The 63,486-nt window shown below is 36.0% G+C and overlaps 1 protein-coding gene across 1 annotated transcript; it reads right to left on the bottom strand.

Annotated features, from left to right (window-relative positions):
• Positions 1–15,666: 15,666 nt before the first annotated feature.
• LOC146002200 (odorant receptor coreceptor-like) lies at positions 15,667–32,128 on the bottom strand. The gene is made up of 6 exons (XM_083139917.1): positions 31,514–32,128; positions 28,725–29,068; positions 26,134–26,233; positions 25,217–25,321; positions 22,537–22,692; positions 15,667–15,717 (listed from the first exon to the last, which is right to left on the bottom strand). The coding sequence occupies exons 1-6, from the start codon at positions 32,126–32,128 to the stop codon at positions 15,667–15,669; spliced, it is 1,371 nt and encodes a 456-aa protein (XP_082996043.1).
• Positions 32,129–63,486: the final 31,358 nt, after the last annotated feature.

The raw sequence follows: 63,486 nt of genomic DNA, 5'->3' as shown, positions 1-63,486 counted from the left end.
ATTATGCATGAACAGAACAAAATATACTCGTGAGAAATTACAAAAATTATAAGTAAGTTCGTGGCGGGAGTTATTGACGGTTTTTCCCACAACCTATCCGCTTTAGGTTCCGGGTTCGAGTCCTGGTCTGTAAATATCTTTTTTAGGTGTCTCTTCATTAATTTAATCTAATTATCATCCATCTTCATAGTTTCGATTAATTATAAAAGTCACATAAAAGCGAAGCAAAATAAGAACAAATAAAAATAATTGCAAAATGATTACAATGTCAGAAGTACATTTGAAAAATAAAATGCGGACAGGAGATTCATTTTCAAACAGGTATTTGGGTAGAATTGTGTAGACAGACAGCATGCTCCCGAAAGTTGCCAATCCACGTGTAGCATGACCTTCGATACTGGGGTTGTGCTTTTTCAGGAAAGTTTGCTCGACGCTCCTCAAGCGTCTTATCAAGAATGCCTCGGTGTTTGCAGCATTACTAACTTATTTTCCGTCGGGAAAATCTTTTTTCTCCTATTTAATCTGCGGTTGACTCTACAATACAGCATATTAATCAAGATACAACAACTGAATTACGGCGAAGTAGGTTAGAAACCCTGCGTGCTCAAGAGCAGCTTCGATAAGGCACCTGAATTGTTTCGAGCTGAAGCAGGAAATGGGCGATGTTTATTCCCCAAGGCCATTCTGTATAACTAATGCCACAAGAAGTTTTCTGTGTGGATTTGTGAGCATGAAATTGTAGGTTAATGATAGTACTACAAGACGTCAAGTGGATTTATTTTTCTGTTTCGTTATTTTATATAGCTTTCCTACCTATATAGTTTGAATAACTAATTAATCATTTCATAAGCAGACAAACACGAAGAAGCCGATCCCGTGGCAAATTGGTTAGCGTAATAAACTGCGAAGTCTAATGTCGGATTAGATTGATTGATTTAGTTTATTTTACTTCGCGTTTTGTGCCTCTAGGCTAATTTGCGAAGATGGGGATGAGTGATGAAATGATGAAATTGATGAATGGACATTCACAAACAACCAAGCCCGACCGGGATTCGAACCCGGGAGATGTCGGATTAGAGCCTGGACTAGAAAATATGGATGAGTTGGGTCATTGTCTTTATACCACTTCCATCACCTATCACATCCTTTATCATCGCGATTAACCGAAAGTGGTAGACGCGAAATAAAAATAGAACCTTTGCATGGAAGTCCGAAAGAGAGGCAAGGGGGGGGGGGTGCACGACCCACCTGGAAAATGAAAGTCAACCAAAAATTATATATATATCTCACACAATTCCATTTCAGCTGCAATAATATATGTTAATTATTGCATGAACATAACTAGCTAACTAACTAACTCTCTAGCCTTCTTAAACCCGAAGGTTCATGGCTGCAGAACACAGGCCTTCCATCTGTCCCTATCCTGAGCAAGATCTATATACTCTTTTCCATCCCTACCGATTTCCTTTAGGTCTATCTCAACGTTGTCCCTCCATCTTCGTCTTAACCTTCCTAAAGGTCTCTTACCATCAGGTTTCCCAACAAGAATCCTATAAACTCCTCTTTCCTCTCCCATCCGTGCCACATGGCCTGCCCACCTAAGTCTTCTTGATTTATTTATTCTAATTATCTCCTCATCCCTTTTAGGTCCAAATATTTTCCTAAGGATCTTATTTTCAAATAAGATGAATATGATAACTTCAAATTAAAGCAATGTTTTTTGAGGAGACAACACTGTTATGCACCTTGTTTGCCTCCCTCCCCCCGGAAAAACTACCTTGCTTGCCCCTCTTTGGAAAAAATCCTGCAGACGTCCATGAACCTTTAGTATCGACTTCGGACTATAAAGCATTGATTCTTCAATGTATAGAGCGGCAATATACCGCGACAGCCTCTTACAGAGTATTTGCCAGGAAATATCAACACGAGAACAGGGATAGGAATTCCTCTTATTTTAGATTTTCTCAAACTAATTTCAAGTATCTGGTGAAAATTCTTTCTATTTAGTATGCAAATAAAGGTTTTAAATTTGAATGGGCGTATTAATTTTCTGGGTTTTTCCAGAGACGATATGAAGCACTGCGGATACGAAGGGCGAACTCAACAAAGTGCATTGTGAGGGAAATGCGTTTCAAGTTGTCAGGCACAATTCGAGCTCCACAAAAACTTGGTAACTGTAGATCGGAATGTTTCATGCGTGATTTTCAAAGATTTTATGGAGTTTGCACTGTGCCTGGCAACTTGAAACGCATTTCCATCACAATGTACTTTGTTGAGTTCGCCCTTCGTATCCGCAATGCCTCATATTTTCAATTACTTTGAAGCATTTTGGACCATTTTTTATTTTTATAAGCAACTGCATTAATTGATAGAATGATCTTAAACATGAAACTAATTGTTTTTTCCAATGATTGACTGTTTTCTTTGCCTTTCATTACGCTAGGTCACTCAGCCGCTATCTTTGTTGTGAGCCTAGATTAAGTGTGATTGGAGCTTATCCTATATGCTTTCTTCATACAACATGGCTGTCGGCTACATGTTTGACATCTTAACACAACTTCTTTGAAACATCGCTCATGAAATGTATTTCACCTATCGTCCTACGGGAATCAGAGGAACGTAACTACAAAAATTCTGTTTTCAGTTTCGTTAAAAAAAAATCCTCTGAAGAGTATTTGGAGAAAATCGACATTTTCCACTTCTAATTCTTATCTGTAAGGCGGAGTCACGTTTAAGAGTCATATTCCTAAGAATACATTATTTCCTCTCCTATTAATTTGATAAATTAGAGTTAAGTCGCTCTGGTTCTCACACACGCTATCAGCCCCTATTTTCCAAAATTTGGCACGTTAGGTATTACGCCAGATGTGTCATTTGGGTATGATGCATTTTTGTTATATGCCTGTGGAGATTCGAACAGTGTTCTCGGCTTGCGAGCCAGGTTATATCGGCGTCAGCGTCCAACGTTTGGAGCGCATACATTGCTCTAAGCAGGATGCTCTCTACCTTATGATGGGACACTTTTTTACCCATGGAAGTTATTGTCCGTGGCCTGCAAGCAAAGTTCTTGCAACAAACTGCCTCGAGAGAATTATGCGTAGGCTATGTGTGACTTTTCTGTTTCTCAGACCACGTGTGACTACCTACAAATTATGTGAAACAATAACATAAACAACTTCCCATGTGAGTATGAGAAAACACTTGCATTCTAGCCGGGTTCGATTCCTGTGATTCGAATTCCACTTTGAACTGTAGGCCCACTCCCAATTAGCCTATCTGTGCATACAAGTGAACTTAAAACAAGACAAACTTTCATTCTAACCTCAGTCACTTATGGGAGCTGCTTAGAAGTAGTAGTGTTGACTGCCATGACTAAAATTTCTGGATCCAAGTTCACTTCCTCTCAACGATTTTATTTGTTGTTTTAAGTCCCCTTTATGCACAGTAAGGCTAATCGGGACTGGACCTACAATTTAAAGTGGGATCCGAACCACTTGTGCCTCCACCGGGTATCGAAAACGGGACCCCTCTCTCGACGATTTGACTGAGTCTGCACTCCTGCGCTACACTCCGCTGTCTATGCAATGTAGTTTTAAAAGTTGTTAACTGAGGTATCCTAGTCACTAATTCCACCGCTGCCACCAGTTAGTCAAGGTATGACTCATCATCAGCCAGGCTCGGGCGAAATGCAACTCATTAAACCGTCGCGGACGAACTGTGGCATTTTTCTAGGAATTTCGCTTTCGGACCAAACGCTACTGAACGTACAGCAGTCCCAGTGCCTGCTCCAAGTTGCACTGCTGCTTTCGGAGCCCTTGGTTTGGGAAGGGGATGGGGGTGAGGAAAGGGTCTTTATTTTTCATACTGAAGCTCGTTCATTTCGTTCTCCTATTTCTCTTGGTTGAATTTTCTGAGATACGGAATCTACCTCATTTTCCTTTTCATTTTGTTTTATTGCGTCACCCACGGTACTCTTACATGTACTTAACATTTTTAATTTCCCTGTACCTGCACCCTTTGGTTAGGTAAAAATAAATAGCTGCAGTTCGTCAAATGTTGTATTTTTGTTTTTGTTACCCATTTTTCTCGTACTTCAGTCAAGGGCAATGGAGCTACTGGTAACAGACGTAGTTAGGAAATAGCATGAATTGTTTCTTCCCCGCACTGTAGTTGACCGATAAAAGAACTATGTAAAGTCTCGTTTCTATTACCACAAATTTTACCGCGCAACATGACACGCGGCATGCGACGCTGCATGTGCCAAGCATTTGTTGAAATGGAAACTGTCTGCAACATGCCGCGGCGCAAGTGCCGGGGACAAAATTGCCCCAAACGATTAAGACGCACAACGTGCGCGGCGGACAATGGAAACAGCCTGCAGCAAGTTCCTGGGGCATACGAACTAGAGTAGAAACAGACGACGCGACTACAATCTGTGGTCCAACAAGATTTAATAACAATGCAAAATCACTTGCAGTCATTCTTACAAAGTTTTCGTATCCACTTTGAAGACGTAAGTCTCTCATCAACGAGTTAATTTTTTGCTAGAAAACTTCTAATCCACCATCTAGGTTGTTTTCGCCTCTTTTTTTAGAAATTCATGATACGCGCCTGCCATAACCAACAAACCCGCCATAGCTTTATTGTTCATCTTTACCCAAGTTAAATCACCACCAAATTATTACAATACAAGAGAAGGAACACTGACTACTCTAAAGCACTGCACAACGCTACACTGCGATCCTGCACTCCAGTGTTGTTGCGGACGTATTTTGAAGAAGTAGTTTTGAATTGGAAGCAGTACGAGTACACTAAATGACGCGCAACATGCGCCGGCACATGTTGCACGTCATGAGTCTGGAACTTGTCTGAATGGAAACGTAGCTTAACAGAAACAGAAGGCTTTCACGATTTGTCTGAATATTAAAGTGATCTCTTCTTTCACACCAAAACATAAATAACTATTCTCAGATTTGAAACCGTAACAGGGGTGTAAGGGGTGACCTTCCACGTAGTACACCCAATCGTCAACTTCATTCCACGTAGTACACCCTGGACTGCTCTTTGCAGACTAACGAGGCTCTGGCGACTGACCCTATGGCCAGTATAATTCTGTGTGTTCTGTTTTTTGTCATGTGTGCTGAGTGCCCCTTTAGAGCCTCAGCTTTTAACCTAAGTCAGAATATTTTAATATTTCAGTTATTCGATATTACAGTTACGTTATTTGTTATGGTAAGGGGCTGGACCCCGTATAACGTGGCGGTTGCAAAATAGCCTAAGTGCTGACGCACCCAAAATTAAAAAAGAAAAAAATGTAACAGGGAATATAGCTTTAATAAATGCCTATAAATATTTCACTATCGTTTATATTTATGTACATGTTGTTAATTTCGAAATATTGGGAAGAAATGCAGCAAAATGCTACATATTCGATTACTAATTTGAGCCACTATACATGTTATGTTTTTATTTCATGAACAATGCGACACCACAGGTCCCGAGTTCAGATCCCAGCCTGTGTATTGTTTTCATTATTTTCTTCGTGATGTCCTTTCATCAATTTTGTCATTGCATCACCCATCCTCGTCTTCGCGATTAGCCAAAAGTGGCAGAAAACCAAAGTTAAATATAACAAATCAAATCAAACATTACTTGCAAGACAAGAATGGATAGGTTATTTTGAAGCTTCTGTTATTAAAAGCAAATTGTGTGTAGCTTTCCTAGACAGAAGTTTCAAACACAGAAAGTGATTGATTGGATAAGGGCTGTGGATTCCTACTCGAGCAGAAAATATATATGTTTCAATTTATTACTTACAACAATAGCAAACTGATTTCCCGCTAAATCAAAGAAAACTTGCATTCACAGTTACAAATTGACGTGTTGAATGACCTTAACTACAGATTTCTCTCACTCCAATTCTGATTAATCGAACAGCACACCACAACGTGGGTCATTAAATATTTCCAACTTACTCTCGAGTTCCTCAACTAAAAATAAATTGACTGCGAGACAAAAACTCCTCTCCGATAACACATTATATGCAGAGTATACGTAAGTTGAAATTCCATCATAATAATTTGAATTCTTCAAGTAGTAGCTACAAATATAATTTTTCATGCATATTTTCTTAGCAGAATATGAAGTTTCTCACTTCAGAAGGATAACATATACACAGTATTTCACAAGCGTTTTTAGTTCGAGCTAGTCGTAGGCCTAATATGAATATAAACGTGACTTCATTACTTACTTTAAAAAAGTGCCAGGCAATCAAAATTCGAGGGTATGCCTGAAATTATTTGTAGTATCTCATGTGTCAAGGGGGCTTTATAAGTAGTAGTAGTAGAAACGTAATTATACTGCATGTTGCAACTGAAACCGTAGCCTCGAAGACCGAAGTCGTTGAGTGGTCCACTCATACACTCGGTACCAAACATTCCAAGTTCGAGTAGACACCTGGGCATGGCTGTTTTTTTTTTTGTAAGCATCCCTTCATAGATTTAATATGATCATCATTCATCTTCATCGTCGCGATTATCTACAAGTGGCAGAAAAGCGATATAAAACAAGAATAATACAAAAGTATAACAAACAAAAGAGGATAAAAGGATGAACTGAGTTAATGATAGGAAGTTTTATGAAATTACTGTTTCTTGAAGAATCCTGTCCTTTGTTACGATTGTATTTCGCAGTCACACGTTGCTCAATGTTCACGTCGACTGTCGTCCTTACGTACTTGAAAATTACTTTCATGTCTGCCTATGCTCTTCTTTCAAACGTGGTAGGTGGGCGCTCTGTCTGTTTCTACACCAAAAAGTTTAATGAACCTCCTGTCCAAGAAGACAAGAATTACTGAAAGTAATTTTCAAAATTGTAAGCGGATGAGGGCCCTTGTAAATGATAAAATATACTGTCCTTTTATTCGCTTAGTTTTGAGAATCACTTCCCATACAATTCTTGCCTTCTTGAGAGTCCAATGGCCCTGTCTAGCCACAAACCAGTTGCACAAACGCGGTTTCGTTTGTTTCGTACAACAATTCCATCTAACGTTTCGTTTCTACGTAGTTTCTACTTGCTAAAAGTGCCTTTCATATCGCCCCAGGGCGTTGTCTACTCGGCTGCTTCGTGACCGAAGGTCACGTGTACAAAGTTTGAGGATTCACATTTTCCGATTTTGCGTGGTGCTGCTGCTGCTACGAGCGAACACAAGGGAAAAAACCTTGGACGAAAAGTCCCCGCACAGCTCTTCTACTCTTCAGCTCGGCCCATAAGGAAGAACGGTCAACTCTCCCCCTCCCCTCCACGTGGTAGTAGTACAGTGCACAGGAGTTGCGGGTCTGCACAGGTTTCTTTCCTTGTGGTTCAGTTCGCCTTATCAAGGTCGTGCAGCAAATAATTATTTTTCGTCTTCCGATAGGAAAAAGCTTGCCTCTCGCTTACGTGGATGAACGCGTAGCACAGATGATTCCTTGGTTGGTCCTTTATGTTTCGTCCTTCAGCAATTTAATCTAAGCATGAATCATTCTCATCGCCAAACATACTGTATTTTTTAATTGATGTAACACATGTAAACTGAAAAAGAGAGAGAGAGAGAGAGAGAGAGAGAAAGATATACATAAACGTTTTCTTACAACAAACGTTTGTTTTCTATCGTATAAAGTGAACGCACATGTTAAAATTCATCTTGCATAGATAATCAAATTAGAACAAATCCACGTAAAGTGATTTAGTATGCAGAAAATAAATATATTTGTGATAAATACATAGTTAATCAGTAAATTCCAATAACCAGAACTTCTGTCACGCTGAATCTTGTTTACGGATGTTTTCAAACGTTTTGTTTTACAATTTCATTTTTTCACTGACATCCAAAACGAAAATACGTATTATAATTTAATGACTTTCAAAATGTCAAATGCTGTAATGTTAGTATGCTGCCGATCATAATTGTGAGGCTTCTTCGAAAACGCCTTCGATAACGGTATTTACTATTCGTAACGGATATGTGTATCACTTTTTTGAAACAGACTTTTGTGAAGGGAAAGAACTGTAACGTTACAAAAGTAACGAGCACAATTATACGAGAGGCCTATGTTATTCTCTCCGGAACACGGCATCGGACACGTTATTGCACATCGGAACGTCTGTATGATACCAGCTATAAATAACGTTGTTGCTTTGAAGCAAAGAGTGTAACGTTTTTACAATCGTGACCTCAATTAAGTTACTGGTTAATTGTAACGTTACTATCACTTTCCACACACACTAAAGTTACTAGTCAATCGTGACGAACTTGTTTCTTACCCTGTAACGTTACTGGTTGCCGGCAATGGATGTAACGTTAAAGCGTCACCTAACGACCTACTGATTTACAGATCAGTTATGGTTCGGTACCGTTATGCACACCTGTAACGTAATGTTCATATACCTGAGGTAACGTTTCTGTTCACGAAAAAAGTTATTCAGTTTCTGGTTGTAACGTAACGGAAACCGTAATTGAAAATACCGTTCCATTTCGTTACGTTACGACTCCCTGATTATAACCACCTTGTATGAGCATTACGACAATAGTATCGCGAAACTGTAACAATTGACAACAATTGTTTATAAACTTCCAGTCTCCAATATAGGAAGGCAACTATTTTTAAATTCAAGACTAGTAGCACAACAATTAGACTACAAAAATGAACAACAAAAGCTAAAATATGATATAATTTAAAAAGCCAGGAGCGTAAACTTTTCCTGCACTTTTTTCAACAGTTAAACAATTAAATAAGTAGATAACAGTTATTGAAGAATCTTCAACTTTAAAAGACACGAATGAAACAACTCGTAATTCCTATCTGTGACATGGTAGAGTGATCACGACACACTCGCGCAAACATAATTGAAAACAATTGAATAGCGCTCCAGCTCGCGGTTCACACCGTTCGTCAGGGACGGTAATGTGGCAATATAGCACGGCGTAGTGGTTGCTTCTTTTATGAGGTGCATGTTCATTGGCCAGCTAGTAACTAGTGTTGCCAACTGTAATAATGAAGCACTATTTCTGTCACTGAAGGCGAAAGGCAGTTAAAGTGATGGATTCGAAGCACTATATTTTTATTTCATACTAAGTATTTGACCGGTTTGGCGTTGTGTGCGTTATTTGCGTGTGTGTATGTGAGTGTGTGTGTTTGTTAATGAACGTTAAATTCCATAATGCCTCCAGTTCTGTCAAAGTTGAAATCAAAAACCTTGCATAGCCAAGATCGGAAAATTCACAAATTGTTCACATTTTGGAATTGTTCAAAAGAAATAAATGATGTGCCTCCATGAGCATTTCAACTGTTGGCTCCTGCACGTGTTCTTGTAGAAATTGCATAGAGGAGGCTGTCATTTTTGCTGCTTAATGCGATGCATATTGTTTTCTGTGTTAAAATTGCCATGCTTTGATGGGCGACAAGTTCATAGCAAAAAAAAAAAAATAATAATAATAATTTTGCTTTAGAGGATCTAATGTATTATTTAGCTTCTCTTGAAAACTTTACTCTGAATTGTGCCACATGAGCTTAACTTTAAATACACATTTGAAATGTTCTAGACCATCAATTTGGAGGTCTGAGGCCGCTAAACCATCAACGTTGGGGGGAGGGGGGGTGGAAATGACCAGAGACAGCAAATCACATGACTTATTACTATATACTAAGTATGTAATTATGAGTATTGTTAAAAGTTTTACTAAAAAGAGTTTCAAGAGACGATGTGCATGAACTAGGGTAGTGGATGGGACGTTCGGGCTACAAATGGCTCTATCATGACATACAGACCGAGATCATTGATATATTAGAGAGATCTGTTTTGCGCTCCGTGGTAGCAGATATTAAAAGTCGGGAATATTTTGCTATTATGGTTGACGAAACTTGTGACATATCCATCCGTGGACTATTTATATTCTGCATTAGAACTGTGAATAGAAAATTTTAATATTTTTGAGGAATTCGTGGGCTTTTATGAGAATCCGAACTCTGAGGCCAAAACTTTAAAAGGGGAGAGAGTGAGCCATTCATTAATTTATTTCAATGATCAGAGCCCCCCCAATAATTTTGACAAGTCGTTACCCCTGAGTGGCAGTATATGTACTTGTTATTGTTGTGGAAGGCGGCATCGTTTGTAAATGTACAACAAAGGGAACCGGCTGTCGCCGATCACAGAGAGGCAATAATACTGCTTGAGGAGGAGTGTTGTGGTCCAATTGTCGAGGTTTAACACGTTCGCACGTTATTAGTTCCAGGGGCACCGACTTGTCAAAATTATTGGGGGGGGTTTCTGATCACTGAAATAAATGAATGGATGATTCACTCCCTCCCTTTTTAAAACATAAAAATTACATCTTCGTATAGAAGTTTTTAAGCAGCAATTATACTCCTCATGCAAATGAAATGTAACATGAAAAACGTGTGTCTGCTCATTTGTTTTCTAGATAACAATTAACATTTTTATAGAAAAGTAGGCTATGTATTTACATTAAGAGGCCAACATAACAGTTCAATGTCGGCCTCGGTAGCCGAGAGTGTTGGGTGGTCGGCTCAACTCGCTTTGATCAGGAGGTCTCGGGTTCGAGTCCCGGCGAGGGCATGGGTGTGTTTTAATGTCCGCAACAGACTTGTAAAGAAAGGATATGTGACGGGTGCAAAGAACCTTAGTGTTGACGTACCCATAAAAATAGCGAATATTTAACAATTTATTTAATTATTTACATAAATGCTAACACAAATCACAGGCAAATAGTTTTACTTTTTTGTTCTTGCTACAATATTTTACTTTTTAAATTTAATTTTGCAATAATAAATAAATACATAGCTCGTCGTGCTTTAGCAATAAAGCCTTGGATCATAGCCGTTTCCACTTTTGCAATACAGACTTTTCATAAGCTTTCCTTGCGTACTTTACTGCAAGCCAGTGTTAAATAAACTCAAAGACCTTAGAATTATTTTTCCCTTATTCTTTGGACTAGAGGAAGAGATTTCGAGGATAACTAAATATCGTACATATCAATATTGCCTGAAAGTCGTGTTTACGACCTCAAATTGTTCAGAATTCACGAAACAACATACTGGTATAATTGTCATATCACCTCGTTATTTTGAAACTCTTTTTAGTAAAAATGTTAACAATACTTATAATTATATACTTAGTATATTGTAATAAGTCATGTGTTTTCCTGTCTCCGTTCATAGCCCCCCCCCCCCCAAATTTGATGGTCTAGAACATTTCAAATGTGTATTTAAAGTTAAATTCATGTTGCAAAATTCAGAGTAAACTTTACAAGAGAAGCAAAATAATACATTAGATTCTGTTAAGCAAAATTATTTGAGAGGCTCTGCCCCCACATCATTAACATTGGGGGGCTCGAGCCCACCCAAGCACCATGAAGTCGGCGCCTATGATTAGTTCTCAAAGCAGTGGTAGTGTCGGTCGTGTATTATCTGTCGTTGCAGTTCCGTACCAGTGTAGACTGGGTTTGGGAGTGAACAGTTAGAACGCCAAATGTGCATTAAGGCAATGGAAAATAATAAAGTGTTTATTTTGTTTGAAATCACTCAAATAAGGAATCACTATGAAGAATTCTTCTTTGCAGCATTTTTGGTAATTTTAAGTATGTGTTAGTCCATATTTTGCGAATTTTTAGTCCATATGTATGTAGCTACATACAAAGCCACTTATTAGTACATATTAATAATCTTAGTCCAGGTATAATGCATGATGTTTAAAACTCAACGTTTGGTAGACCTAAATTCTCTAATTTTCTTGTTGTACGTAACAGCTGTGCATTCGGCGCACTCCAGCGATTTTTCTATCTGCGCCATTAACAACACTGCTTCTTGCGTTGTGTCGCGCATCGCACGGCAGAAATATCTGTGTTGGACTTTTTTTTTATGTATCTTGCAATCTCCAAACTCGAAACAGCTGTTCCCAATATTATAATTCGCATTCCACCACAATCAATGTCCCTCATCAATTAAAGATGGACATTATTTCATGTAATCACAACGGGAAGTCGTTTATAATCTTCCAAATTGTCAATTGTTGCGACAGCAATGCTATTCAACAATTACCAACACAGATAGTATCGAGTTGGAAACAATGGTTAACAATCGTTCACAACCTTTCAGTCCAGGATGACAATTGTGAATTGCAGCTGCAGTGCTCTTCAACAATTAAGTATAGAACCTTTCATCATTGAATACTGGGTTAACCTATAATGAGTAACGAAAGCTCATCAAAAATCAAGCACATTAATAATCTAACACTGAAGTTAGAACAGTTTGAGACTATAATTCACAAAATCCACAGGAAATGTTATATTTCTATGATTATTATGTTGAAGGTGTACGGTGGACAATTATTAGCATATTTGATTGTCTGACCTGCTTTATTATCCAATCAGCTATTAATCACTAAAGCTCTTTTCCAATCTTACGGCGGCCGATCCTAATGCTGGTAAGGGAAGAAGGGAGCGGGGTAGCGACCAATCCAGCGCGATAAAAAAACGCAGCAGCCAGTAGGACGAGGTTCACTTAGTACTTCTTCCCTCCGCGTCATGTCTCTCGGCGCCACCGCTGTTGTCTGGTTGGTCTGCGGCGTAATCCCCGCTTCCCACTTCAATTGCCAGAACTAGGACCGGCCGCCGTAAGAGTGGAAAATACCTTTTTTTTAAGGCAGTATGGGAAACCACTTCACAGTTATTAAAAATATGTGCAATGAATTTGTGTCTGTTCATTCATTCACAGAATTGAGGACTAAAAGTGGTAAACGTTGTAAGTGCCAAAAGCGAAAGTGTTGGGAAATCGCATCGTTCCGCACATCAGCCTGTAAGAACGTGCACACCAGTGACCTCTTTACACGCCCTTTGAGCTACTTAGAGGGCTACCAGCCACATTTCACGTTTACCACATTATAAAGCATGGCACATTTCACAGTTTAACGTGGATAACGGTGTTTGAATTATTGTGGCAGTTACAGCGTTTACCAATTTTAGTCTTCAATTATTCGATAATCTAAAGTCTCATTGAGGTATGTTAGCTTCGTGCATGCTTCAACGTAATTTCTCTTTTTCTTTGTGCATGGTAAACTTACATAATTTCACATTCCAATTGCCAATTTGTTGAACAAACAGAGTTTTACTCGAATTTCGCGATCCAATTTGCACCAAGGGTGGCAGAAAAGGTGAGAGACTTTCCCAGTTCCACAATTGCAAAGCATAAACACTTATGCTATAAAGGTTGAGCATACTATAAATACGTAATTATATTCTACGCTTGAGGCATAATTTTCTTACGAGTATTGTCTATTCTAGAAACGCATGAGAAGGTACTATATTTACTGAGCACATGTATTTCACAATCCTAGAAAATATTGCAATGTCAATTTTCATCCTTTCTTGAACTTCAAGTTTATTTATATTCTTGGCAAAATTAGGCAAGAATATAGAATGCCGAAGTGGTTCGCATCCCACATTAAACTTTAGGTCCAGTCCCGACTAGCCTTACTGTGCATAAAGTGGACTTAAAACACCAAATCAACGAATCAACCTCTCATGCAATCGTTACAAATGATAAGTGTCCGTGACTGTACAAACAAGCTACGTTGTGAGTTTGAGATCAATATTTCCCTTGTGTGCCCTCGGATGTTCATTACAGCTCGCTTTATACTAAGAGAAACGTTACTGCACTTAAAACGTTAATGTTATGTCACCAGGTGACGATTGTAATGGACCTAGCTTCCCCGTCTACGTTCCGCTTGCAGGGGTCACCCCTATTTTCCAACTGGACTCGTCCAGTTAGCGCATGCGCACTTGCGTCACAGAGACTGATTGTATAAAGGGATAGCAAGACAATAACAGGGAACAAGACACGGAGGAGAGAGAAAGACTGAGATGGAAGAAAAATGAAGGTGAGAAGGAGTATGTGAGTGAGTGTACGTCCCTTGAGACATACAAGTCTTGTGAAAAATTAGTGAAACTTGCATAGCATGTCTCTCACTGCATTCCTTCAAAGGCAGAAACGCCAATGGTCAAATACCAGGAACAGTTTTTAGAATTTCGATCAGAGTACTCCAATTTTAATGTATTCTATACTGTGTCCTCCCGTTTAGGCTTATTGCGTTTTCACCTTCCTAATTTCAAATTATTTGTGACACGAACTTTTACACACAAAAAATTTCCCAGCTGGGAATATTATCGAGTTGAAGGGTAATTCATAATGGGAGGGCAGAGCTTGTGATGTTGCCTACCTTGGCTCCCCACCACGACCCCCAGGAGCACCGACCTCGGCCAATCTCCCTCCGTGCGATTCTCAGTCAAACCAAGGTTAGGTTAGGTTATTTTCTTAGTATGAGTCCAAGAAACACGTGATAAATTTACGTTATATCAATGTAGCATGTTGTTTTATTACATTAATAATTTGACCCTTCATGTCGATAATATTCCCTGGTGGGAAATTTTTTGTGTGTAAGGCGAAACAGGATAATGCGAAATGAGATGTCCCGTTTCGCCTTAGAAAGTTAGTGTTACATAAATCACGCGAAATTGTATTGGGGTAGGTGAAAACGCAATAAGGCGAAACGGGCCGTAATATTTTATATGGATCGGTCCAAATCGGTACAATCAGTTGGTTGTGTCATTGTTGTGGGCTCCTTTAGTTTTACATTTTGCCTTTTCCAACTAATTGGTAGAACTTTATGCACTCCTAAAGGATAGCTTAAAAGTAAGGACAATTTTTGAGTTTGAAGCATTGCTAAACCAACATAGAACATTCATTTGCTGGGCACGTACGAATTTTAATTTTTCTTTAAATGACAAATTACACTTGATGAATTGAGACATTGTCCATGTAGTTTTATTGGCGGTTGTCTGTGGATTCCTTCCAGGTATCACCATGAAAGAAAACTAGCACCTCTGGGGATGACGCCATATTGAATACCTTACCATAGGGCTGGAACAACGGATACAGCAACGAATTTGCATATCATACAAGTCCTTTAATTCACTTGGAATTATACAGTAATTAAATACATTTCCACACTTATAAGATACACAAAAGCCCACATCCGATAGGCTAGCTGAGAAATGTTCTTCCCGCTGCCGCGAGTCGACATGCACCATGCCGCTGTGTTAGAATATCACGCTCCCAGAATTCCGCGTTCTTGCAAGAAGCTCCCAGCGGGAGTAAAATAAAAACAAATGAGGAGCGGAAAGCAATACTATTTACAATCTTCAACAGCGGTTGACTTAACAAAATGTATAATCTGGAAATAATTTTATTTGCTTGATTCACACATAATTGAGTAGATCTTTAGAATTTTCCATGTACGTAATGCAAAGCAACTTCCCCTTTCAAGAGAAAACAACTGACACAGGATATAAGAGAACCGCAACAGAAAAAGAAAATGCCTACCCCAATGATTCACAACCCCTTTGTTTATTTTCACCTAAGATCATCATCGTAATTTGTAACTATTTTCACTTTCTGTTTGGCCAACATATCCAATTGCCAAGAAGCCAGCGAACTGTCTATTTGCCAAAATACCTTCTTCTTTGTCTTGCATCACACATTTTAAATAAACTACATGTAGCATACATGCTTGTTTTATTTGTATTGATCACGCAAATACCGTTTGGATATTTTACTTCATTTGTACCAGAAATAGGTAGTAAGTCACAACCACTCCCAGGAGCTGAAAAAGATTTAAAAAAATATAGATTCAAACTTAGTATTACATGAAAAAGATAAGAAAAATATATTTAAAGTTAGTCTTACATGAGAAAGATTAGAAAAAAATAGATTAAACCTTAGTCTTACCTGAGAAAGATAAGAAAAAGTAAGTATTTTTTTCTTAGCTTTACTGAGCACTATACTTGATCTGCCCCTCCTCCCTAAACAGGGGTACCCATCACTCAAGACCGCTTAAATGTAGTAAATTAAATTATGTAAATATGCATATATATAGTGTTTATTTTATAGTTTGAGTATTTGACACAAATGTTTACACACCTTAAGATAATCACAGAATATTCAAACCAAATAACATGCTGCAGATGTATGACCGATTCAATAATTGTTTCACAAGACATTACAGAACCCTATCTAGAAATTCTTACGCTCAGGGCGATAATATAATACGACGCACCTTCTTTACATTAAGCAGTATACCAACACTAAATACTATATTTTAAAAAGTGATGTTATTAATGAATCTCGATAATATCGTTTGTCTTGTAATGCAGCTATAGTATAAAATTTCAAATTCACCTCAGTTAAGCGTCAAACACGCATTCTCGTAAGAAAATTTTTACATCCACGTCTTTTCAGTACTTCAAGAATATTAATTTAATAGAGTGTGAATACTTCCTTAGGATCCCTAGATATATATAAAATATTTTCCAGATTCTCTTTTTGTACGTTCGGGGTCGAAAACGTATGGATACCATATCGCTAAATACAGTCTCCAAAATTTAATGTTCCACTACAGAAATCCCTTGACAAACTAAGATTCAGATCTTTATCAAGTGCTTCCTATCTCCCCCTTCAAATTTAATACTCAATCCTACCACCAAAATTTCCATGCCAATTTTAGACTTACTGTTGATATGGAAGAGTGGATATTGCCTCCTCCAAAAAATTAATTCTCAGTCTTCGCACCAGAATCTTCGCAATAGTCTAAGACAACAGTAATACACAGGAATTTGTTACGATCAAGAAAGTTTGGTAAATTATCATGATTTTCATTTTTATTTTTGACAGCACTCGAATAAATTCTTTAGGAGTTCAAATCTTTTTATATGAATATTTCGTTTCTTGTTAAAATTGTAACGCAGTTTCTGCCAAGCGAAAAAGTACGCAAAGGAAGTTGAAGCTTGCATTCTTTTTCTTTCTTATAAACAATGGGTTCTTTTTTGTTCGGGGCTGCGCGGTTTTGTAAGTACGTTTAGCTTTCATTGTGTTTCTAGATATGCTCTTTTCCAACGGGGTAATTGTTAAGCTAAAAATAACTTTCAGTATGTCTAAACATTTCCGATTTTTAATGTTGTCACCTCGCGCGTCAGGGTCCAGAGCTGGGAGAATGCGGGCATTGTGTGGTGAGTGGCTGGTCAGCTCTTCCTTACTCAATGTCCGATGTTTTTCGGAAGCGACCTTTGGAGACTAGTGTTGGTCAGCACAGTCTCTAAAGGGATTTTGCGCGCTTGTATATAATTAATTCTTATATAAATATATAACCTAAATAATCAAGAATAAATAACTATCATAAATTTAGCTGGGTTTGCACTGGTCAGTGTGACTGATAATAAATCATGATAAATAAACTAGGTTCATCTAAGTCATACAATCTTCTCGTTTAGTTAATTTTTTTTATATATACTTTAAATCATTCGGAATTCTCCTGGTCAGGAGGTTCTATTAATAAACTTTATTCTTAGTTGTTTTAATCCGAGAGCACGCTTCTGGTCAGAAGGGTACTTTAATATCTTTGTGAGTATAGGATACATATCCGTACGGAGTCTGAATACTTGCGACATTGGGATAAAGTTAATATTATCATTTATTGGTTCGTAGTTGTAGAAATTATTGGAATAGCTAAGTTAAGTTATAGGCCGAATATATATTTTTAAATTCCTTAAATGATGGTCTATTGTTCTGCTTTTATGATATGAGTAGCCGGCGGCGTTTATAAAGGGTAGACATTTGATCCCCTATTATGTTAAGAGAATTCCACGTGGACATTTGTAACGTATGTGGCCGAAGTGGCTTTTATAAAGGGTAGAGAATGGTTCCCCTGTTATTGTATTATGAATGTTTTGAGGTAGACCCTGATGTTGGTAGTACACCTCTTGAATTCCAAAGAACATAATGTAAGAGTGAAAAGATTATCGAAGCAGGAATATAGAGTTTATGACTAATAACATATTAATATATTTTGTTCTGGTAAAATTTTGGATACCAGTTGTATCTTCTACCTTTTTGTGAAATTATTACCCCATTGTTGAAACCAAGTTACTGTTGTATTAAATCTTGAAAGCAGAAATAAGAGTGCTCTTGGCTTTAAGGTTATTTAGTATCAAGCTTCTTCCAGATAACTGAAGTTGTTAAGTAATTTTGTTTGCATTTTAACATGACTAGAAGTTTGTATAATTCTTCTTTTTACTCCAACTATGCTGGAGACCTGTAAAATCTTCAATTAATGTAAAAAATAAGAATCTTCTTTGTGTTATTTTCGGTGATGGTTACTTTTGAAATTGAGATGTAAATAAATTCAGTTATTGATAAAGTGTAGTTTCTATGAAAAGTAAAATAGGATTATATATATATATATATATTAATTTGGTTTACTGGCCAGCTTCTGGTTTGACGGGGTGTCCCGCCCTCACTGGTCAATGGAGTGGAGGCCCTATTGACCCACAAGTGTGTCAGTCTCAAGGTGCTGCTTCCTTTGTGACTCGCATGCGCGTTCTCACTGGTCAGTGGAACGCGGGTGCGGTCACGATGGTTAAGTCAAGCATCAAAGTGGTTATCGTGCATGAGAATAGAGTTTAGATTTCACAGATATGTAAGTTCAAGTTTAGAAGCAGACCCTTACACGAACTCTGGGATGCGGGATCTCGTGTCCCGAAGGTACTGAGAATTATTCGAGGCATTTAAACTAAAGAGAAATTATAGGCAGCGTCACCCGGTCATGGTCTTTCGAGGGGACCGAGTCGGTGCGTCGTGTGCCTTGGCAACAGGTTGAAGGCCTACTTTGTTGCAAATTGGATATCCCCTTCACTTTAATGCTCAATCCCCCTCTAACTAAAATACCCGCCATAATCTATGACCCAGATTTGGAAACTGTCACCCCCAAAGTTTAATTCGGAATCCCCCCAGAACCCACGGGTCAATTAAGGCCTAATATGTAAGAGGTGGATATTTCTCTCCCTCCCCCCCATTCGATAATACCCTTAAAAATTTTATTTTCTTCATCTCGTGGATTAAATTTGGAGCATTTAAGTTGTAAAATGTTTACAAATATTTTGCAAAAATATATAAATGTTGAATTTAATATTATTTGAAGGGAAAAAATCCCCCCAAAATTCTCGATGGTGCAACCTGCGCCATAATCCCCCCCTATGGGCACCCCTGAGAAAGGTAAGAAAAAATAGATAAAAACTTAGTCTTACATGAGAAAGATGAGAAAAATAAATTAAAACTTAGTCGTACATGATAAAGATAAGAAAGAATAAATTTAAACCTAGTCTTACATGAAAAAAGATAAGAAAAATAGATTGAAACTTAGTCTTACATGAAAAAGATCCGAGAGAATAGATCAAAACTTAGATTTACATGAGAAAGTTACTATTATAAAAGTACACTCAAATTTTGAATAAATCCCAAGGTGGAATTTTTACGGGTGGGATATTAAACTAATGAAAATAGATGTCGTCACTTACAAACTATTGACTCTATGAAGAAAAATATTATAATTCTAAAAGTTACATAATTAAATTCATTCCACATCTAAGCATTAACTTACAAAATTTGTGAGATCAATAATTAAGAAAAAGGCTTCACATATCTTCCTTCCTGTAAATTTCTTAATAACTACGTCACACGAAAATAATAAACCCGAATATAAAAATAGTCTGATCGGCCCACTCTTTAAAATTCATTTTTCTAACATCTTATATTATTTGACGCCATCAATTGGATTGGATTGATTTGGTGTTTTAAGTCCACTTTTTGCACAGTAAGGCTAATCGTGCCTGGACCTACAGTTTAAAGTGGGTCCGAACCACTATGTGCCTCCACCAGGTATCGAACCCGGGACCCCTTGATTACAAGGCGGCGACGCTACCACTGCGCCATCTGGGAGGTCCTTGACGCCATCAAGGTAAATATTGACACTTTAGCACTATGTATGCATTTATGCCAATATCGTCGGAATGTGCAATGCTACTAAAAAAAACAAATAAAAGTAAGGTAGGTGGACCAAATGTAGCCTGTGCTCCCAAGATAGTCCACCTTACGAAAATCATATTAATATTTAAAACAGCTAACAGATGTCACTACATTAATAGGCTGCGTAGTCATCTAACCCACCCTCGATTTCGCAAGGATTTTTTTCTTTCTTATGATGATTATGCATTGCTAAGTGTGAAGAAAGAAATTCTGGAGCGCGGAAAGTAATTTTTGGAGTTCTACGTGCTACGAAACTTACATTTTTAAATTCCTTACCTACGTAATGTTCATACGATTTTCCAGGGCTTCCATTATGGCTGTGCATCATGGATTTAAGTCACAGGTGCACGTCTACACATTATCTTCTTCTTATGATTGACTTGTGGAATGGGATAATTTGCGATATGTTATTGTGATGTATTGGCGGGTGGAATGAGATAATTTGCGATATGTTATTGTGATGTATTGGCGGGTTGGACATTTCAGACAATACAATTGATTTATGATCCTCAGCGTTTGTAAATACGTTATCTTGTGGAACATAGTGCACATTTTTTTGGCAACTGCAGGCTGTAAAGAGGAAGGTTGTATTTTCTGAATGACTTGTGGGATGGGATAATTTGCGACTTCTTCTTTTTATGATGGAACAGAATAAGAGGGTAGTATTCTGTGGAAAAGGACAAGAAAAACTATTGACATACGACTTACTTCTCTTTTGAACTTTGAAATACGCGTATAACTTCGACCCCAATTCAGTGACTGGCCTTGGAAGAAAGATGGAAGTTACCTTCTGAGGTTAAATTTAGCCTTAATTTTTTTTTGTACCTTCATGTGTCAGTGCGGAAAATAGTGTTAGGGGCAGGTGGTTCGGCCAGTTTCTAACATGCCTTCCAAAAGAACTCTATAGAGACAGGCGTTGCCGCGATAGCGGTTGCAGGCGCAGGTTAATTACCACAGGGGTGGAGTCCGGAATCGGCGGAAAATTTTGACAGCAATTTTCATGACATTTAGTACGGGTGCTACGAAACTAACATGGCCGCAAGTAAACTTCCACCTCACAACTTCAAGCGACTATATCTAAACTATAAACGACTGTACAGTACTAAATACTTCTTTCCGCGCTCCAGAATTTCTTTCTTCACACTTAGAGACACATAATCGTCATAAGAAAAAAAAATCCTTGCGAAATCGAGAGAGGGTTAGATGACCACGGACCCCATTAAAATTCCCAGTCCCCCTCAGGTGTACCATGCATAAAACGAACTGTCCCGGGCTGCCAGCAGCCATTTTATTTAAGTTATTGTGGACCCCCTGGCGTCGTAGGGACTGTGCAGACCAGTCTTCCACGGGGGTCGTCTATTCGTCGTTACTGTCTATAATGCATGTCAACAATCAAACGTTTGACACCAACAATTTTCTCTAATAAGATGGAGACACGTGAATAAATATGAATAACTATGCTATCTTGAGCACAAGCATAATTTTCTAAGCCAACTATAAGGCGTGGGCCACCTTGTGAACAGATGTAACGGTTTTGTAATTTTTTAAAAAGGTTACAAGCAAAATCACAAAATATATATTTGGTACACATTGTTATTTAGTTATAGCAGTTATTTCTTTTAATTTCAGAAATTTATCTCTCATTAGAGATTTATAAATTGTCCTAGAAGAATAAATAAAAGAGAATCTGGAAATTGTTTCCATAGGAGCAATGGTTTAAACTATAGCAAGATTATTACACCCTGAACAATAGAAGGATGGTGCAAAGAATGATACTACAAGAGCATTGTTTTGAAACAATTAAAGTGAGATTACAAAACATTAGGACAATGATGTTCAAATATTTACTATGCGAGATTTGCTTCAAAACTCGAGAGAATTGCTGACGTCAACAATACTGATGTAATGACTAACACTAAAATATTGTCTTTTAATTTTAGCGAGACAATTAGATTATTTATTAAAATCATAACAGGTGGCGCAAAAGTCATCATTCTATTTGAACTGACCTTTATTTTGACATCTTCTTGTTTATATCAGTAGTGTTTTGTCAGTTTAATAAAATATACTAACTATAAATAAATATATTGTGTGTGAAATGAATAAGTATACCCCACAAGACAATTGTGACAATATGTTGAAGGAAGCTGTAAGCTGACACAACGAGAATTTAGACGACATTTTCCCAATCGTCCAGCGCCTACAACGCTACCCCTATACCTTTGGGGATATTTGAAGTCATTGGTTTATGTGAATAAGCCAGAGAGATTACAGCAACTGAAGGACAATCTGCAGCGTGAAATTGAAAACATTTCCCCGCAGATTCTTTCCAAAACCATGGAAAACTCAATAAAAAGAGCCCAAATGTGCATCAATTCGAATGGTGGTCATTAATTGGATGTTATCTTTAAAACTTAAGGACATAAAATTTACAAGCATCAATAAAAGTTTAACACAAAAAAAACCTAATTTGTTTAATTTAAAACCCAAGCTATAGGCTAAGAAAATCAGGCGATGACTTTTGCGCCACCTTGTATTTTAAACAGAAGCGTAAACAGAATCTTACCGATCCAAAAAATTCCATAGAGAGCGTGAAGAACATATATCCAGTAATCTTTAATGGTTGCTGGCATTGTTGACACACGACATTTACAAACACTTTGAGTTCGTGCGAAGTGTCGTACCAGGAACTGTCGTAAACTGCTCTCAGCAGAGAACTACTCTGAAAACAAAGACGTGTATTATTGAATAAAGTTTATTTTTAAGAAAAAATTACGAAAGTGTAATTATGAGTTATTTATTGTGGAAAAAAAGTACTTTTGCCTCAGTGGGTTAACGCTCTTAATGTCAGTCTCGCTAATGGAGATTAAGGAGCCAATTCGATGGCCGAGAGCATGAAGTGGTAGACTTTCAACTCGCCATCGAATTTTCGGGATTCGATTGATTGATTGATTTAGTTTACTTTACTTCGCGTTTTGTGCCTCTTGGCTAATTTGCAAAGATGGGGATTAGTGATGAAATGATGAAATTGATGAATGGACATTCACAAACAACCAAGCCCGAGCGGGATTCAAACCCGGGACCCTTGGCGTCGCAGCGCGATGTTCTAATCACTCGGCCACAGTGTCCGGCTTTAAGGATTCGAGTCCCGGTTTCTACAGGGTGTTTTTGGTGAACGTTCCAAATTTAATTTCATCACATCGTCACTCATTCTCATCGCCCCGATTAGTTATACGTTGCAAAATTTGACGTCAAGTGGCAAATATACAAAACTCGAAAGTTCTGACTTCGAGTACTGTACTCTGAGTTGATGTCTCGCATCATTAGATCTCGGATTTGTATGTAATTACATATTCTATTCCTTTCTAAATACATACTTTGAACAGAAAAATGTCAAGGAATTATTAGGAGTCTACCAATTTAAACATCAGAACTTTGAAAAAGTATTATGGCAACACTGACTGGAATGACGAGATGGAACTGTGACATCTGTATGCAGTAGTCTGTGGCAAGTTATGATGGAGATATACACAATGCAACAACGCATAGACATTATTCGAATTTATTATCAAAATTCGTGTTCAGATAGACGTACATTTCATCATCTTCTCCGATGAATCACATTTTTTCCTTCATGGCTACGTTAACAAACAAAACTGTAGAATTTGGGTAGATAAAAATCCGAAAGTGATTCTGGACGTACACCTTCATCCTAAGAAAGTGACTGTGTGGTGTGGTTTTTGGGCCTTATTTTTTTTACGTCCAACATGGAAATCACGTTACTGTCAATTGGGAGCGATACAGGAATATGGTGGTGCAGTTTTTGTGGCCTAAACTGGCAAATCTTGACATGAAGAATGTGTTTTTCCAACAGAACGGTGCAAACAGCTCGCCAAACAAAGGAATTAGTATTGCAGGAAAAGTTCCCCGGACGAGTTCTGTCCAGAAAGGTTGATGTGAGCTGGCCACCAAGATCATGTGGCCTAACCCCATGGATTATTTTCTAAAGGATTATGTCAAATCTAAGGTCGATGTGACTAACCCACTCACAGTTCGTGACCTGAAACGAAACATCGAACGAACCATTGAGGCTATACCGCTCAATACGTGTGCAGACGTGCTGGAAAATTGGATATTCAGAATCCATTCCACCCACCAATGCAGAAGAGGACATTTGAACTACATATTGTTCATAAGATATTGCCATTGTTTGCTCTTCAGAATAAAAAAAATATAGGTCATGTCATTATCACTTGTGGTTTTCATCCCATATAATTTTAAAGATCTGACGTTCGAATTAGTAGACATTATATAACTGACATGATTTTGCATGATTATTATGTTACATATTTTTTTATATATATATATATATATACACACACACACACACACACACACACACACACACACACACACACACACACACATATATATATATATATATATATATATATATATATATATATATACACACACACACACATATACGAGCAGTGTTATATATCGAAAGATGCTGCTGGAGTTTCTCCCCCCCCCCACTTCTGAACAACTTATGTTGGATAATAAAATAAATATCTCACATAATTCTTGGAATTGCTTGGAGGCTCGATTAACTAACTAACTAACTCTCTAGCCTTCTTAAACCCGAAGGTTCATGGCTGCAGCAACACAGGCTCGATTATTATTATTATATATATATAATCTTTGATACTTCATATTTAGCTACATATCCTTTTGATAAAACATATTTAGGTACATCTTTTATCAATTATTTCTACATATTTTTGTACATATTTTCTACTTTGGTATTACATAAAAATCCGGGGTCTACTTATCATCAATCATCATCGTCGTTGCGATCAGTAGCTCGAACTTCAAACAATCATTGTTGCATGTTGGTGTGTTGGCTTGTAAATCATTTAGGTTTATTATACATATTTTTTTTTTCTAGCTTATCTCAAACGACCAAATTCACACTTCTAGCGATATACTTATCCACGTGTCTTACGTACTTGATATAAGTGAAGTAGATAAAATCGTTTTCCACAACACCATATCAATTTAGTGCAACATTTTTGCTTGTAAGTAATGTTTATTTACTTCCTATTTTCTAAGCAACGTCTGCTTCTAATAATTACATAAAGTTTCCCAAATTTTTCTCAAAATTTTAAATTTCCGTTCATTAATATTTGGGGCTGTAGCCTTGTGATCCCTCCTTCGGTACGCCCTTGCTTTGCAGTACTTACTTCTCTTATCAGCTTGTCTCCAAACATGCAGAAGATAGATGCGAATCCAAGAAAAAGGGAGAAGAGGACAACCGTGCTCATGCTGTTCATCGAAATGCCGCCTTCCTGCAAAGAAATCGAGGAAACATTTTTAATTTAGTTAAAAGGCAAAATTGAAATGTAAGTATTAGAGTACTGCATTTGACTACTCTCGCTCCAAAATACTCGATCGAATCTTCCACGCTCGAGCGTGATTCAGTCGAATATATAGAACATCAGATATAATTTCAATGGGACAATAATCGTACAAATAAATGTGTAAAAGTTCGTGTTGGTAGTTTCAGCCCATAATCATCTATTCATTTTCATATATTGCTATGCATTGGTGCTAGACTAAATTACTTGGAGATGATGACTATATTCACTTTAGTTTCAATCTAACTGCGTCTTTCACTTAAAGATCCATATTGAAGGCCCACTACCAGAGACAAGTTACGATTATACGGGAACGAGCGTACAACGATCGTTTTTCTCTTCGAGGTTTATTCGCTCGAGCAAAGAAACGGTCAATTCTGTAAGCCATCTAGCGTGATCCGTGCGAACTATTAGACGATCGAGGAAGAAGGCCTCGATGCAGCACTCTGAAGCTCTCGCCACGAAAACAGTCCAGTCAAGGTCACGCCACCCATCTGCAGTGTTGCCAATGAGCAACAATTTCAACCGTCGAAATCAACCGCATACGTACAACGCGCGAAGTGTCGACAGAGCAGCTTTGAAGAAGTGTGGCAACCCTGGAGGGCGAGGGGTATGGAGGACGCAAGGGGAAGCTCCGACCTTGACTGGACTGTTTTCGTGGTGAGAGCTATAGTAAGCATATTAAATTATAGGATGATTTATGGGTTCGGGGCAGGCAAGAGAAAACAAGACAAAATACTTACTCTACTCGCCTCATAGGCCATGACTGTGAGGGCGAGAATTGTTATCTGCATGTTCATCATCACACCAATGCCATACGTTTCCTGGATTGCGTCTGTGTATCTGCAAGAATAGAAAGGAGGATAACTTTTTATAGTTGTAATGTAAGTCGATGCTTCGTCGGTATTCGCAGGAAAGAAAATACAACAAATTTATGTATTTGCTTGTATACGTATTTTTTATATTTAGCGCTGCTTATTCTGCTACTTGTGCCTAATCGTGCTAATGAGGATGAGTGATGAATAAGTGATATTGATGAAGGGACACTTATAAAGAGTGTTCATGCCCACAATGAGATTCGAACCACTTAGCGTGCTTGGGTTGTTTGTTTCTTCTTGATTATTTTTTTTCTGATCCAATGCAATTTTTAAGCATGAAGATAAAATTGAAGCGATAAAGATGAAGAAGAGGCATTGAATTTTTACTTGAGACAAAATTTAATGCATTTTTATGTATCCAAATAAAATTCTATGACTCTCTGTGATATTGTGTTCTGCTAAGCCTGAGTTTTCTCGTCTGATGTATGAGATACGGTATTCATTTGGCGCTGCTCTATGAAGCGTTCTGTTTGTCCTGTGTATGGCAACTTGCATTCACAGGGGATGCTATCATGGGCTTCATCAGAAATTTTTGCAGGGGGGGGGGGGTGGTCGGGAAAATGATAAATGTTCAATAGTGGAAACATGATAAGTATTATTACACTGTTATAAATGTTATTATACAATTATAAATATTATAAAGTAACAAAAATACATATAAATGGGGAGATCGATTCACCAAACGAGTGAAAACCAGCACAACGATTCTCTATTCTTTCTTTAGCATTTTATGCAGTTAGTATCTGAAATGCATTTTGATATTAACATTTCGACGTCTCGTTCAAGAAAAGGCTTTAAATGTTAGGGAGATTATTTTAAAGAGTGTACACCTACAACTGTAATTATCAGAATTTTGAAAACTGTGGAACCATTTGTTCTTTGGATCGAATGGTAGAATATTACCGTGTATATTTCAATCAATGTTTTCGATCCAATGCATTTTTACTTTGATTATTATTTGGAAAACTAACTAAATGAATTTTATTTCTGTTTTTAACAATACGAGTAACATACCTTCGGCTTTATTGTATCTTTAAATGAACGATGTCAATTTTCAGGGGGACCACCGACCCGACCGACGCCCAAGAATGCTATTTACTCCAGGGATTCAGTGTTCATGACTGAGAGTAGTATGTAGAAGTTTGGTCCTGAGTGACTGTCTATAGTTAGTCCTGACCCTGTATTTGAAGACAGGCCCTTACTCAGGGGAGGAGCCTTATGGGTCATGCCCCCCCTGCGAGCCATGAAATTTTTAAATGTGAACCCATAGAAAGCTACGAAAATAACATCGATGATTTTTCAATTTGTAAAAATTTCAATTTTGTCCTTCCATAAATGAATGTCTTTCTTGTGTTGAGAGGGAGTCTCCAGAAGTCTTCAGTTTGCGATATCGGGTACTTTTAGTCTTATAACCACTTATGCTCCTGCACTATGGCTTCTCAATGCTAAGCCTTCTCTACCGAGACCATGTGGAGACACATACTGGTTCGGATCCCACTTTAAACTGTAGCTCCCGTCCCAATTAGTCTATCTGTGCATGAAAGTGGATCTAAAATAAAAATTCAAACTGAAAATTGTCTATTATAAGAAAATAAATTGTCGTTACCCTCATTTTTGGCACCCAATTGCAGATACTCGCTACGAGGTGAAAATATCTCTCTCTCCTTCTTCTTTTTCTTTCATGGGTTAACTAACATTTAGAATAATTTCTTGTAATATTAATTGCTAATGCTTATAATTTAATTTATAAATATATTATTTTCTAAACATAGAATTGTGGGTGTTCAATGGTTCTGCTATATGAAAATAAAGGAAATTTGAACACATTTTTTATTTGGAAAACTCAGAACTTTCCGAACACTTCTAACCAGTATCGGCGATTGGGTGTCAAAACTGGAGTGGGAGGTGGAAGCACAGTTATTTTCTCTTGATTAACAAGCAGGCCATAGTACGAGAGCAAAAGTGGCCAAAAAGGTAGTAGGCAACTGCCCCCAGGCCCCCCCGATAGCCGCCACTGTATATATATATATATATATTAACACGAATCTGGCCCCTCCCTCAAACAAATCCTGGGTGCGGGCCTGCTTGAAGTTAATTCTGTTCAGATTCCTGGATTTGTGTCCAATGAATGGTATTTTATCTGTAATGGAGCGTTCCTTTCCTTTGCCGGTTTTCTATTGTGTTCATCGCTTGAAGTGGAAATTTTTATCTGGGAGGATGTTTAGCAGAGCTTCAGGTCTATTTGGGAGGATACTCCTATACTTTACCTTTGTGACACCTTGGGTATACTTAAGATAATTTCGCTGGCTGCGGATACCATCCCGGATCCCAAGGACTTACTGTGTATGTGATGGTAGCATTTATGTGTTTCTGTGTGATTTAATAAATTTTCCTTTTTATGCTCTCCAAATGGGAGAAATATTTTCTAAATCAGCACCTCAATTCAAAGTAATTACCTTATAATGTTCCGGTGACGTTCGATCCAATACTGCGTCAAGCTGTGCACAAGCTTTTCCTTCTCTTCTGTTTCCAGTACTCTCCGATAGATGGCCAACCTCTGGCAGAGCTCGTCAACCGCCATCTTGATGGGCGATTGCTTCGAATGTTCCACGCCTTGGGTGTCTGCCAAATCCACCGACACCAACGTGTCCTCTTCCGCCAGTTCGTCCGAATCCAGAATCACGATTGGCTTCACTAGTTTCTTCAGCATGCTCAGCTGGCAACACACGTGGTACATCATGACGCACACAAGCACGTCGAAGGAGAAGGTCATCCCTGCCACCGTCCAACACCATACAGTCTGTAAGATGAACAACAAAATAATCATATTATTATGGTTGTCACTAGATGCCATCTTTTCGGAGATTTCATATGCTTTAGTCTTATGTCCGGTTGAGGGGAGACTTTACTTGCCTGTAGCGGCCGGCTGGTAAAAATGTGTAATACTACCGGTATTAAGCTTAGCCGGCTGGTACAAATGTGTACCAGCAACTGTATTAAGCTTAGCCGGCTGGTACGAATGTGTACGAGCACCGATATTAAGCTTAGCCGACTGTACAAATGTGTAGCAGCACCGGTATTAAGCTTAGCCGGCTAGTACAAATGTGTACCAGCACCGGTATTAAGCTTAGCCGGCTGGTACAAATGTGTACCAGCACCGGTATTAAGCTTAGCTGGCTGGTACAAATGTGTACCAGCACCGGTATTAAGCTTAGCCGACTGTACAAATGTGTACCAGCACCAGTATTAAGCTTAGCCGGCTGTTTCAAATGTGTACTATTACCGGTATTAAGCTAAGTCGGCTGGTGCAAATATGTACCAGCACCGGTATTAAGCTTAACCGGCTGGTACAAATGTGTACCAGCACCGGTATTAAGCTTAACCGGCTGGTGCAAATATGTACCAGCACCGGTATTAAGCTTAGCCGACTGTACAAATGTGTACCAGCACCAGTATTAAGCTTAGCTGGCTGTTGCAAATGTGTACTATTACCGGTATTAAGCTAAGTCGGCTGGTGCAAATATGTACCAGCACCGGTATTAAGCTTAGCCGGCTGGTGCAAATGTGTACTAGCACCGGTATTAAGCTTAGCCGGCTGGTGCAAATGTATACCAGCACCGGTATTAAGCTTAGCCGGCTGGTACCATTGTGTACTAGCACCGGTATTAAGCCCAGCCGGCTGGTACAAATGTGTGTACATTTTTTTTCATTTCTTTTTAATGAAAGTTGCACTAAGCTGAGTAAGCTAGAGTTGCATTATGCGAGTCCCTATCTCTACGGAAAGAAGCAGAACGCCGAGATCTTGATACCATTATAGATTCAAAACTCACTTTTCAAAATCACATCTCAACCATCACAAAGAAAGCAATGCGTATGATAGGCTTCTTGTACAGATTCATCGAAATCATTAACCCGAAAGCACTTTCATTTAGTTCAAAATATTTGTGTCCCCCATTGTACCCCATTGTGGGCCACGAAAAAGCAGCCTCGCCAATTTCTACGGTAACCGGTGGAAGATCTATATCAATAACTAACATACGTTTACTAACCTTCAGAGTAAATGTTGGAAATGTTCTCCACCAACATCTAGACACTTGTGTACACGGTTTAACTATATTCATATATACCCGTGTCAATTCCACCGGGGTAATACAGCTACGATGATGGCCGGAGAAGGGAGGAGCGATCACGTGACTTACGGAAGGGGAATAATTACTTAAGAATGTACGTCACCTTACTTTGTTAAAACTGACCATGCCAATGTCATCTACGCAAACTTATGATGCATTATGTTCTGCTCAATATTCCATATTCTGGGCAAAGCTGCTTTTCTCGTGGCCCACTCTGAAGAATACTGTTAACTCATGTGAAACTTATCCGTCCATTCTCATACCTCCAATATCTACAGTGTTCTCAGATTTTTCCTCTCCATCGTTCTGTATAGAGTGCCGGTCGGCTAAGAGAGATCTGCTTGAAAACTTTCACTTTACTACCCCAGAATCGCGTAGATACATTGCAGATATGAAATTTCTTTATAAGATCATCAATACAAACTTGAGGTGTAGCCTCCGACTCCACGAACTCTCGCTCAGAGTGCCCAGACATAAAACACGGAGCAAGGAAACTTTCCACACTGCAACTTCCATACTCTCACTCGTTCAACGTTCTTTATTCGACAAACGTAATCATTTGAACATCTCAAACCAGATAACTATTTTCAGCAGTTATTCGTCTTTTATAATCAACTTACAAAAAAAAATAAATAGCACTTGTACTTGTAAGTAATGCTATTGTGAAAACGATCTCTTTTTATCTTGGTAATGTTTTGCTTTGTTTTGTCTTGTTACTTGTTACTTTCATGACTGTGATTTTACGGTTGTTTCCTTTTGGTTTAAAATTTCTTCTGCTGTTCTGGAAATTTATATATTTTAGCTCAAAAATAAGAAGGTCTTAAGTGCGATGCTCCTCAAGTTTTTGATTTAGATGGTGTTTTAAGTCCACTTTGTGCACAGTGAGGCTAATCGAGACTGGACCTATAGTTTAAAGTGGGATCCGAACCACTATGTGTCTCCACAGGGTATCGAAACCGGGACCCATTGAATACAAAGCGACGACGCTATCACTGCGCCATCGGGAAGCTCCTCGAATGCTCCTCAACATAGAATACTATACTTAAGAGAAAAGTTCTAAGAATTGGTAATTGTGATATGACACCGTTCAAACTAGTTATTTAACTTCGCCTTACCTGAAAAATAAAAGTTGCTGTATAGCTGAAACCGTCGACCACCTCCCATGGATACCAACTGTGCAAGAGAAGCTCCCTATGAACAACTTGGACCGTCGTGTTTCCTTCCTGGATGAATTGGATCTCAGTGAAGAAGAATGGACGAATGGTCCAGAGAAACAGCGTGAAATGACCTCCACAAATCCCGACGTAGCTCATCCTCTGGCAAATCTTGTAGGTCCTTTGTATGACTTTGTCATCAATCTCATCACATAGGGGATGATAGTGGGCGCCAGCACTCCAAGATCGAAGAGTCCTCACAAAGGACTTCCTCTTTATAGCCACATAGAACATCTTGTAGAAAAGCATCAACATAGGCATCGTTGGGATGCTGCTGAACATAGACTCCTCTAGAGTTTCACTCTTCACCAGTATGTCTGCTAAGCAGGCAGAGGTTCCCCCTATCATTACAAATACCTGTATGGTGGAGTAGAAGTAATGAAGATACTTCTTCCAAGCTTTCGTCTTCGTCTCATCGAGCTGAAAGAAGAAGAAGCTTCCAGAAAATCTGATGCGTTTCAGAAGAGTCTGAAACATAGCTGCAGTACCATATTTTCTTAGGTCTTCGATTTTCATTGTGATCAAGTTAATAATATTATTGGTAGCGCTGTCTATTGACTCACAGCTGAAGAATTGTCTGTTCAAATTATATCAAAAAGGTTAAGTTCTTTCCAGTTTATGCTCAGATGATACCCAATGCAGCTGAGAATCTTTCATCACCCAAGGACCGCGTTGGCCACTACACTATTGGCAAGGTACTTTAGAAGCTTGTTGGATTTCAAATGTTGCAGAGGAGTTCAAATCAAGCAGCCGAATAATAAGTGGCAAGTTTAGGCAATATAGACAATGGTACAAGTCAAATTAATTTGTATCAGCTCACAGGAACAGTTAGCTCTTAACGACTTCAAACAAGCCTTTGATCAGTGTGTGTACAGAAGCCAAAATAAGAATTGAGCCAACATGCTGAAGTTTTAATGGCGGTCTACCCTCTCATCTTCCCACCGATAATTCTCAAATGACAACTGCACATGCGCATAGTGTTGAGAACTGGGTTTCCTAATCCGTTTCCGCAAATTGGACCTGTGAGTTGCTTCCAATTTCACCTTAATTATTAACAACGGTTAATTTGAGCAACGCTCTATGAGATACGCCCAATTCTGAGTAAAGCAAACATGCTATCGGGATGTCCATGAATCATTTCATCTTCCGTATTATATACTCTAGGCAGTGAATTACTCATGAATTTCTTAAGGGTCTGAGTGTTTTAGCTTCTCTATCAATATGCTGTAGAACTTATTAGCATCGCGGCTGCCATGCTTCTTCTTTTTGTTAAGAAAGTTAATTATACGGGTGTTATACCCCTCGTCACATCTCTCTGGGCAAGCCATGCACACCAAAGGCACTTGAAAGATTTTTTTTACTGTTTGCTTATTTTTAAGGCCGCACTCAAGGCAATTTTGTGGTAATTTTTGGATAACTGATGGCAGTACCGTTTGACATGGCAACAGAGGGCATGTTGCCAAATCTCCGCATACTCAAGGTAGATACATACAGATTGGTAGATTAGGATACTCGATGTGAGATGATGCAATATTGGTTAGAGGTGAGTTAGTGGATTAAAAAAAAAAGCAGTAAATCAGGGAAATTTATAATCATGACATTTTAGTTATATGTTCTTATTACAGAAATAAGCAATATATCATCAGTGGAAGGTAGTAATAGTCGAGATATTAATACAAAATCTGTTGTTTTATATTAAGTATTTATAGTAATATTTATAACGCAGAGAAAAAAATACAATAATAAATGTAGTTAATTCAAACACGAAACGGGCCAAGTGAGGGCAGTAATTGAAATAATTGAAAACATTTTTTGAATTGAGGACTAAAAGTGCTAAACGTTGTAAGTGCCAAAAGCGAAAGTGTTGGGAAACCGCATCGTTCAGCACATCAGTCCGTAAGAACGATCACGCTAGTGCCTCTTTCCACGCCCTTTGAACTATTTAGCGGGCTACCAGCCACATTTCACGTTTACCACATTATAAAGCATGGCACAATTCACAGTTTAAAATGGAAAACGGTGTTTGAATTATTGTGGCACTTACAGCATTTACCAATTTTAGTCTTCATTTCGTTTGAAACAAATCCTGCGTTGACCGTACACTTCATTTTGTATGACAGTACTTTCTACCTTTGGTCGGATATTTTATACTCGGTCCCGATTATCTCTGCTGCAGGAAGTTTGCATATAGCGGCAGAAAAGGGGAGAGGATCGAGTGTGCAGAGTGAAGCAGTACACGATGCTGCGATAGCTGCTAACTACAGCAACTTTCCCCTGTTCCACGCAATCACGTTGGCCAAAGTCTTATTTTCGTTCGCTTGCTCTAGCGAAGTTCTTTTCTTGTGTATGGAGTAACCGTTCAAAATATTCTTGGGTAGAACGCAACGCAAAACACCGTGCTTTCATTGTTGAAACGTCATTGCAAGGTATTATTTTCCGCACTCTGCTTTAATAAAATGAAGTTAAATATAAAACAGATTTTTAATTTTTTAAATTATAAACATTGTTGAAAAATGCTTAATATTAGTAATGTTATTTATTTCAAAAGGCTGTTTCAGTTTCTTAATGTATTTTCCTTGCAGAATTCCAATTTATACAAAAAAGTGTTCCATTTTCTCAGGATGAAGATAGGACCAAATAATATTTTAGTTTATAATATTTTCGGGTGTATTAAAACCTGCAAAAGATCTTATTCACAGTATTTAAAGAAAACAATAAGAAAATTAGTTATTTGAGAACCTTGAATTTATGTTTAAAGTCCTTTTTATGCACATATAGGCTAATCAGGACTGGACCTACAGTTTAAAGTGGGATCCGAACCACTGTGCAATGTGCCTCTACCATGTATCGAATCTCTTGATTACAATGCGACCACGTTACCACTACGCCATCAGAGAGGCCTTTATATGAAAACCGGGAATATAAGTAAGAGGGCAGCAGAGTGATTATTTGTTCGTTTCATAATACTTAAGTACAATTTTACACAAGTTGTTTCCGCACAATGGCCAAACTCCTGTTTCACAGTTCTTCACGAATTATACTGGTTTGCTCTGCAGCTGTCTTTGGAAGTAACAGTAACATTTTCGAGTAACATTAACTGTAAACTACTTACGTTATGAAAATAGTATCTGGAATTAAGTTATTTTTCCACCTAACTGGTAACTAAATTGAACGTTAGTTGTACACTCAAGTTTACATAAAGTGTCACTCTTTATAGGGCCTAACAATTGAAGTATGTTCCACTTGATCTGAACAGAAGTGTACAATTACTATTTTTTCGCATATAAAGGAATTTTCTTCTGTTCCATTTTTACAATTTGTTCAATCATATCCTCTCCTAAAAGAATGGATGAATTAATGATTATTGAAATCGTGAGACCATGAGAGAGTAGTATCGGAATACGATAGTGGCTGTCGCTATTTAATATTCGCAATTCATTTGCACGGGTTTTAATTAATTTGCACGTACTTAGAACTCATTTGCATGTACTTAGAATACTTTACATTTATGTATTTGCATGTTTATAACTTTTTATGAATATATATTTATTTATTTTATTAAAAATATGTATATAGAAGGTAATTAGAGGTACTAAACGGTATGCATATGGTTTTATATTCATTACTGCAAAGTATGTAATGTATAAAATGTTAATATTAATGTTTATAATATTGAAAATAAGTTTTCTATGGTTTATGAACCGCTATGAACGGTGGTAATGGGTGTAGGTACAGGTCCAATTACGATTGGGGACGGTCCCGGTACTCGAACCCACGATATGCAACGTTAATAATTAGTACTATGTAATAATGTATGTTATTATGGTATGAAACACGATGGTCTCAGACGCTAGACAGAATACTGTCTCCGAATCTCGACTCGGCGGTGATGCCAGACAGAGAGAATGAATTAATATTCCGCGCAGGTAGAGGAGAAAGGATGTCTAAGGGAGTGTGCGTTCAAGGTCAAATGACGTCAGAACGTCAGAACAAAGAAGGAACCTGATTGACCAATCAGAGAACGCGTCGGTAGGTTTTCAGAACCGGTTTTTTCAAGGTTAACCAGTACGCAAGAACAGGGGAAAGCTATGCAATACTGTAGGGCAGGGGAGGGATTCAACCAGACAACAAAGGATGTCTGGAAATGCACAGCAAGGGTCAAATCTCTGAAGCTATGCGTCGCTTGTAGAACCGGTTTCCGCCGCCAATTAATATTCCGCTCAGGTTTGCCTTCAAGGCACAGGACGCTTTAGCGCAGATTTTTTATCTGTACTATGAAGAAGGGAGAGCTATTAGGGACGGGGCCTACAGTTTTCACCATTTGCTTTTACCACGGGGTAACGAACCTAGGACCCTTTGATTATTGATTTAGGTAGTAAATGTATGTTACTGTGTGCTATTTAACTTAATATTGAGTTTATTTTTTACCAAACTTTGACTTTATGTCAAACATTTTCACAGCTTATCCTTATTTTTACAAAAATAACACTATTTGTACTATTCAGGCAACATTTTTATTAAATTTTGGACTCGCAAAGATATTTTTACAACTTTTTAACTTATTATTTTACAATTTTATGTTAATTTTTTTTATCAAAATAACACTATTTGTACTATTCAGGCAATATTTTTTATTAAATTTTGGACTCAAAGACATTTTTTCAACTTTTAACTTATTATTTTACAACTTTAAGTTAATTTTTTACCAAAATAACACTATTTGTACTATTCAAGCAACATTTTTTATTAAATTTTGGACTCACAAAGACATTTTTTTCTACGTTTAACTTATTATTTTACAACTTTATATTAATTTTTTACCAAAATAACACTATTTGTACTAATCAGGCAACATTTTTTATTAAATTTTGGACTCACAAAGACATTTTTTCAACTTTTAACTTATTAATTTAAAAATTTATGTTAATTTTTACCAAAGTAACACTATTTGTACTATTCAGGCAACATTTTTTATTAAATTTTGTATTTACAAAGAGATTTTTTCAACTTTTAATTTATTGTTTACAAGTTTATGCCTATTTTTTTACTCAAATAACACAATTCTATCTGTTCAGGAAAGACTTTTAGTTACATTTTCGACACACAAAGTGTGTGTTCTCAACTTCTATCTGTTTATTTCACAAGTTTAGGCTTATTATTACCAAAATAACACAATTCAATCTGTTCAGGAAAGACTTTTAGTTATATTTTCGACACACAGAGTGTGTGATCTCAATTTCTATCTGTTTATTTCACAAGTTTAGGCTTATTATTACCAAAATAATACAATTCAATCTGTTCAGGAAATACTTTTAGTCGCATATTCGACACACAGAGTGTGTGATCTCAACTTCTATCTGTTTATTTCACAAGTTTAGGCTTATTATTACCAAAATAATACAATTCAATCTGTTCAGGAAAGACTTTTTAGTCGCATTTTCGACACACAAAGTGTGTGTTCTCAACTTCTATCTGTTTATTTCACAAGTTTAGGCTTATTATTACTCAAATAACACAATTCAATCTGTTCAGGAAGAACTTTTAGTTACATTTTCGACACACTAAGTGTGTGTTCTCAACTTCTATCTGTTTATTAGGCTTATTATTACTCAAATAACATTATTTATACTATTCAGGCAACATTTTTTTATTAAATTTTGGACTCAGAAAGATATTTTTACAACTTTTTAACTTATTATTTTACAAGTTTATACCTATTTTTAACCTAAATAACACAATTCTATCTGTTCAGGAAAGATTTTTAGTTACATTTTCGACACACAAAGTGTGTGTTCTCAACTTTTATTTGTTTATTTTACAAGTTTAGTCTAATATTTACTATATTTACTCAAATGACACTATTTATATTATTCAGGCACCATTTTTTATTACATTTTGGACTCTCAAAGACACACACACACACACACACAGAGAGAGAGAGAGAGAGAGATATATATATAGAGAGAGAGAGAGATTTTTTCCAAGTTTACAGGATTATTCTCTAGTTTACTCAAATAACACAATTTAATCCAGTCAGGAAGGATTTGTTATCATATTTTGGATGCACAAAGAGATGTTTTCAACTTTTTTACTGATTTTTTGCAGGGTATGTATTAATTTGTATTTATTTTGTTTCGTATCATATATACATTTAAAAATTTTTAATTTAGAGTTTAGTATTTATTTAATTTTTTTCAAAAACACTAAAGAAAAAGTACTTTTAGCTAAAATGTAAGCCACAGAATATATTATTATTATTATTATTATTATTATTAGGGTTTACTGATTTCCACTATGCTATTTTTGGTTCTGTATTTCTATATGTATTTATTTAGGTCAGGTTACGCCTGCTACGTAGGAAAGTTTGTTTATTTTAGAGTTTGCTGAGTATTTTGTTACTTTTATACTAGGTAAAGTTTTCTAAATATATCAGGAAGGGCTCCATCCATATACTTTTGTTTTTGCTGTTTGGAGATGATGCGATCAGCATCACTCTCCATCTGCTTTTTATTTTATGTACCCAATATTATTTTGAGGCTTAGTGAATTCTAGAGCCTATTTATGCAGGAGAGAGGGCTTGAAAATTTTCATTTCAGATAACCCACAACTATTTGTCAGAGTATTTTAAAGGATATTTTTTATTTATTATGTGCTACTAGAATATCAAAGCTTGCTTAATTTTTATGTCTGTAACGCTGTTATTGTATTTCTAGCTAAGGCTTACTGGATAAAGTACACGAAATGTTTATCATTTCGACTATTTACTTTTATACGAGGCCAAATTTTTAGTGTAACGAAAATTATTGTGTGTCTATAAAGACTGAAATCCCTTTACCGATGGGTCCATAACTGGACGCTTACCAACATTGTTTCTTTTTTTAAAAATATATATATAACCATTTATCAATATATTCTCAATTCACAGGACAAGACGAAGTTCACAGACGACAGACTATATGGACCATAGGTCCACTTGCTAAACTTTTTTTCTATGCTAGAAGAATAATTTAGCCTTATAGCCTTTTTCAAGGTATTTTTGAAGTATTACTGGTTTTATGGGTGCATCAACATTTGGGTTATTTCTATTTTCTTTATTATACGAGGCCACAATCACTATCTGAACACTGAAATTCTCTGATTGAAACTAAAACCTTAGGCTGTAACTAGGGATTTAGTATGTATATCGACAATTTATAGGACAACACGAACCTTACAAAGGATTGTAGGTGATGTAGGCCCACACGCCAGAGCTTTGTTAACCTGCAAGAAGCATTTACAGCTAATGCTACGAGGAAATGAGGTTGATATTTTACTGTTTCACAAGAATGCTATTTTTTATACACCCAATATTTGCTTTTCAAGTAACTACATGTACCAGAAGCACTTACAGGAAAACTCTAACTAGACTTCGACTTATTCTATATCAGGTGCTAAATTTATAAAGAACTATGATTGTGTATATTTCTAGGAAGTACGCAAAAGCAGATTACCCGATTAATGTATCTGAAAAACATATTTTTCTATGCAAGTATATTTTTATTGACTGGATTATTTAACAGATCAAACAGGAAGACTGCAAAATTCATTAAATGTAGTTCTATAGTATAGGTGGTTTCAGAGATATAAAAAGAACAAATATAAGATTTCGCTTTTTTTTTTTGCTTCTGAGGCTAATCGCGACGCTAAGGGTAAATGGCCAGGAAATGTAACGGAGGAGAAACAATCCCAAAAGTTATGGGCTGCATGTAAGTTAATACCACAGAGATATTACAGTAGGTGTAGGTTCTTCCACCAGAACATTTCTACTTATAATAATACTGGTTATGCTGTACTGTTAGCTAAAGATGCTGATATTTGAGAAACTTAAAAGCTTATTTGCAAAATTTTAGATAAATAATAATCTGTTGGACTGTAAACATATTTTATATCCATTCTGCAAAAGATCCGATGACAAAATTTAAAAATTGTTATCGTCCAGACAGGGACTCGAACCCTGGACAGATAGGTTAAAAGCCTAACGCTATACCAACTAAGCTATCTGGGCACAAGGTATTCTTTTTTTGAAAAGTTAGTTATCTTAAGAAATATATTGAAACACTTGAGAACACTTTTGGTCTGGTTCGACAGACAAGGAGACAACATTTCTAAATTTTTACAGACTGGGTGTATTTTTCCACTATAGAGGTCTTCACTATATGTAATTCGAAACGCTAAAGTTCAGCTAGCTTCCAAAATTGAGGTAAAGATTGTGTTTGGCGAGATTAACAAGTTACAATTATATCCAGTTACGGACAAATAAATCTAAAACTCTTAGATTTACTGTACTAGCCAAGTTTTAGTAATATTTTCTTCACTTTAGTACAAATACCAAAGAAATAGGTATATTTTATTTATAATTTGACAAAATGTACTAGTATGTAATTTACAAAGTTAGGTAAAAAGCAGTATTTTTAAAAAATATTGTTACTGCCTTCAAATTTTATGTTATTTAGCCACTAACAACTGATTTACACTGTTTGGCATCCTTTAAATAGGAAAGGAAGGAATTATTTGTTTATTATTTTTACTTTATATTTATATTTATTTAAGAAAACAATTCTACAGTTTAACTTAATTTTAACAAATTGTTACTAATTTATATATCAAAGTTATGTTATTTAGAGTGTATCAAGGCGTATAAAGTTAATATTTGTACTTATCAGTTCAACTAACAATTATATTTTACACACAAAAGATGATGTTTACAGTTAAATTACTTGAATCAGAGAATAATATTTTACAGTAATTGATTCATTCAGCACTAGTCAGTACTTTTATGCTTCAGAAAGTTTTCTTAATTTTCTATTACGCATGCTATTTTGGGCTATTTTTAAAATGTATTTCTAAGGCAAACTGGTTTAATTTTCTGCTTATAATGCAAAGTTGACAGTTTTCGCACAATGCATTGTACATTTGTTATATTCTCTATTTACAATTCAAATATTATGCTTATTTAATGTATAACTAACTAACTCTCTAGCCTTCTTAAACCCGAAGGTTCATGGCTGCAGCAACACATGCCTTTCATCTGTTCCTGTCCTGAGCAAGATCTATATACTCCTTTCCTTCCCTACCAATTTCCTTTTGGTCCATCTCTACATTATCCCTCCATCTTTGTTTTGGTCTTTCTATTGGTCTTTTACCATCAGGTTTCCCAACAAGAATTCTGTATACTCTTCTTTCCTCTCCCATTTGTACCACAGGATCTACACACCTAAGTCTTTTTGATTTAATCATTCTAATAATATCTGGACATGAATACAAAATATGTACTTCCAAATTATGGAACCTTCTCCACTCATCTGTCTCCTCATCTGTTTTAGGTCCAAATATTTTCCTAAGGATTTTATTTTCAAATACTCTCAATTTATGTTCCTTTTTCAATGTAAGGGACCAAGTTTATTTACTGTATTTAACTTTTATTTTTTGTAATTAACAAAAATTAAAAGCTTATACTGTAGTTATTATATCTTTTTCTATCATCTTATTTTGAAATTAATATTATTAGGTATATTCTTTGATTTATAACTATATTGTTTTTTTTATCAATTTATCTAAGAGTACACGCAGACAAACACATGTGTTCACACTTTTATGTAAATAGATATGCCATTTTTCAATATTTTAGTATGAAGATTGCACTTTAGCTATTTAAGCAAGGGTAGGAAAGGTAGGATTTCTGAGAATTTGTTGCAGGATTTTGTTGTCCAAGTATAGATGAGAACTGAGCTGGGAGACTGTTTTGAACCTTTTCATGAGAGTTTGCATGTGAACTGTATGCAAATTGAGCACTATTGACTATGCATGCTTCTAAGTTTTGCTGTTATTTTACATCAAGTCTGTGAGACTGTAGTCAGTTTTCCCATTTCAAGTAGTATTTATTGATTGTATTTGTATATGTTGTGGGAACTTAGCAGTTTTATGTTATGAGTCAGTTTGTTGTAGAATATTTTTACATGATTGTTTTGAGATATTGAGTGTCTGCTGTTTTACTTGTAATTATTTTCCTTCTTGTGTTGTGTATTTGACTATATTTTGTCCAAGTTCGTAGTATTTAGAATAATTGTTATTGACTTGTAGATGTAGGGAGTAATAATCCTTTGCAAGATGCCCTATACTTTAGTCTTAATTTTATTCTTAGCGTTCACTTTTGAAGCCTTAGTATTCTGGTAGTATTATTAATGTAGAGGTAAATTAGGCTGAAACGTAGGCATTTTTTCTGATAAATTATACTCACTTAGTTGTTTCAGCAGGTAGAAGTTGCATGATGGTTTACTGCTGATGATGTTCATTTGCTCTTCTTATGTACTACGTATGATGTAGCTTACTTGAGTAACTGGAATTTTCTACTGAAAAAAGGATTGCTTGTCTATTTTATTCCTATGTTGTTGAGTTTGTCCATAAGCAAGCCATGCTTTTTACTCTATCCTATGCCTTGGAAGAATCTAGATATATTGTGTTTGCAGTTTTATGCTTCTCTAAGGTTTCAGCTATGTAGTTTTAAACTGTGCTATGGCTTAACTATTGATTTCTTTTTCTGGATGCCATGTTGGTTCTGTGTATTCCTTTTGTTGCTTGAATTTGACTTAGTTCACATGCAAACTCTCATGAAAAGGTTCAAAACAGTCTCCCAGCTCAGTTCTCATCTATACTTGGACAACAAAATCCTGCAACAAATTCTCAGAAATCCTACCTTTCCTACCCTTGCTTAAATAGCTAAAGTGCAATCTTCATACTAAAATATTGAAAAATGGCATATCTATTTACATAAAAGGGTGAACACATGTGTTTGTCTGCGTGTACTCTTAGATAAATTGATAAAAAAAACAATATAGTTATAAATCAAAGACTATACCTAATAATATTAATTTCAAAATAAGATGATAGAAAAAGATATAATAACTACAGTATAAGCTTTTAATTTTTGTTAATTACAAAAAATAAAAGTTAAATACAGTAAATAAACTTGGTCCCTTACATTGAAAAAGGAACATAAATTGAGAGTATTTGAAAATAAAATCCTTAGGAAAATATTTGGACCTAAAACAGATGAGGAGACAGATGAGTGGAGAAGGTTCCATAATTTGGAAGTACATATTTTGTATTCATGTCCAGATATTATTAGAATGATTAAATCAAAAAGACTTAGGTGTGTAGATCCTGTGGTACAAATGGGAGAGGAAAGAAGAGTATACAGAATTCTTGTTGGGAAACCTGTAGTAAAAGACCAATAGAAAGACCAAAACAAAGATGGAGGGATAATGTAGAGATGGACCAAAAGGAAATTGGTAGGGAAGGAAAGGAGTATATAGATCTTGCTCAGGACAGGAACAGATGAAAGGCATGTGTTGCTGCAGCCATGAACCTTCGGGTTTAAGAAGGCTAGAGAGTTAGTTAGTTATACATTAAATAAGCATAATATTTGAATTGTAAATAGAGAATATAACAAATGTACAATGCATTGTGCGAAAACTGTCAACTTTGCATTATAAGCAGAAAATTAAACCAGTTTGCCTTAGAAATACATTTTAAAAATAGCCCAAAATAGCATGCGTAATAGAAAATTAAGAAAACTTTCTGAAGCATAAAAGTACTGACTAGTGCTGAATGAATCAATTACTGTAAAATATTATTCTCTGATTCAAGTAATTTAACTGTAAACATCATCTTTTGTGTGTAAAATATAATTGTTAGTTGAACTGATAAGTACAAATATTAACTTTATACGCCTTGATACACTCTAAATAACATAACTTTGATATATAAATTAGTAACAATTTGTTAAAATTAAGTTAAACTGTAGAATTGTTTTCTTAAATAAATATAAATATAAAGTAAAAATAATAAACAAATAATTCCTTCCTTTCCTATTTAAAGGATGCCAAACAGTGTAAATCAGTTGTTAGTGGCTAAATAACATAAAATTTGAAGGCAGTAACAATATTTTTTAAAAATACTGCTTTTTACCTAACTTTGTAAATTACATACTAGTACATTTTGTCAAATTATAAATAAAATATACCTATTTCTTTGGTATTTGTACTAAAGTGAAGAAAATATTACTAAAACTTGGCTAGTACAGTAAATCTAAGAGTTTTAGCTTTATTTGTCCGTAACTGGATATAATTGTAACTTGTTAATCTCGCCAAACACAATCTTTACCTCAATTTTGGAAGCTAGCTGAACTTTAGCGTTTCGAATTACATATAGTGAAGGCCTCTATAGTGGAAAAATACACCCAGTCTGTAAAAATTTAGAAATGTTGTCTCCTTGTCTGTCGAACCAGACCAAAAGTGTTCTCAAGTGTTTCAATATATTTCTTAAGATAACTAACTTTTCAAAAAAAGAATACCTTGTGCCCAGATAGCTTAGTTGGTATAGCGTTAGGCTTTTAACCTATCTGTCCAGGGTTCGAGTCCCTGTCTGGACGATAACAATTTTTAAATTTTGTCATCGGATCTTTTGCAGAATGGATATAAAATATGTTTACAGTCTAACAGATTATTATTTATCTAAAATTTTGCAAATAAGCTTTTAAGTTTCTCAAATATCAGCATCTTTAGCTAACAGTACAGCATAACCAGTATTATTATAAGTAGAAATGTTCTGGTGGAAGAACCTACACCTACTGTAATATCTCTGTGGTATTAACTTACATGCAGCCCATAACTTTTGGGATTGTTTCTCCTCCGTTACATTTCCTGGCCATTTACCCTTAGCGTCGCGATTAGCCTCAGAAGCAAAAAAAAAAAAAAAAGCGAAATCTTATATTTGTTCTTTTTATATCTCTGAAACCACCTATAATATAGAACTACATTTAATGAATTTTGCAGTCTTCCTGTTTGATCTGTTAAATAATCCAGTCAATAAAAATATACTTGCATAGAAAAATATGTTTTTCAGATACTTTAATCGGGTAATCTGCTTTTGCGTACTTCCTAGAAATATACACAATCATAGTTCTTTATAAATTTAGCACCTGATATAGAATAAGTCGAAGTCTAGTTAGAGTTGGCCTGTAAGTGCTTCTGGTACATGTAGTTACTTGAAAAGCAAATATTGGGTGTATAAAAAATAGCATTCTTGTGAAACAGTAAAATATCAACCTCATTTCCTCGTAGCATTAGCTGTAAATGCTTCTTGCAGGTTAACAAAGCTCTGGCGTGTGGGCCTACATCACCTACAATCCTTTGTAAGGTTCGTGTTGTCCTATAAATTGTCGATATACATACTAAATCCCTAGTTACAGCCTAAGGTTTTAGTTTCAATCAGAGAATTTCAGTGTTCAGATAGTGATTGTGGCCTCGTATAATAAAGAAAATAGAAATAACCCAAATGTTGATGCACCCATAAAACCAGTAATACTTCAAAAATACCTTGAAAAAGGCTATAAGGCTAAATTATTCTTCTAGCATAGAAAAAAAGTTTAGCAAGTGGACCTATGGTCCATATAGTCTGTCGTCTGTGAACTTCGTCTTGTCCTGTGAATTGAGAATATATTGATAAATGGTTATATATATATTTTTAAAAAAAGAAACAATGTTGGTAAGCGTCCAGTTATGGACCCATCGGTAAAGGGATTTCAGTCTTTATAGACACACAATAATTTTCGTTACACTAAAAATTTGGCCTCGTATAAAAGTAAATAGTCGAAATGATAAACATTTCGTGTACTTTATCCAGTAAGCCTTAGCTAGAAATACAATAACAGCGTTACAGACATAAAAATTAAGCAAGCTTTGATATTCTAGTAGCACATAATAAATAAAAAATATCCTTTAAAATACTCTGACAAATAGTTGTGGGTTATCTGAAATGAAAATTTTCAAGCCCTCTCTCCTGCATAAATAGGCTCTAGAATTCACTAAGCCTCAAAATAATATTGGGTACATAAAATACAAAGCAGATGGAGAGTGATGCTGATCGCATCATCTCCAAACAGCAAAAACAAAAGTATATGGATGGAGCCCTTCCTGATATATTTAGAAAACTTTACCTAGTATAAAAGTAACAAAATACTCAGCAAACTCTAAAATAAACAAACTTTCCTACGTAGCAGGCGTAACCTGACCTAAATAAATACATATAGAAATACAGAACCAAAAATAGCATAGTGGAAATCAGTAAACCCTAATAATAATAATAATAATAATAATAATAATAATATATTCTGTGGCTTACATTTTAGCTAAAAGTACTTTTTCTTTAGTGTTTTTGAAAAAAATTAAATAAATACTAAACTCTAAATTAAAAATTTGTAAATGTATATATGATACGAAACAAAATACAAATACAAATTAATACATACCCTGCAAAAAATCAGTAAAAAAGTTGAAAACATCTCTTTGTGCATCCAAAATATAATAACAAATCATTCCTGACTGGATTAAATTGTGTTATTTGAGTAAACTAGAGAATAATCCTGTAAACTTGGAAAAAATCTCTCTCCCTCTCTCTATCTCTCTCTCTCTCTCTCTCTCTCTCTCTCTCTCTCTCTGTGTGTGTGTGTGTGTGTCTTTGAGAGTCCAAAATGTAATAAAAAATGGTGCCTGAATAATATAAATAGTGTCATTTGAGTAAATATTAGACTAAACTTGTAAAATAAACAAATAAAAGTTGAGAACACACACTTTGTGTGTCGAAAATGTAACTAAAAATCTTTCCTGAACAGATAGAATTGTGTTATTTAGGTTAAAAATAGGTATAAACTTGTAAAATAATAAGTTAAAAAGTTGTAAAAATATCTTTCTGAGTCCAAAATTTAATAAAAAAATGTTGCCTGAATAGTATAAATAATGTTATTTGAGTAATAATAAGCCTAATAAACAGATAGAAGTTGAGAACACACACTTAGTGTGTCGAAAATGTAACTAAAAGTTCTTCCTGAACAGATTGAATTGTGTTATTTGAGTAATAATAAGCCTAAACTTGTGAAATAAACAGATAGAAGTTGAGAACACACACTTTGTGTGTCGAAAATGCGACTAAAAAGTCTTTCCTGAACAGATTGAATTGTATTATTTTGGTAATAATAAGCCTAAACTTGTGAAATAAACAGATAGAAGTTGAGATCACACACTCTGTGTGTCGAATATGCGACTAAAAGTATTTCCTGAACAGATTGAATTGTATTATTTTGGTAATAATAAGCCTAAACTTGTGAAATAAACAGATAGAAATTGAGATCACACACTCTGTGTGTCGAAAATATAACTAAAAGTCTTTCCTGAACAGATTGAATTGTGTTATTTTGGTAATAATAAGCCTAAACTTGTGAAATAAACAGATAGAAGTTGAGAACACACACTTTGTGTGTCGAAAATGTAACTAAAAGTCTTTCCTGAACAGATAGAATTGTGTTATTTGAGTAAAAAAATAGGCATAAACTTGTAAATAATAAATTAAAAGTTGAAAAAATCTCTTTGTAAATACAAAATTTAATAAAAAATGTTGCCTGAATAGTACAAATAGTGTTATTTTGGTAAAAATTAACATAAAGTTGTAAAATAATAAGTTAAAAGTTGAAAAAATGTCTTTGTGAGTCCAAAATTTAATAAAAAATGTTGCCTGATTAATACAAATAGTGTTATTTTGGTAAAAAATTAATATAAAGTTGTAAAATAATAAGTTAAACGTAGAAAAAAATGTCTTTGTGAGTCCAAAATTTAATAAAAAATGTTGCTTGAATAGTACAAATAGTGTTATTTTGGTAAAAAATTAACTTAAAGTTGTAAAATAATAAGTTAAAAGTTGAAAAAATGTCTTTGAGTCCAAAATTTAATAAAAAATATTGCCTGAATAGTACAAATAGTGTTATTTTGATAAAAAAAATTAACATAAAATTGTAAAATAATAAGTTAAAAAGTTGTAAAAATATCTTTGCGAGTCCAAAATTTAATAAAAATGTTGCCTGAATAGTACAAATAGTGTTATTTTTGTAAAAATAAGGATAAGCTGTGAAAATGTTTGACATAAAGTCAAAGTTTGGTAAAAAATAAACTCAAAATTAAGTTAAATAGCACACAGTAACATACATTTACTACCTAAATCAATAATCAAAGGGTCCTAGGTTCGTTACCCCGTGGTAAAAGCAAATGGTGAAAACTGTAGGCCCCGTCCCTAATAGCTCTCCCTTCTTCATAGTACAGATAAAAAATCTGCGCTAAAGCGTCCTGTGCCTTGAAGGCAAACCTGAGCGGAATATTAATTGGCGGCGGAAACCGGTTCTACAAGCGACGCATAGCTTCAGAGATTTGACCCTTGCTGTGCATTTCCAGACATCCTTTGTTGTCTGGTTGAATCCCTCCCCTGCCCTACAGTATTGCATAGCTTTCCCCTGTTCTTGCGTACTGGTTAACCTTGAAAAAACCGGTTCTGAAAACCTACCGACGCGTTCTCTGATTGGTCAATCAGGTTCCTTCTTTGTTCTGACGTTCTGACGTCATTTGACCTTGAACGCACACTCCCTTAGACATCCTTTCTCCTCTACCTGCGCGGAATATTAATTCATTCTCTCTGTCTGGCATCACCGCCGAGTCGAGATTCGGAGACAGTATTCTGTCTAGCGTTTGAGACCATCGTGTTTCATACCATAATAACATACATTATTACATAGTACTAATTATTAACGTTGCATATCGTGGGTTCGAGTACCGGGACCGTCCCCAATCGTAATTGGACCTGTACCTACACCCATTACCACCGTTCATAGCGGTTCATAAACCATAGAAAACTTATTTTCAATATTATAAACATTAATATTAACATTTTATACATTACATACTTTGCAGTAATGAATATAAAACCATATGCATACCGTTTAGTACCTCTAATTACCTTCTATATACATATTTTTCATAAAATAAATAAATATATATTCATAAAAAGTTATAAACATGCAAATACATAAATGTAAAGTATTCTAAGTACATGCAAATGAGTTCTAAGTACGTGCAAATTAATTAAAACCCGTGCAAATGAATTGCGAATATTAAATAGCGACAGCCACTATCGTATTCCGATACTACTTGAGAGCAATCTTATTTATTGCCAAGAGCCAGAATGTATCTATTCCAAGTGTATTTTAATTAAAATAATTTCAACATTCTCCAACAATCCTCGTTGGTATACTACAGTTCAACAGTAATTCTGAATAATATATTCTTTGCTCAACAAAAATAAAATAAAATATATTTTTTCATCTTTAAGTAAAAGATGTGGATTTTATTGCCTTTGTATTTACATTAAATATATTTACTTAGTTATAATTATAGGATTGATTGATTTAGTTTATTCTACTACGCTATTCTGCATTTTTGTCTAATCGCGAAGATGAAAATGAGTGAAAATATTATGAAACTTATGAAGGATCACACACAAGGAATACCCTTGCTGGGTTTCGAACCAGAGACCCCTAGAGTCGTAACACGCTGTGCTGAACTCTCCAATCACTCAAACCAGCAGTTATGATTATATATGAAACTTAAGTTGTTGGTGGTCATCTGTGATGAAATGAATAGTGTGCTTGTATTTCATGTTCTGAACCATGTCTTACAAGATATAACTAATCAAGAATAAAGTAATCTTAATAGTAACTAAATTAGATACGCCTTAAAGCAATTATAAATAATTATAACTGAATTAATTTCTCAAGTGATTAATTCTGAATTATTTTTGAAAAGTAACTTTCCATAGTCCAAACAGTGTTGATATCTTAGAGTTCAGCATTACTCAGATAAGAATTGTGAGAAAAGTTTTCTAACATACAATATATTAATAATTACCATTAGAATAAAATTCAAATCCTTGAAAAATCATTGCATGAAAGGTCCTGTTATAAAATAATTATTAAAGGTTTGATTCACGGTATCAGTCCACTTCAGTGACTCAGATCTATCTTTACAGTGCATGTTAAATAGACTTGGAATTCAGTTGGTTATTGAATCATAATCAGGACAAATTATGATTTCTCTGAAAATCAATCAATCTTACCCACAAATAAATGATTGGCCTTGCACTTGTAAAATATGTGAACTAGTGATCTTTACTAATATACACTAATTTGTAAATTCTCAGTAAACATGCAAACTATTGTTTGGTAGACGGTTAGGACTTTACTATTCAAGCTGTTAGGGTGTACTTGTACACTTTAAATACACAAAGCATGAACTTATTGGGAACAATGCACTATCATTACAAGGCGTTCAAAATTATGAAAGACCGAGAAAACCGTTTTATGCAGCTTACAAAACCGGTTATCTAACCTGATTCTGTGAAAGAATATAACAGAACGTTGTCCAGAACTTGCACAAAATTCGGGGATCTCACATTAAATCTTTTCTAATCCAACCTAACTTAGCTTAATCTACTTAATGCATTTAACATTTGCGAGGTTTATGAACTGTGTTCAAGTTAAGAAAAGAAGAAAAATCTTGTTCAAAACAAGTCAGAGACAATTAGTTCCAACCTTGTACAAGGGCAAAGTAAAACTATAATGAACGACTGATTTGTAATACAAATTTCGGTGTACGTACATTTTGATAGCATCAGTGAAATTCGAAAATAATCTCACAAGAACGATAGTAGTGCATTTTGTGCAATATCGATTTAATACCAGAATGTAATCTTAATCAAGGTATTTCATGCTCTAGTAATAATCACAAAACTGTAATTATCTGATTATACCTAAATTAAAATTACATTCTCTTCTGATTTTACAATTGCAAAGCATTATCAACTTCGTTTGTAAGGGAAAATGCGTGCTGCGTTGAAAAAGTAGACAAGTTGAAGCGATATTCTCACAGAAATTATATCGGAAGGTATTTCCTCAACATATAAATAAATCATACATTCTGCATCACTCTTGCATATTGCACACGTTTTGCTTTGATGGATTAAGCAACAAGCATTTAAATATAAGACTTAACTTTGAGTTTTTTTTAAATGTTCCCTTCCTACAGCACGTATTGGATTCGTTATTATCTGGTAACTTGGTTTAACTTTCACGATTTCAAAGCACTCGCATTGATCATATCGGTAACATACACGGAGTGGAATCTCGGCAACAGTGTTGGCTAAAATATTCGCCTCGTAGTGTATTGCGACGAAACGCTACCTCAAAAATTTTAATGATAACCACACATTCCGAAGGAACGAAATGTTTTCATTTTTCACTAATATTGCAGATACTTGCGGGAAGAGCATGTGATCTTTGTTTCACCACAAAATCTTCCATACTAGTTACAAAAGAAAAAAAAATCACCGGTATTTACAAAACTACCGCTTGAGCGCCATCTGTAGCAGCACTTTGTATCTCTTTCTCCCTCTCTCCTTCTCTCTCTATCTCGCTCACGCGCCCACACACTATCATGGTGAGAGAAGGAGAGGGAGAGAGAGAGAGGGAGAGAGAGATAGGGAGAGATAGGGAGAGATGGAGAGAGAGAAAGAGTGAGAGAGGGGAGACAGGACAGAGAATGAGAGAGGGAGGGGAGAGAGAAACAAACATAGAGAAAGAGAGAGAGTGAAAGAGAGAGACTGAGAGAAATAGAGAAAAACACGCGCACACAGAGAAAGGGATAAAGTGCTGCGAATGAAAAAGAGAGAGATATACAGGCATTGAGAGAGAGAGAGAGAGAGAGAGAGAGAGAAAGAGAGAGAGCAAAACATACATACGTAGAGAGAGAAAAAGACAGGCAGGCACACACAAACACACACAGAGAGAGATAGAGAGAGAGACGATGTGCAAAATTAAACTGTTAAGTCTGTACTATGGGCAATTTTGTGGTAATTTTTGGATAACAGATGGCAGCACCGTTTGCCATTGCAACCGAGGGCCATGTTGCCAGATTTCCGCGTAAATATAATCAAGGCAGATACATACGATGAGGTTACTCGATGTGAGATGACGCCATATTGGTTAAAAGTGAGTTAGTGGATTAAAAATATAGTAATAAATCAGGGAAATTGATAATCATGAGATATTAATTATATGTTTTTATTAGACAAATAAGCAATATATCATCAGTGGAAGGTAGTAATAAGCAAAATATTAATATAAAATCCGTTGGTTTTTATCAAGTATTTATTTTAATATTTAAAACGCTGAGAAGAAAATGCAATAATAAGTGTAGTTAAATATTAATATAAAATATTTTTTTATATTAAGTATTTATTTTAATATTTAGAACACAGAGAATAAAATACAATATAAATGTAGTTAATTCAATGTTCTATAACCCTCTTATTGATAATAGCACGTATCCAAGGTGGGGATCAGGGAGGGGTGTCGGGCCCACCCTCCGGGAAATCTTTCAGTTTACACTAGATAAATTAGGTTTTTGGTTTCTTGAAAAATGCGACGATAGTTTAAGGAGAGAAATAATTATCGAGGCAAGATAGAGAATGTTCCATAACTATTTTACTGATAATAGCACGTATCCAAGGTGGATATCAGTGGGTCGAACCCCCGCAGGAAATCTATCAGTCTACACTAGACAAAATTAGTTTTTTGGCTTCTTGAATAATGTGACCATAATTTAAAGAGGGTTATTATCGAGGCAAGACGGAGAATGTTCTATAACCCTTTTATTGACAATGTAGCACGTAAACCTTTCTTGCACTTTCATTGTTGTTGTCGAACCGAGCACGATCATTGTGTAAAGATTTGTCATCATTTGGAAGCTGCACAACAAAGCCTGCCACGAGTAGGATGATTCTTTGTATTATTTATTCTTTGGAAAGCGGGAAAGGAAACGTTCTTAAATAAGAGGTGGAGTCGAACTACTGGTAATATTAACGAAACGTTTTATCTGCGGAACATTCTAGAATGTAATGAAGACATAAATACCCGGCTTCAATTTCCAGGTTGATCAGTACAACAGAATTGATTAGTAATTCGAGAATGAAGAGGACTAGTGACACAATTTCCCGTAAACTACCGAAGTCTACTTCTAGTTTCAGTTCGTGTCCAAAGTTGAATATATTGACGACTGTGGAACTCTAGCAGTATCAGTGTAGTGCTAGTTCGGGGCATGAGCCGAAGAGATCGAAGGTCTCTAAAGTTAATATTTTAGGAGTACCGGATATTGGGGCGGTTTTTTACGACATAAATAAGTTGCACAGATCAACTGTAATTTTATTTGTGCCCGGGCCAAATTTCGTGTAATCCGAGACTTTCATGGGATAAAAAGGGCTTTTGTTTAAGCCAACTGGGTTTGACACACTCAAACACTTAACAAATACAAAGGGACAGCCGAAAATTTTATAAATGTCGAGAAGAGAAAGCAGGAGGATGTTGCTTATGTAGATGTTTTAACGGAATTTTCAGGCTCTGTAAGGACCTGATCCAGGGTCTCTGGCATATTGTGGCGTTGCTTTACTGGCATAACCAGGATTTTTGAAGGGGGGGTACGTATACTTTTTCCTCTAGTCAGTCCTCATTTTATCATCAGTTCTCTGCCTTTGACTTTATTTTTTTTTTTAGAAATACTGGGACAAAGGAGGGTTATGACCCCCACCAACTGTAACGTGCCACCACTCGTAACTCCAGAGTATGGAGATCCGAATTGGCAACACACCGCTCCTTGCTCCGGCTGGTCAGTTGGGAGTACCAGTTCTCACCTAGAGATCGGGATTAAGACTTTCCACATTCCTCCAGGAAGGAAACCACCGAATTGCGACACATGACAGTAAATAAAATTCCAAATACTTTATAACTAAAATGTCCAAAATCTTTAATCACGAATCGCGCGCGTACATACTGATTCGCACAAGTTAAAAATTGTATTTTGTTGGGTCATGCACGCTCGTAGGCAGTGATAATCAATTTATTTAACACGAGAGTCCGCGCACCGCCTTCACAGTTAATAGCAAGACCTGAACTGCTACCTCAAGCGCGAGGCGCAGCATAACAGATTGTTCTAACTTACAATACAAACTCATAACATAAAATAACACAAGAAAAACTGATAATTTATATAACACATCAATGTTAATTAGCGTTAGTAAGCTAAAGTTTTTTTTGGCAACAATTAAAAATGCCAACGTGGAAATTTTTACATCGCCAAGAACACGAAGCGTGGTTCCCCCACTCGTAACATTAACAGCCAATAGGAAAACGATATTTTATGGAAAACGAGGGAGAAATACTTTGCAATAATATTACAATATTAAACTATATAGAGATTACTAAACTGATTTTATCAAATAAATCATATTTGCCCTTGCACATAACAATGATTAAATAAAGATTTAATTTATAACGAAGACAAATTACTTCAATCTTGTACATTGTTGAACAAAACTTGATATTAAGAGGAGATGTTTTTAACTTGTGCTTAAACAACAAAATTTGCTTGAAAGATAGTAATAATCCTAGCCATTTTGGATTTGAAAAGCAATGAAAACGTTGCATATATTATTTGGGATAATCATTAGCCTATAAATTCTGAATAAATATTGCAAAAATACGCGAATAATGTTATAAGATAAGATAAAACGTAAATATATACATGAATTATAAAAACAATTAAGTATAAATAATTTAATCCAAGTTCTTAACTTGAAAGTATACGAATAAGATAAATGCCAATATACAACTGAAATCTGCCTAACATGGCGGTCGTTACACAACACTCACTTCCTTGGTCACGCCACTGGAGATAAATGAGTGAGCATTTTATCATATAGGAAGAGGAAACATTAGATGTGTTGGGAACGGAAGGTTTTCACTGTGCCTTAATTGTTTCTCGATCCAACTGTGTTCGAGAAGACTTCCTTTGTTTCATGCCGATATATGACAAGACTGCTGAAGCTATGACGGACAATTTTGAACACTTGCGAGTGCTTAGGCCTGAATATTAACAATTTGGTGGGTTTCAGCTTTTATAAGAGCTGCAAACATGGGAAGACAAGACACATTAGTGGTGTTCAGGCTCGAATCAGGGAGAAATATTCGAGAACTGTGTGCGTCCAGTTCGCAGCCCACAGCCCACGAAACAAGCAAACACGTTGTGATAAAAATGGCAGCATCAAAGGGTGGCTACTATTTAGGGGACAGTTGTTCCCCATTTTTTTGCCTCTGCACTATGGCTCTTAATGCTAGGGCTTGTCAACCAAGAGAAAGTCAACTTTCCTTGCCCCCCCCCCCACCCAACCCGTTTTGCCACCAAGAGGGCACCACTGGCCTTAAACATACACTTGTGAGGTTCTATCTATACCCCTTAAAAATATGTTGTTCAGCCCCCCCCCCCAAAGGAATTTCTGGATACATGCCTACGTTGACTGTACACTTCATTTTGTATGACAGTACTTTCTACCTTTGATTGGAGACTTTATAATCTGTCCCAACTATCTCTGCTGCAGCAAGGCTGCACATAGCGGCAGAGAAGGGGATCGAGTGGGCAGAGCGAAGCAGTACACGATGCTGCGAAAGTTGATACCTTCTGCCGCTTCCCCTGTTCCACGCAATCCCATTCCCTCTCACTTGTTCATTGGTAGAGCCGTCTCGCGTCACTACTTGCGCACAGACTTGCTTTCGTTCGCTTTCTCCAGCGAAGTTCTTTTCTTGTGTATGGAGCGACTGTTCAAAATATTCTTGGGTAGAACGGAACGCACCGTGCTTTCATTGTTGAAACGCCATTTGCAAGATATTATTCTCCCCACCCTGTACGCGTATTAGTAAAATCAAATTAATAATAAAACAATTTTTTTTCAATTATAAACATTGTTGAAAAATGCTTAAAATTACTAATGTTAATTTTGCCACAAGGCCGTAAATTTCAGTTTCATGTACGTAGTTCCCTTGCAGAATTTAAATTGATACAAAAAAATGTTCCATTTTGTCAGGATGACGATAAGACCAAATTATATTTTAGTTTATAATATTTTAGGGTATATTGAAACCTGCAAAAGTTCTTATTCGCAATATCGGAAGAAAACTGAAGATGGAAATTAAAAAAAAAAATTCTGACCAAGGAAAACTTTTACAGTATAAAAAAAGTATATACATAAAAACGTAAAATTTCCACCCTCTAACATGGTCTTTTTTCAGACGAATATTCAATTGGTCAGCATTTTAATGTTTTATTAACATAGAAACAAGGCTTAACAGTGTGACAATGGAAATTAAAGCTCAAATTATTATACTATAAGAAAATTATTTATTTGAAAACATTCAGTTGACGTCCTTCTTATTCACAGATAGGCTAATCGAGACTGGACCTACAGTTAAAAGTGGGATCCGAACCACTGTGCTATGCGCCTCTTGAGTACAAGGTGACGACGTTACAACTAACGCCATCGGGGTTGCTTTTATTTGAAAACCGGGAATAGAGGTAAACGAGCAGCAGAGTGATTACTTGTTCGTTTCATAATACTTAAGTACAATTTTGCACAAGTTGTTTCCGCACAATGGCCAAACACCTGTTTCACAGTTCTTCACGAATTATACTGGTTTGCTCTGCAGCTGTCTTTGGAAGTAACAGTAACATTTTCGAGTAACACTAACTGTAAACTACTTACTTTATGAAATTAGTACCTGAAACTCAGTTATTTTTCCAACTAACTAGTAACAAAATTGAAATTTAGTTGTACACGCCTGTTCACATAAAGTGTCACTCTTTATAGGGTCGAACAGTTGAAGTATGTTCCACTTGATCTGAACAGAAGTGTACAATTACTATTTTTTCGCATGGAGAGGAATTTTCTTCTGTTCCATTTTTACAATTTGTTCAATCATATCCTCGCCTGAAAGAATGGATGAATTATTGATTATTGAAATCGTAATGCCATGAGAACAATTTTATTATTGCCAAGAACCAGTTTCTGAATAATACATTGTTTGCTCAACAAAAATACAATAAAATATTATTTTTTCATCTTTAAGTAAAAGATGTGGTTTTTATTGCCTTTGTATATACATATAAAATATATTTACTTAGTTAAAATATATGATTGATTGATTTAGTTTATTTTACTACGCTTTTCTGCAATTTTTGTCTAATCGCGAAGATGAGAACGAGCGATAATATGATGAAACTTATGAAGGATCACATACAAAGAATACTCATGCCGGGATTCAAACCAGAGACTCCTAGCGTCGTAACGCGCTATTCAAACCACTCCAAAACGGAGACTAGCAGTTATTAAGTATATATAAAGCCCCAATCCCACCACGGACTTACTGACATAAATGTTTTCCATGAAGAAGCCCCGGAGACGAAAAATGCCCGATTACGACCGACCCCCCATGAAATTGTCCCAAAAGGCCGAGAAAATTCAAAAATCGCTCACTTGACCCTTCCTTAAGGGTGAAAATGCTCTTTTCTCACGTCCTTAGCAACCGTTGTCACGGACATTTTTTGCAGCACACATTGTTTCCTTCAATTCTTAATTGTCGAGATACATTATATTTCTCATAGATCAATAGAACACAGATGAATGAACTCATGATTTTGAAAAGGTGCCTGAAACAAGGGTGACATCTACATAATAAGGAGTTTCAGCCCAGATACAGTTACGTATATATTGTTATACTCAATGCGTAAATATCTACATCGTGCTTGTTTTAACTAAATGTTTAGTGGGTATAATGATATGCAATTCCTTAGAGCTTGGCGTGCCTGTTGTTGTCCAATCAAACGGACGTTGCTACAGAACTTAAAGAAAGTTTATTTTCACCCCGGAAACTACTGTAAGGGAATTATGCTAGACTTTTCGAATTTCAAAATACGAACATCAGAATTTATTACAGAGGCAAGGTAGGAATTTGAAGGGAATGAGGGAAAACAGTTATTATCCAATTACATTCAAAAATGTGAAAATAACAAAATACATAAATATTGCATTTTCAATTCAGTCGCTATTCAATTCGTTGATGCAAAACATCCAACTACTTATCTTGAAACGGTTATTATTTACTCAGTTCATTATGAAGAAAATATACAATAATAGTTAGAATATTTGTACCTTATTAGAGCCCATACACACATAAAGTTACTTTCAAAACTTTTCAAAGTCATTGAGATCTATGAAGAACCCCATCTATAACATGATTGCGCCCACAACGTGGCCGAATGTCACGCATGAGAGCGTACAAGACGTGGCCAAAGGCCACGTCGAAAGTACGCGAGTCCAATATATATAGGTATAGCCCCAATCCCACCACTCACTGACATAAATTTTCTCCATGAAGGAAGCCCCGGAAGCCAAAAACACCCCATTACGATCCCCCATGAAATTGTCCCAAAAGACCGAGAAAATTAAAAAATCGCTCAATTGGCCCTTGCTTAAGGGTGAAAATGCCCTTTTTTATGTCCTTAGCAACCGTTTTTATGGCTTTTCTTTTTGCTCACATTGTTTCCTTTAATTCTTAATTGTCTAGCTACAATATATTTCTCACAGATCACACAAAGATCAATGAACTCCTGGTTTTAAAAAGGTACCTCAAACGAAGGTGACATCTACATAAGAAGAAGATCCAGTCCAGATACAATTACGTATATGTGTATTGGTATAGCCTACTCAATGAGAGAATATCTACATCGTGCTCGTTTCAACTAAATGTTTAGGGGTATAATGACAAGCAGTTCTTTAGAGCTTCCGTGCTTGTTGTTGACCATGGAAACGGACGTTGCTAGGGAACTTAGTGAAAGTTTATTTTAACCTCAAAAACTAGTGTAAGTGAATTATGCTAGACTTTTCGAATTTCAAAATATGAGCGTCAGAATTTATTACTAAGGAGAGGTAGGAATTCGATTACGTTTAAAAATGCAAAAATGAGAAGAGACGTAAAATATTGCTATTTCGATTTAGTGTCGCTATTGAATTCGTTTATACAAGACATCCAACAAACTAAGCTTGAAACGGTTATTACTTACTTAGTTTATTATTAAAGAAATAGACAATATTTGTACCATATTAGAGCCCAAACACACGTAACATTACGTTGAAAACTTTTCAAATAAGCGAACCACGTCGGCGGGAGCACGAGACGCTCAATTAGTATTTTTCAAAGGGTGAAAATGCCCGTTTCATACTCCATAGCAACGTCTCTTTCCATCCAAGTTTCCCTCATGGCTTTTACAACTTCTACATACAATAATTAAATTTGAAATTCACATACCTTCTTGAAATAGTTTTCTAATTGCAAACTAAATTTGAAAATAGTTAATCTTCATATCTAAAATAACAACAAATCTCCTGCATATGTTTCGATTTTTTATGAATCGCACTGGTTAATGCAAGCTCAGATGTTGCAATGCTAGATTAAAAATGTACACGGTCATATTAGACTGAGGCGACACATGGTGCCCAAGAAAATAATAACAATTAAAATGACTTGCACTTTGTATCTTTCGGTCTTTAGTTGAGAGTTTTTAGTGCCTTCGTAAATTTTTATTATCCTCGAGATAATCACCATCACATATGATTAAATTCCTAGTTAGAAAATATGCATCAGACAAGAGAATACATCTAGATAAGAAGATTTTGTCCAGATATAACATAAACAGTCATGTATAACTTACTCAAAATTCGATAGATCATGGTTATTTTAATGAAATGTTTATACATGTAATACTGTTGTGTTAGCCATGCCTGTAATTGAACTTGGAAGCAGACGTTGAAAATGGTACCTTAATATCATATTTGTCAAGTAGTGACGTCACGTAAAATATGACTCATATCAACTGTCCATACCTTAGGGAAAATATATTTTGTGAGGAGAATTGACTACAAGAAGAAAACTAAGGGTGTGGCTCATGTTGTTTAAAAATGATTCTTGTGCACAATAATATATACTAAAAATATACAGTAGAACATTATGGGCTGTATCTGTCAAAAGAATATAACATATGTTTCCTTAATTTTATTGTTGAGAAACAAATGAACATTGATGGATAGCAAGTTTATTAGAAGTACCGTGCGTCCATTTCGATCTGCAGCCGAGAGATCGGGAGAAGCGTGGCGGGCGGCACTGACGGAGATGCCGACATTTGCGGCCTGAAATGCCCGCTTATTTTTATGGACATATGCAGACATTTATATAAATATTGCAAAACCAGCACTAACCTGTGTTATAAGAGTATGGTTTTAATTTTAGTAGCTTAGTGACTGTATGTGTCGATGATTTTGACACGCCCACCTCTTGTGAAACACGGCGTAGAGGTTTGTTTGGAGAACGTTCTAACGCTGCACCAATATCATCGAGTTTTGCTTCGGTTAGAATCCGTCGTTTTGCTTAGGTGTTTTAAAATTTAACGATACAGTTTCTCGTAATTTAAGGACAAGATGTCTAACCGTATCTCTGTGTGGAGTTGATACGCATGGGAATTTCTGTACAAATTACCTACACACGTCTCGACACGAGTTTGTTTTCACGTAGGTACGTGTCATACATAAAAAAATCTTTGTTCTAACGTGAATCTTGCGGCTGGCATTCCAATCGTCTCACTGACACGTCACACATACACACTACAATAACACAAACAAGTAACTGCAAGTAACCAAGAATAACACTCTTGCGCACAGTACGATATTAACACGCTCTTGGTTTACATTGCTCGCCACTATATTTACAACTCTGTCTTCATCTAGTCGCGAAGGAACAAAAAACTCGAGCTCGGAGATTTCGGATTGCAAGGAAGCTCACGAACACTATTGACTTTTAACGGTTTCTTCAACAGCGTAATCTTGATACAGTGTTGCACATTCAAAACCTCCAAACGATCCCCATCGGCACAAAACTCTTTCAAGGATATAAACTTAAGCAGGACGTTACTGGTCAAAACTATGATTAAAATGTTTTATTATCTGTGGCTCTTAACATCGTTTCTAAAGCGTATTTTTTTGTGTATATAAGAGCAGAACTTGGATGAATTACAGAAGAACTTTTGCGTGTTATAACACAGGTTAGTGCTCGTTTTGCAATATTTATATAAATGTCTGCATATGTCTATAAAAATAAGCGGGCATTACAGGCCGCAAATGTCGGCATCTCCGTCAGCGCCGCCCGCCACGCTTCTCCCGATCTCTCGGCTGCAGATCGAAATGAACGCACGGGTATATAGATGGATAGTATGTTAGATATAACTAGAATTACCTTCACCGTAAGTTAGGTTTCAGGTTTTGTGCAGTATATAATTAGTGTGGTATCTTAAATATGGATACTAGGGAACTTAAAGAAAGCTTATTTACACACCGGAAACTACTGTAAGTGAATTATGCCAAATTTTCGAATTTCAAAATATGAGCGTTAGAATTTTTTACAGAGTTAGGAATTCGAAGGGAATGACGGAAAAAAATTATTTTTCATTTACGTTCAAAAATGTGAAAATGACAGGAGACGTAAAATATTGCTTTTCCGATTTAGTGTCCCTATTGAATTCGTTTATACAAACCATCCAACTAATTATCTTGTTTGATTCATGTCTTTATTGTGAAGATACATTATTTCTCACAGATCACACATACTCTTGGTTTTGCGAAGGAACTTCAAACAAGGTTGACATCTACATAAGAAGATGTTTCAGTCCAGATACAATTAGATATTGGTATACTCAATGCGATAATATCTACATCGTGCTTGTTTTAACTAAATGTTTGGAGGTATAATGACAAAATATTCTTCAGAGCTTCACTGACTTAACTTGCTTGTTGTTGACCATGGAAAAAGACGTTGCTAGGGAACTTAGAGAAAGTTTATTTTCACCCCGGAAACTACTAAGTGAGACTGTTCGAATTTCAAAATATCAGCCTCATAATTTGTTACAGAGGAGAGGTGGAATTCGAGGGGAATGACGGAAAACAATTATTTCTCAATTACGTTTCAAATTGTGAAAATGACAAAATACGTAAATATTGCTTTTGCAATTTATTGAATCCGTTTACAGAAAACATCCAACTAACTAACTTGAAACGGTTTTTACTTACCCAGCTTATTATTAAGAAAGCAAACAAGAGGTCGAACACCCATAAAGTTATGTTCAAACCTTTTCAAATAAGAGAGCCACGTCGGCGAGCCCACGAGACGTGTCGCTAAATAATTCGTTTATATGAAATATCTAAATATTTTGAAATGACGATAAGTACCCAGTTTATTATTATGAAAATAAGTAGTATGATTTGTGGTATTATAAACTCGAGAAAGTATGAACCCCCCTCAGGCAGATTTGCCTACACTTAAAACTTGCTCAACATGCCCATATGAGCTTTTTGCTCAAGTGTGGAACCCTGTCTAATCCAAGATTTTTGTAAAAATGCCCTCGGGAATTTCCCGTGAAAGTATGACCCCCCTCAGATTGATTTGCCTACACTTATAAAAGGCACTTCTGTGAGATTGTTGTCCATAAATTTGTTAAAAATATGCCCCTCTTGATATTTTTTTTGGATACACTTAAAACTAGGCCAAACGTATTAACACACACACACACACCCACACCCACCCACACCCACCCACACCCACACATATTTACTTCCGGTCCACTTCCTGTTCACTTCCGGTTCACTTCCGGTCCACTTCCGGTTCACTTCCGGTCCACTTCCGGTTTGCCTACTTCCGGTCCACTTCCGGCCCACTTGTGGCCTATTTCTGGTTTATTTATATTGCATCATGTTTTGCAACAAATTATTACCTAATATTATGCAAAAAATTATTAGACATGTGTTGTTTTCTGATTGGTTGGTTATGACATAATGTGATGATGTGTTATATTCTGATTGGCTTATTGTTTCAGATGTTTTCAATGCGGTCTGTGCTTAGGCTATATAAAGAGATTTTGCATTGCATATCAGCCAGTATTGTGAGAGTTGTTGAAGAGTAAGGGTGTGTTGTTGCAGTGCTGTTCATATTTTTTAAACACAAAAATATTGCAGATTTGTATAAATTGAATTACAAATCTATTTGATTTAATATACAGAATTTTTAACAACCTGTCATAGGTTTATTAAGTATAAAGTTTTGATTTGGACCCCAAGAAATTTCATATAAGAAGCAAAGCCAAAAATATTAACACACACACACACACACACACACACACACACACACAAATCACACTGCTGAACCCAACTGATATTTTTTATTAAGCATAGAATTTTGATTTGGACCCCAGGAAATCTTATATAATAAACAACAACAAAAATGCCAAATCAAAAATATTGTAATCAATTCAAAAATAATATATCTAGCCCCAATTGGGCTAAGCATCAAAGGAATTGTAATCCAGACAAATGCAGAACTCCCACAAAAATATGCCCTAAATGCCATAGAAAATATAATCTGGAATATTTCACATATAAACATAAAGGTACTTGTTCTGCACAGTCATCAACATTGCCCCCACAACCATCTACATCTGGTCTGAAAAGGAAGCATGAAGCACCTGTTAATGCTAGAGCAGCAAAGCAGCCACGCTATGCACCACCTATCCATTGCAGTTTTAATGGCCAAATTAGGGATCACCGGTTTGTATCAGAGCCAAAATGTGACATTAAGAATTTTTTGAACAGAATAAATCCAGATGTGCAGGCAATTCTAAATGCACAAAATGGCTCTTATAAGCTGTCCCTCAAATTGTTTACACAATATAAGAAGCCAAATGGCACAAAATTTACACAGCCACACATAACAGAAACTGTACCGGTATATTCAAATGCAAATTCAGACAAAATAATAAGCAGTTTGATAGATCAATTGAATATTAAACACACTGAATTTGCAGCAAAAGAGTCTGGATGGAGCCTATGCGGTTCTCCACACAAGTTATATGTTAATATTTCTGAATTCAGCCCATTACAAGGTTCTACATATCTGCCATTACCTGCCAATATTAAAAACAAAA

The sequence above is a fragment of the Lepisma saccharinum genome, chromosome 18 (assembly GCF_977018435.1).
Source record: "Lepisma saccharinum chromosome 18, izLepSacc3.1, whole genome shotgun sequence".
Lineage (NCBI taxonomy): Eukaryota > Metazoa > Arthropoda > Insecta > Zygentoma > Lepismatidae > Lepisma > Lepisma saccharinum.
The sequence above is the reverse complement of the archived record's forward strand: the minus strand, read 5'-3'. Positions and strand labels throughout refer to the sequence as shown.

Excerpts from the sequence above, each read along its gene's own strand:
- LOC146002200 (XM_083139917.1), bottom strand. The coding sequence starts at position 32,128 with ATGAAAATCGAAGACCTAAGAAAATATGGTACTGCAGCTATGTTTCAG. Across the intron at positions 29,069-31,513 it reads CAGCAACTTTTATTTTTCAG|ACTGTATGGTGTTGGACGGT; the intron begins GTAAGGCGAAGT and ends TTCATCTTACAG. Across the intron at positions 22,693-25,216 it reads GAGACAAGCTGATAAGAGAA|AGTAGTTCTCTGCTGAGAGC; the intron begins GTAAGTACTGCA and ends CTTTGTTTTCAG.